Consider the following 72,089-nt stretch of genomic DNA (forward strand, 5'->3'; position numbering starts at 1 on the left):
CTAACTGTGCAGTTTAGATTGTTTGTATGCTACGTGACGTTGAGTAGTTCCCATCCTGCTGTTGGCAATACGAATGAAGATCGTATCTTTTTATGTGATGACACGCGAGAGAAATGTAACATATAAAAATATCTACGTCATTAATTAAAATGTCACCTGTTTGACACTGAATAATTTTTGCTATGTCTATTCTTAGGAGCAAAAATTGTTGAAAACTTACAAGTTCATTAACATCAACTGGTTGACACATAGCTGCAAACAATTTTTTCGGAATGGATTAGAGCTTCAATCTGTGAAAAATATAATAAACTGTTCCAACCTCCAATTTTATTAAAACATGTTTGTACTTTCCAACTTTTGCCGAACTGTTAAACGAAAAACCTATAGAAAAAATAGATAAATAAAAATACTTTGTTAAACCCTGTTCACTCATTTTTCATTCTGCAGTAACTCTCTTAAATGACTGGTTACAACGTGAGATTTCTGGACCATACAGTAGGCAGACACACCTGCATAACAAGTCTTTCCTACGATAAAGGATGCATTAAATGTTTTGTTGGAGTCTTCACCTCATTGCGGGCTTTTTTTCCGAAGACTATTGTTGAGAGAACCTTATCTGTTGGGATTCTGAAACGTTTCTTCCAGAGTGTGAAACAGTCCTGTGCTGCGGGGTGCCCGACAGGTTGTCGCTAGCTCAGCCGGTAATGTTTTCGGCTGTTTGGTTTCCCACACAAGTGCTGAAAATAAGCGTCATAGTAGGGAATCGGATAGTGACGTCAGAAGAGGTACTAGGGGATTTCAGCAATACTTCGCGGAAGACCGCTCTACTGCGGGAGAGCGTTTGATGGCCATCTGGTGCAGGGAGACTGTACCCAGAGTTATAGTTAAGCGATTGGGGTTCACAAATTCTGCAGCGTGTCAGTTGGTAGTTAGAATTTTCGAAAGTGCTCCATGTGGAGCTATTTTGGTGGAGTAGGTTTCAGGAGAAGACTTAGGGAAGTTCATCTGAGGTACTACGTGGTGTAATGAACAAGGAGATTATGTGGGATGGTGTAAGGTGAAGATCGAAGTGCCCGCTCATGGGTGGCGATCGAGACGGAGTCCAATGTTCCATTGTATGCAAGTTCGTATTGGTGGTGGACTTGCAGATTTGGATCGCGGATCACGGTTTCTACACATCGTCGGCTGTTGTGTGTGGTGTGCATCATTGCAGCTTCAGCAAGTAAGGAAGTTTCATTGGTGCTTTACCAACATCTGTGGCGTGTTCTTTCTAAATGCAGCAGCAGTTGTTCAATTAATGGATGTGGGACAGTCTAAGAGTATAGTGGCTAACAGCCTCTGTTGCATAAGATAGAATCTGTTAGCTAGCGTGAATACTGATACTCAGAGACCGAGGTTTCGTGTAGCGAAATCCACCCGTTTCCGCCAACTTTGCCAGTTGTCCGTTAGTAATTACATGATTCTAATTTACAGATGTTTTAACTGCGTACCTTCTCTTTATTATTGTGTTTCAACGTCATACATCAGGCAAATTTATCCTGTTTTTGTTAAAGCCATCACCACAGTGATTAACCTCTCTCATTTCGGTAAATGGTATACCTTGCTCACTTGAAAATTTTTGGTCTTTTTTGTGGGATATTTGACGTCTTTTACTGTTTCACTACTAATTTGCCAACTTTGGATTCATTACTATGGCCACCCATTATTAATACGCATTTAGATAGTTCATTAGCACTCAGATTATAGCAGTGTGTCGTAGAAGTGGTTCTGTGTCAAGTGTCATTCTAGTGCAGAAATTAATCACAGGTCATTTGTCACAGTACCATACCCCCGTGGCATTTCGTAAATGTTGAGAGAAAGATGACAAAAATGGATGCTTAAGAACTATGGGGAATCTAGGATCAGAAAGTCAGTTAATTTTCCAAATACGTATGTGACTGAAATGTGTATCAACCTATACTCCAAAACAATATGGAAGCTCACACTCATTTTGCCCCCATCTTAATAATTATAAGAAAGAAAAACAACTGTGTTGCGACAAAAGAAGAAAAAATGAATGAGTAAATAATAAAAATCAAATGGCTACATTACATAAAGTCGACCTTTATTTACTGTAAGTCGGGAATTATTCCAGATTTTGGGCTCCCTGTCTTATCTGACTTGCTGTAACTATTTGTTGGATGTGCTCCAACATCCGTCTTTTACTACAGTTTTTACCCCACTGTTCCTACCTTTCGTATCATGGAAGGTGCTTCCCATTGTCCCAACAATGTGCTACCTTCCTTTCACTTCTTTCCAGTGCTCTCCGTATGTTCCTTTCCTCGTATATTCTACAGAGAACCATTTCCTATCAGCCCACCTTATTTTCGAGAATATTCTATAGTAACACATCTCAAATACTTTGGTTCTCTTCTTCTCATTGTCTTCTTCCTCAGTTTAAGGCCAGTAAGTTCTCTTAGCAAATGACATTCCAGTATTAAAAATAGTTTGTGCAGTGTTAATTATTGGTCTAGGCGGATGTTCCACAAACAGCGCACTGTAGCGGAATTCCAGTATCCCTCATAATATCCAAAGATATTGTGTCCCGCTGTATTTCAGTTAACTCCTGAAATAAGAACTTATCTCTTGTTTCGACAAAGCCTTCCGTCAAGTGCAGCGTAGATATCGGGTACCCACTGCTGGCTTGGAGAATTGTGGAATCTTGCTGGTTGCTGGTTATTTGATGGCCGCAGCAACAGCACAAAAATCCAAATATTCAGTTTACTTTTATTTCGTGATTTATGGTCGGTTACGAAAGAGTTATGGCGCTGTATTATTCTCGTCTAGAGCTACTATTGTGGAGACAAAATATATCAAGTTGATTTCTGTTCTGGACAATAATAAAGTTGATGGAAAGAACTGCCGTTTCTTTCGGGAGTCTCTTATCACTGATATTCTAGGTGAAACAGGTAACGCATATGTTTAACCCTTAGAGGTGAAAGAAATTTGAATAATGTACTGGTATGATCAGAAATTCCTCCGAATTACAGCAACACAAAATATTAAACAGTCATCAATCTGCAAATTTCTTCGCACACTACAGTGCTGTGGTTAGCACGGTCATGTTTCAGACAATCTTTAATTACGTTATGTAGGTCTGGGTTACATGTTACTTTACATTCAGGAAACGTGGAGAGTTAACCGAGTTCTAAATGTATCCCTTTTTGCCTTCCGTGACCCCGCCTTAGCTGTTGGACAGATTACGTAAGAAATACACTGCCTGGTCACGCATTTCTCTCGAACTCTTGAATTAAGTCATACTGCAGAACGAATAAAATACCTGTTTCATGCTACGCACAAAATGACAGGAATGTAAAGGTCTACTCCTACTTACTTTTTGTCTGAATCGTCATGGTGCATGGAAACAGTCGTTTTTGGATTCGCAGTGAGACTTTTCCGCTCGAGCGATCGATGCATCGTGAGTATAAGACGTTACCATTGTTAAGTAAATCTCATGCACCAATGTACCTACAATGACAAGGGTATCAAAAACTACCGATTGCGTCGTTATCCATCCAGATATTACGATCTTTGGATGCGGCTGAGATACAAATTCCTGCACAAGTAGCAAAATAATGTCACGTGTCCCCAGCATGCACTATAAAATTACTTCACCTGTCATTCAAGGAAGCGTGACAGAAGAAATGCAGAAAACTGCTGTAAATGAAATAAACAGGAAAATAGGTTTTACTGTTGCAAAGATTTTGACCTTCATCTATAAAACATGCACTGTAACGGTGCAATAGCTACTACGAATGCCGCAGCAAAAATCAGATTTAATGAAGACGGAATTGAGGCCAAATGAAGTACTGACTTCAAATTTGTCACTTGCGTTAAACATGAAGAGACATTTACATTATGGACAGATCATCATAAATTGCTACATCGAAACTGCAAGAGAATTAAATCTGAAGTTGTAATTGCGCAGGCTTCCACGGTCAGTGTCAGTTGATGTAAAATGTTTCTGAGTATTGTATCGCGTCGATCACCCAGAAGAAGGCGACTGTAAACGGGCCCGTGGTTTGTTCAGTTAATTTTTTACACTATGACGCAGTGCTATGCTCAGAAATCTTTTACGTCAGTTTTGAATTTAGTTTTTCTGAAGAACTTCCTACTTATCTAAGGACTCCTAGAAAGGCAAAACGAAAGCCCATTGGAAGTTTGAAGGGACTGTAAAACACAATTTCTAAAATTGTATAAACATTTTTAAAATGCTCGAGAAATCTCTTCTATCTGGGAAAGTATTTTCACAGCAGGCCCAAGATTTAAATCTCTTGAATGATGAAAGACTGAACAAATATGGTTTTGTAAAGCATAGAAATTAGTTGCTGGGCTCTCTGCAAAACTATTTCAATTTTCTTACACACTATTTTGAACATTATGAACGTATGTTTCCTTTCAATATGACAGAAACGATCATTCGAAGTAAAATTTCAAGGCAAACATGAGCTCCTCAATGCATACTTTTAGAGCCTTGAACACTTTTTCATCTATGATACCGTGAAATAGATCTCTTATAATGCAAAATCTTTGCTTTCGATATTTTTAATGGTGGTAATTGGGATGAAAACAAGAAAAATATGTCCAGTAGAGATGGGCTCCAATGCGCATACTGTAAGAGGTAGGAGTATGTGATCATTTTCGGTATTCTGAAACACATCTCTTCTACCGAAGAAATGCTCATAGCACTTTAGGTATGCCATTTAGAGCCCATGCTTTCCTGTTTTGATCCATACTATCATCTCACGAAATATGAGATGCAAAGAGCTTTCACAAGAATAAATTTGTTTCATAGCGTCGCAAATGAAGACGTATTCATAGCGCGTAAGGCATACATTTTAGAGCCCATCTTTTACTAGACCCATTTACTTCCATAAATCGTTCCTGTCGTATTCCTAAATACTGGCCATTACACCTGCAACACCTCTTGCATACGAAAGCGTGGTGAAAAGTAACGCCTCAGAATTTTTTATGTGAAACCTCTTCAAAATTTTTAAGTGAAACTAACTTGATTACTGTTCTGTACCTTTATTCTTCATGTATACACACATATTTCTCAACATAGTCACCTTCGTAACGAACAATTTTTTTTTTTTTTTTTATAAGCGAGAGATCATGTTGTCGATACTATCAATGTAGAAAGCTTGACTTGGTTGCCGAAGCCACATTCTCACCTCTGCTTGCACCACTTCATCATCATCAAAGTGAAGTCCTCAAAGGTGTTCTGTATGTTGATTCTCTCGTGTTTTGTGGGACAACAAGGTGAACCCAGCTTTCACCACCTGTCACAATATTGTTAACGCTCAAAACCCTAAATAAATTGTTGATTGTTGACAGATGTCCAATCTCCTGTGTTTCATGTACGGAATGAACATTCGAGGTATCCATCATGAACATAGTTTTCTGTACCGCAGTCCTGCAATGAAGGCTTGTACAAGCTGCTGTGATGTTCATCAACCCGTTTCCGATGAGTCTTGTCAACTTCCGTACGCGGTCATCCATTCCTATCTACATCACACTTGTTGAGGTTAGCGGCACTATTCCCTTCATTAAGAACACAAACATCTGCGTCGCACATTACTGACGACGATGCACTCATCTATCGATTTCAGTTGGAGGTACCCATTCTGCGGTTAGAAACTTTACTACAGCACGCTGTTTCCCACGCATCGACATAGTTACGTCACACACCGCCATGTTACACGACACAGTTCGGAGCCCTCTACTGGAAAAGGGTTGCAACTTACATCACCGAAGCGGCAAAGTCGACCGCGTAGTACGCATGACACTAAATACCTCAACCGGTATTGAAAACAAAATAAAAAATTCAGAGTCATTAATTTTCTGCACGCCCTCGATTGTAGAGTGTTAAGCTGTAGCTACACATATAGTGATAACTGGTACCGCAATATGCATCCACTTCAGTGTGTTAGTTTTTTATCTCTATCTAATAGTTTTGCCGAAAACATACCACACAATCTGCTACCTGATGTCTTTTCTTGTCTTAGTTTTTTGTATGGTGTCACAGAAGTGCTACCACCTTGTGGCTAGGCTTCTCTTTACTTCCGCGTGAGCAGCGCCTCGGGCACTAGATTTTTTGACCATCTTAACGTGTTGATTACGTTATGCATTCATTTAATGTTACACATTGTTTCAGTTGACTTTACATTTCTGTCACACAATTTTACATTTTTGGTCCTGTTTTTGGTTATTTACATACACTACTTGCTGTATCATTTGGGTGCCTTGATGATGGGGTGGGGAACTCTGATGCGATGCCACCTCATAAGGGCGACGGACACCACATAATCAAGATGTCTCGTAGTGGGCCATAGTGTTTCGATGGTAACGAGCTGTTTTTTTGTGTATGGTACGATTAATTTCCTGATAAACTACGCCTGTCAGTACAGACATTTCTTTTACGTCCACCCTTCCACACTTCAATACCTGACCAGGAGAAAATGAACAGCTTGTTGAGCCGTGGCGGCTGGCGCTAGGTTGTTCCACTTGCATCGCTGATAGCGATATTCGGCTGTTTTGCTTTCCTTGACTGCTCACCCCGGCGGTTTTCCGGGTGAACGTGTGACGAGAGTGTCTCCTGTCAGCGTTCAACGAGCCAACTTGTGTTGGAAACAAGTCTGCGTCCATAACCGTGGTGCATGGGCCTCGCCGTGCTCGCCGCCCTTGTTTTTTTCGCGCCGGATATACGGTGCGGATCATTGGGTACCGTGACGTGCAAAATTGCGGTGGGTTAGTTGTCTCACGCTGAACAGCTTCCAAGCTCGTAATTTGCAAGCTCCAAGTTACGTATGACATTTAATCTGTGTTTAACTAAGAATATAGTTGAAACTTATTGTGGCATGGGTAGCTGCTGGAGATGATTCTGAACTTGGTTCCACAGTGGCTATTTTAAGGAGGCTGATGTTCCTCATTTCGTTTATCATCATCTGTGGTGTGTGTGTTTTAAGTGGTTTTCCATGCAAATTTTAATTTGATTTAAGACATATTGACCGCTATGGGACTGATTACGGTTGTGCACGCGCCCGGCAACCGTAGAGTTAATGGTTTAATCATTCGTCACAGCAGTATTTGGTATGTTTATTCAATGGTGAAAGTGCCTTCAGGCCACTGGAAGTGATCTCTAAGTTTCCTGCTAATTTACTGGGAGACCGGTAATGTTGGAGTATTGCTCCATAAGAATTTGGGGGCATGCTTGTTATATATTCCAGTGTGGCTGTGATTTGACCTTGTTTTCATTGCAATCTGTTTGTGCTGCAGGCCACTTGTTAAGTCTGCTTGTTTCCGGGTGTCGGCGAGGTTATGGATTCTTGTCAGGACCGCTCATGGTGAGGCCGGTCGGACTACATATAAATATATACCACCAGCTAGTGAGTCTGTGCATAAGGCGTGGGGAATGAACGCTCGTATTTCCTCCCGGCCGTGGCGGTATTGCTTCCAAATATTACCGTGGGCCTTAACGCTGTTCTCTAGAGTTAAGTGCAATTTGGGAATCATTCTGAGTCATTATGCCCGTTAGTTAAGTGAGGCCACTTCGTAAATGTTACCGTTTCTGTAAGTCATTTTACTGGTTGAGTTATTACTAGCCATTCTTATTCAACACTTACGTTAATCACTTGTGTAGCAACTTGTTATTTTTTCTGTGTGTCAGTTTTGCGGCCTTAGTTGGCCCACTTTGCATTTTTAGTATAAGCATGTTTCACTGTGGACCTTTCTGTGGGCAGTTAAGTTTTATTAAGCTTCAAGAACATTTTTTTAAATGAAATTGTGGTATTGTGTGGCTGTGTAACCTTGGGTTGGAAGTGTTTCGTGTTACTAGTCTTTTGAGATGTGGTTAAACAAGAACAATTGTTTATGATTAACTATTTCACCGTGCGTACTATCTATGATTATGGTTGCGGACGCGTAAATATGATTCTTATTCGTGCTTATGTAATTCCATTAAAGTGAAGATTTGTATATTGCATCAGAAAGAGGGCAAATGTCCGAATTGAAGTTTATAATAAAGTCTGTTTTGAGTCAAATTAAAATTGTAAAACAGTCACAAGCTTGTCCATCATAAGTGATCCCGTGCTTCCTATTTCCTTTAAATAACTGTGGTGAGATTGTAATTTTTTTATTTTCTAAAGAATTGAATAGTACCATGCTTCACTTTTTACTGTTAAATGTTTGGTGTCTGTTCTTTCGTAAAAAATGTGAAATAGCAAACATAACATGTATAATAGTACTATCCGAGCCTTGACGGCAATTCATGATATCTTCAGTGTAGATGCACCATCTTTCGGCAGCCATGGAAGAAGCAGTGAGGAATGAGGAAAACGGACACAGGGACGCAAGGGAAGTAGTGTGCGCCATCTCTGGAATTCAGACTGGACAGAAAGCCGACACAGAAAGCTGAGGCTGTTAAGGCGACCTCTAGGATAAAGTGGGTATCTGGGTTGGAGTTCTCATCTCGCACAATATTTCACTTGTCGCCACGGAATTATTTCATTGCCCTTATGCGGGTGACGTCGGTATTCCTCCTTCATCAGTTAATGAGTAGGAGAAGCTATTCAACCTCAAACCATATTACTCGTTGTAGGTACATTTATTGGTATCCGAATGAATTGCATACAGATGTGGTACTGTTAAATTTAAAATTTTCACGACGAATTAAATGTTCGAAGAGACTTCGCGATTGCAGTCTGTCGTCGTGTAAACTTCGCCGCACGATATTTCGACTGGACACCTGCCAGGCATCTTCAGGTGACCTATCTTCCCTTCGTTGAAAATATTTCCTTCAAAATATTTTATTTTATTTATTTATGCATTTATTTTACCTGGCAAGTTAGGGCCTTCAGGCCCTCTCTTACACGTAACCAGGCATACTCAGATTGAAGAAATTTCAGTTTCTACAGAACGTTAAGCACATATAACATGTTATACTGTATTAATGTTAAAGAAAAAAATAGAGATTATAACAGTATTACAATGATAATTATATCAAAAAATAATTATAACAATCAAGAATAATAATAATAATAGTAATGACTATGTATATGAAAGTAAACATATTTTTCTTTTATGAATGTCAGTCCTATTGCTAGTTGGGAATTTTCTCGTTATATTCTTGCAGTTTGTAACTTATTCTCACCGAGCAGAGACTTAAGACGATAGAATGGGTGAAAGAGATATAGAAGAGGTAGATAGGTTAAAGGAAAGAAATAGAATGGTAAAATTCGAAGCTATGATGGAGAGGAGAAAGAAAGAGATGAGAGGGGCACAACAATGGTGGCTATACCGTCCCTAATATGTAAGTTTTGAGTTCCCTCTTGAATGTTGAGTGGTTCTGGATAAGACGCAGATCACAGGGGAGCGCGTTCCATAGTCGTATGGCTGAGATGGAGAATGACACGGAGAAAGATTTTGTGTTATGTAAAGGTACAGCCAAGATGATAGACGTATCCGATCTGGTATTGCGGTTGAGGAATGATGATAGGTGTTTAATGTGAGAAGATAAGTATTGGGGGCACCAGTGGCTAAGAAATCGATGAAGTACGCACATCGAGTGGAGGTCGCGTGCCTTACGTGGGCGTATCCAACCTAGCTGGGAGTATGAAGGACTGATATGATCATACAACTGTATATTGCACACGTATCTAACGCAAGCATTCATCACTAGCTCGAAGCATCTCGAATTTTCACTATTTGTGCCGTGTTGAACTACATCACAGTAGTAAAGATTAGGCAAGACTAGTGTTTGGGCTAATTTTTGTTTAACATGCGTGGGAAATATTTTTCTAAATTTTTGAATTGCATGTAGGGAGGAGAGCGATTTCCGGCAAGCTGTGACTGTTTGTTCTTCCCAGTTAAGGTGTTCATCCAAGATTATTCCAAGGTTTTTTACTGTTTTTTGGTGTGGTAGTTGGGTACCATTGAGGAGTATTTGAGGGACTGTTTCGCGAAGGTACCGGCTGATTAACTTTGGATGAGATATAAGTATGACCTGGGATTTCTTGGGGTTTAGTTTCAGACCTAGGTTCTGTGCCCATCGAGAAACAGAGCAGAGATCTGCGTTCATACTCGCTACTGCGTCAGCAATGTTCTTGGGGCTTGCACTTATGTACAGTTGGATGTCGTCGGCATATAGATGGTAGTTGCAGGAGTGAATCACTGAAGAAATATCATTAATGTGCAGTGAGAAGAGTAATGGACCAAGGACGGAGCCTTGGGAAACTCCAGAGCGCACGTTTTTCCATAATGACTTTTCCGACCCACAAATGACTTGTTGACTTCTGTTTTTGAGGTAGCTGTCGAACCAGTGTATTGCGCTGTTTAGGAGATTCAGCTGCTTCATTTTAATTAGTAATATATCAAAGTCAACTGTATCAAAAGCCTTGCTAAAGTCAAGCAGTGTTAGGATGGTAGCTTCACGTCTGTCCATAGCATGTTTAATGTCATCAGTTACTTTGATTAATGCAGTTGCTGTACTATGGTGCTTTCGAAAGCCTGACTGATATTTGTTGTGGATGTTATGAGTTTTGGGGTAATCCGTCAGCTGTTCATGGACGATGTATTCTAGGGCTTTAGATATTGCAGGTAGTATGCTGATCGGCCTGTAATCACCTGGCGACTTAGGGTTGTCAGTCTTGGGTATAGGTTGAATTAAACTTTGCTTCCACTCAGTAGGACATGTACTACTGACAAGTGACAGGTTCAAGATGTCTGTGATAACTGGAGTAATAGTGTCTACGACGTTCTTAATCATGCCAATGCTCACTCTATCATTTCCTACTGCCTCGGAAGAGATTCTCATATTTGCCTTCTATACTGTGCCGGTAGTGACATGTTTTAGGAAAAACTTGTCTCTCAAGAGATTGACATCTTGGGGCTGGTAATTTGTCACTGCGTGGCAGTTTACAGCTGTTGAGAAGAAATCGTTTAATTCTTCTCCAGACGCTTGATAAACAGCGTCAGATCTTTGCTTCCCTATACCGAAACTGCGCAGCTTTTTCCACAGCGCTGCAGGTTTTGATATGCCGCATACGACAGAGCGGGCATGTCTGATTTTGGCATTCCTCACGCTTTGCTTGGTTCTGTTTCGGAGTTTCCTATGAGCTTCGTACGTCTCGGGAGTTGGGTTATGCTTGAAGGCCCTATGCGCAGCATCATGTTTATTCATTAACTGGCGTAATGCAATGGTGAGCCACGGAGCTGGAGCTCTCTTTACCTTGACAGTGCGTTGAGGAGCATGTTTATCATACAGTGCAATAATTTTGCGACATAATTCCCGAATTTTTCCGTCTAAAGTCGGTTCATTTCGTATATCATGCCAAGGGATGTCTGAGCAATCCTTTTGAAGAGCGTCATGGTTAAAAAATTTTAGGTTTCTTTAGGTTAGCCAGGTGATATTTTTCTTTGATAGTATGCACTGAGTATTTTAAGAATATCACGTCATGGGCAGAGAGTCCCGGAGCGGATGCCTGATTGGCGCGAATTATTTTGTCTGATCGCTTTGTTGCTGTTATATCTATGATTATATGGCTGTGTGGCGTGTGATGAGTTGGGTCCAGCGGTGTTAAACTCATATCATTCGAGTGGAACAGTCTCCTTAGTTTTTCTGCAGAGGGAGATTTTAACTGTAAGTCGATGTTTGTGTCGCCCATAATGATTAAGTGTTCATACAGTGTCACGAGCGAGGACAGGGCAGACTGAAAGGAGGACATAGCACCGACGATTGGAGGTTTATAGATTACTCCAATTAGCAGTTTCTGATTTGATGTATTTATTTCGAAAAACAAGAACTCTGCTTCTCCTTCGCCCTTTGCATCCGATGTGCATAGTATAGTAGGTCTCAGATCAGAGCGAACATAGGCACCCACACCACCCCCGCGTCATGTTTCACGATCTGCCCTTAGGAGAGAGTAACCAGTGATTCGGATATCGTCGGAAGAAATGTTTGGCTTCAACCATGTTTCAGAGACGAGGATAATATGGAACAGCGATTGGCAGAACAGGTCACAGAACTCGTCGAAGTGAGCCGTTAGCGACTGAGCGTTCGCGTGGGCCACAAAGAGCCCGCCGCCGGAACCGGTCCGTCCCATTGTGGCCGCCTGTAGGACCGAGCGCACTCCGTCTACCTGCTGGCCGGAAGAGGGACTATAGCTGGATTTCGCGGGGTAAAACATGTTTACAGGTGTGTCCAAGGTCGTGACTGACTCAAGTGTCTGTGGGCTAAAGGTGAAAGACAGGCTGGAGGTATCGGAGAAGGGAGCGAAAAGAAAGATGGAAAGCGGCAGTAGTGGTTACGAAAAAGATAATAGTAGTAGTCGTGGTAGTGACGAGGATGAAAATAACAGATAGAGAAAGGCGGCTTTAAGGGGATTCCTGTTAATGGAGAATGTTAATTCCTGTTTGACTGACAATATGAACATACATGAGCACTTATGATAGACAAATAAAGAAGCAATATTTATGTGAAACAATTGACTGATTTTAAATAGAGTACTTATGGTACTTATGATGGGATTTCACGAGTTATACATGTGGGAGCTGATGTCACGATTCATTATATTTCCCGAATTGTGTATTTCAATCGATTCTTTTTATAGTAGAGTACTAAAAAGATATTGCTGAGGACAATATTAATATCAAGAATTCTTAACAATTTTCTGGGTCTCCTGCGATCAGCTGGAGGACAATGTGTTATTGCCGAATACGGGAATTTACAAAATACCTCGTCAGTGTGGCATGGCCTATATAGGACAGACAATACTCGCATTGGAATAACGTTGGACAGAACATAAATGTTGTACTCGCCTTTTGCAACGCAGCAAGTCTGGAAATGCGTGACGTTGTATCTTCAAAGGACACTCAATGGAGTGTGATAAAACATTAATATTGTCCTCAGCAATATCATTTTGGTACTCTTCTATAAAAGAATCGATTGAAATACGCAATTCGGGAAATATAATGAATCGTGACATCAGCTCCCACATGGATAACTCATGAAATCCCATCATCTCCGAGATGACACCAAAATACTCCGTTGACTGCGGCGAGCAACAACGTCGAAGACAGCTAATCCTCGCAGTTCCACCATCGAGGGCGCTGCCGCCAGGTGGTGTGATTCTTTTGTCACCGTGACTGACGCATGCTTAGCGATACTCTCAGCGATCTACGTAAGGTGAAGCGGACAACGTCCTCGCCAGTCTTCGATGGTCACTTGAAGATGATTGGCAGGTGTCCAGTCGAAACATGGTAATGTGAAGTTTACGACGACCGCCTGCAATCCCGAAATCTCTTCGCACTGATGTGATGTTGTTCAGTACGCTGTCCTCACTCGTGTTGTTGTTGTGGTATTCAGTCTCAGGACTGGTTTGATGCAGCTCTCCATGCTACTCTATCCTGTGCAAGCTTCTTCATCTCCCAGTACCTACTGCAACCTACATCCTTCTGAATCTGCTTAGTGTATTCATCTCTTGGTCTCCCTCTACGATTTTTACCCTCCACACGGCCCTCCAATACTAAATTGGTGATCCCTTGATGCCTCAGAACATGTCCTACCAACCGATCCCTTCTTCTGGTCAAGTTGTGCCACAAACTTCTCCCCAATCCTATTCAATACTTCCTCATTAGTTATGTGATCTACTCATCTAATCTTCAGCATTCTTCTGTAGCACCACATTTCGAAAGCTTCTATTCTCTTCTTGTCCAAACTATTTATCGTCCATGTGTCACTTCCATACGTGGCTACACTCCATACAAATACTTTCAGAAAAGACTTCCTGACACTTAAATCTATACTCGATGTTAACAAATTTCTCTTCTTCAGAAACGCTTTCCTTGCCATTGCCAGTCTACATTTTATATCCTCTCTACTTCGACCATCATCAGTTATTTTGCTCCCCAAATAGCAAACCTCCTTTAGTACTTTAAGTGTCTCATTTCCTAATCTAATTCCCTCAGCATCACCCGACTTAAATCGACTACATTCCATTATCCTCGTTTTGCTTTTGTTGATGTTCATCTTATATCCTCCTTTCAAGACACTGTCCATTCCATTCAACTGCTCTTCCAAGTCCTTTGCTGTCTCTGACAGAATTACAACGTCATCGGCGAACCCCAAAGTTTTTATTACTTCTCCATGGATTTTAATACCTAGTGCGAATTTTTCTTTCGTTTCCTTTACTGCTTGCTCAATATACAGATTGAACAACATCGGGGAGAGGCTACAACCCTGTCTTACTCCCTTCCCAACCACTGCTTCCCTTTGATGTCCGTCGACCCTTATAACTGCCATCTGGTTTCTGTACAAATTGTAAATAGGTTTTCGCTCCCTGTATTTTACCCCTAACACCTTCAGAATTTGAAAGAGAGTATTCCAGTCAATATCGTCAAAAGCTTTCTCTATGTGTACAAATGCTAGAAACGTAGGTTTGCCTTTCCTTAATCTTTCTTCTAAGATAAGTCGTAAGGTCAGTATTGCCTCACGTGTTCCAGTGTTTCTACGGAATGCAAACTGATCTTCCCAGAGGTTGGCTTCTATCAGTTTTTCCATTCGTCTGTAAAGAATTCGTGTTAGTATTTTGCAGCTGTGACTTATTAAATTGATAGTTCGGTAATTTTCACATCTGTCAACACCTGCTTTCTTTGAGATTGGAATTATTATATTCTTCTTGAAGTCTGAGGGTATTTCGCCTGTTTGATACATCTTGCTCACCAGATGGTAGAGTTTTGTCAGGACTGGCTCTCCCAGGGCCGTCAGTAGTTCCAATGGAATGTTGTCTACTCCGGGGGCCTTGTTTCGACTCAGGTCTTTCAGTGCTCTGTCAAACTCGTCACGCAGTATCGTATCTCCCATTTCATCTTCATCTACATCCTCTTCCATTTCCATAATATTGTCCTCAAGTACATCGCCCTTGTATAGGTCCTCTATATACTCCTTCTATCTTTCTGCTTTCCCTTCTTTGCTTAGAACTGGGTTTCCATGTGAGCTCTTGATGTTCGTGCAAGTGGTTCTCTTATTTCCCATTTGTCTCCTTCATTTTCCTGTAGGCAGTATCTATCTTACCCCTAGTGAGATAAGCGTCTACATCCTTACATTTGTCCTCTAGCCACCCCTGCTTAACCGTTTTGCATTTCCTGTCGATCTCATCATTAGAAAAATATGCACTTGTACCGTAAGTATATATAGGATGTATCACTTAAAACTTGCACAACAAATATTGCGGAAATGGAAAGCGCTGTTGATGCGCGATATTCACAGAATGGATTGGTAGTCAGGGGTTCATATTGTTAGGAAATAATAAACAGATTGTAATACTATCTAGAAAGTGTATTTTTTGTGCAAACATAAATTTTGTAAGTGAAACAATTCCTGTCGACATTAATAGACTAAAAGAAGGTTAAATTGGACTATCAGTGGTGTTTCTTGCAGGATTATAGTGCGAGTCTTTTCGAGATATCGTGTTTTGAACACCTACACTTGCACGGTACCCGTGGTACCACACACTCAACGACAGATGTGCACACAATAGTTACGTGTATTCTGACCAGTAACGAGACAACTAGCCATCGCAGCTTGTGTTCAAACTGACCAGCAGCAGCGCCAAAAACCGCTTCCGGTCTGGTATGGAATCATTGCTGAATACGTACCAGCATTTCAGTGGAGATGTCCGAGCAGGCTGCAGTAATGCGTCGTTGCGTATCATCGGGTGTAGTTGGTATCTCCTTGCAGACAGCATATTCGCAGCTTTCCACCCAGAAAAATGTCTACAGGCATCAAACCCGATGAACAGGCGAGCCAATGTACAGGTCCTCTGCTAAAATCATAACGATTTAGCAACAATTTATGAAAACGCGCTGTAGTGCTCCATACACTGTACATTAGACAGCCATCATGTTGGTACCGCAGTTTCCTCCTAGCTTGCAGAGGAACTTTTCCTAGCATACGTGGAAGATGATCTGTTATCAGACTGCGTACTTTATGCGCATTCAGTGCTCCATCTATGAGAAACGGGAGCATGAGCTGATGGTTCACTATCCCACACCACACGTTTACACTTCGTAGACGCTGATGTTTCCCCTGGAAACGCCAGTAGGGATTGTCAGCAGACCAATAGCGCATGTTTCAGGGGTTCACCTGGCCTTGACTGATAAATGTGGCTTCATAACTAAACAAGATACATGATGCATTTGGAGTATCCTTCTAAATGCCCAAGTACATACGTTAACACGATTCTCATAATTGTTTACATACAGCTCTTAACGGAGATAGCGTGATAGGGATGGAACTTATATCATTGGAGAATGTATAGAACACTTGCCTGACTCATGCCATTTCCTTATGCAATTCCGCGTTTGTTAACATGCGGATCAGTTGCAACAAGAACATTAATTCCTCCCTCTTCTGCCGTCAGCTGCTTCCTAGTGTTACGTTGTCAAGGTATTACTCTGAAACTCTCACATAGCTGGTTGAAGAGGCTTGTGAATAATTGCCGATGTGGTTGACGTCTGTTGCGATATCTTGGCGTTACACTGTACAAGAACGAACTGCATTCTTCCTGAGTCCTCCACACGTCACGACCATGTCAACTTTTCCTGCGTTGGCAAACTTCATCGTCCACTAACGACATATGGCGTCGGCTGTTACATATTATCTGATTAGTAAGTCACAGTGCAGTCAACTAACACGGAAGCACACTGTAAGCAAACATAAGAACATTGTACTTAGCAGCTACGCAGGTTAAATGGCACAAACAAGCGTTGGTGTGGAAAATTTCCAAAATAAAATATCCCATAAACTACTAGCACTATAATCCTGCAACAAACACCACTGACATTCTGACTTGCACTACTTTTAGTTTTTTAGTGTCAACAGGCATTGTTCCACTTAAAAAGTGTATTTTAGCACAAAAACAGTTTCTAATATTATAACACACTCCTTAGTCCTAAAAATATAAACCCCTGACTAGAAATTCATTCTGTGAACACCGCACATAAATAGCGCTTCCTATTTTCGAAATATGTGCAGTGCAATGCAAGTTTTAGATAATTCACCTAGACACACACTTAATATACGAGGACATGTTGCGAAGCTTATGGGCGCGCGATGGAACCTTATTCTGTGCTAAGAGTCTACAGGTTTAGAAACCAGTTTTTGGTCAAGTAAATTCTGAAATTACTTTTCGCCTCATCATGAATGGTAAACTCTTCTATTACAGGCTCACACTACTATGAGGGTGCAAGCTCTTAGTATATGTCTTTCGTCAACATGGCGCCCATATTGAGTCCACTCTGTCTAAATAACTCGTGTTATTCATTAGATAAATACATTCAAGTAGTTTACATGGAATGTGGTGTCGCGTATACCATTCCAGGTTCAATTTTTGAAATTAACTGTGCCGAAATATGTGAGCGATTTTGTCAGAACACATTCGTTAAGAGATGAAAACCTTCCTTGTGTCTAACAATGACTTAATATCTCTGGCCCGTTTCTGTCAGCTGTCTTTGGAATACCGGCAGAGAAACTGATTACAACGCACCTGACTGTGGTACTGAGTGTTCGCAGCCATCACGTAAAGTGCGAAGTAGCGGCAGCAAGCAGACACACGCAGCAGCTGTTGAACGCAGTGGGACCTGGCCAACCCGCTCACTGCCGCTGAGTCAACATTCCCAACCGGCTACACTGCAGCTTGGTCTGTTGAGACGGACCGCTAACGGCTGGTACCACACCTCATTCGGCTTAGCCACAAACAACGTGGTTTTCTCAGTAACTTAAAAAGTAGGGATACGAAGTTTTAGTTGGACACGTAAATGTACACTTTCTGCAGAAATGTGAACATAGTTTATTCCGTTATCATGCAGAAAGTTAGAGGAAGGAGGCATAATTTTTTAAATACAACATCAGTTTTGGCATCTTTTCCCCCGCTCCCCTCCCCCAGTTCTTTTAGCTGGTGTACTTAATCCAACCGCGTACAAATCAGTTTAAAGCAAATTTTTATCAATTTCAGTTCGGGAGCTAGAAATATTCAAGGATTTAGGGGTGGATGTAACATATTGTGTATATTTGACTGTGTTCAGATGACTGTCCTGGTGGCGGCATATTTATTGAAGTGAAACGTGCAGCTCAATGCAGGTCACTTAATATGCAAAAAACTGGTGATTTCTCAAACTCGGGAACAATCAACAATGGAGTGCCGCAAGGCTTCAGGTTTCTGCCGCCAGAGCGCTTGAGAGCACAGTGAGACAAAATGGCGACAGGAGCCGAGAAAGCGTATGTCGTGCTTGAAATGCACTCACATCAGTCAGTCATAACAGTGCAACGACACTTCAGGACGAAGTTCAACATAGATCCACCAACTGCTAACTCCATTCGGCGATGGTATGCGCAGTTTAAAGCTTCTGGATGCCTCTGTAAGGGGAAATCAACGGGTCGGCCTGCAGTGAGCGAAGAAACGGTTGAACGCGTGCGGGCAAGTTTCACGCGTAGCCCGCGGAAGTCGACGAATAAAGCAAGCAGGGAGCTAAACGTACCACAGCCGACGGTTTGGAAAATCTTACGGAAAAGGCTAAAGCAGAAGCCTTACCGTTTACAATTGCTACAAGCCCTGACACCCAATGACAATGTCAAACGCTTTGAATTTTCGGCGCGGTTGCAACAGCTCATGGAAGAGGATGCGTTCAGTGCGAATCTTGTTTTCAGTGATGAAGTGATGGGGTTATGTGAAAGATTCAGTGTTTAAACCTCCTCTACCAAGAAACGTGCCAGAACTGCGAGCTCGCATCAACGATGCTTTCGAACTCATTGATGGAGACATGCTGTGCCGAGTGTGGGAGGAACTTGATTATCAGCTTGATGTCTGCCGAATCACTAAAGGGGCACATATCGAACATTTGTGAATGCCTAAAAAAACTTTTTGAGTTTTTGTACGTGTGTGCAAAGCATTGTGAAAATGTCTCAAATAATAAAGTTATTGTAGAGCTGTGAAATCGCTTCAATCATTTGTAATAACCCTGTATATTAATGACTTGCCATTCTATATTCACAAAGATGCAAATCTGGTACATTTTGCCATTGATACAAGTATAGCTATCACTCCCGACAGACAAGAATTAACTGGTGAAATTGTAAACGATGTTTTTCAGAAAATCATTAAGTGGTTCCCTGCAAATGGGCTCTCATTAAACTTTGACAAAACATAGTATATTCAGTTCCACACAGTAAATGGAATGACACCTTTGATAAATATAGACTTCGATCAGAAATCGGTAGCTAAGGTAGAATATTCAAAATTTCTAGGTGTATGCATTGATGAGGGGTTGAACTGAAAAAAAAAAAACACACTGAGGATCTGCCGAAACGTTTGAGTTCAGCTACTTATGCTGTTAGGGTCATTGCAAATTTTGGCGATATACATCTGAGTAAATTAGCTTACCACGCCTATTCTCATTCTCTGCTTTCGTAAGGCATCATATTCCGGGGTAACTCATCATTGAGTAAAAGAGTGTTCATTGCACAAAAGCGTGTAATCAGAATAACTGCTGGAGCTCATCCAAGATCATCCTGCAGACACTTATTTAAAGAGCTAGAAATCTTCACTGTAGCCTCACAACATATATCTGCACTTATGAAATTTGTTATTAACAATCCGAACGAATTGAAAAGTAGTAGCAATGTACATGGCTACAACACTAGGAGAAAGGATGACCTTGAGCACTCAAGGTTAAATCTACCTTTGGCTCAGAAGGGGTAAATTATGCTGCCACAAACGTCTTTGGTCACTTACCTAATAGCGTCAAAAGTCTGACAGACAGCCATATAGCATTTAAAAGAAAATTAAAAGAATTTCTTAATGGCAACTCCTTCTACTCATTAGATGAATTTTTTGATATAGTAAGTGGGTAATTTCCCAACCTCCACAAAAAAATATAATAAAAAAATTAAAAAAAATTAAAAATATAGAGTGTCATGTAATATTTTGTCTAATGTAATATCTTGTATAGACACCTTTTATTAATCTGACACGTTCCACATCATTATGAAGTGCCGTATTCATGATCTATGGAACAAGTACTAATCTAATCTAATCTTCTAAACGAACTGGGGATGAGATGTAAATTTCCAGTTGTCATTGAGTGGTAAGTTGTCTCCGTTTCAGAAGTCACCTGGGTTCTGTGACACACATTAATTGTTTACATATCCCTCCAATAATAAAAGTGCTGCTGTTTAATTGGGTGATCCAGTGGGCCATTCTTGATGACTACGGCATCGTAGAAAAGAGTTGTGTGTGGCACACACGTCATATATCTGAGATAGCATCAGTATATAAACGTAAAGTAACAACGATTTAAAACCATCTCCAAATACTGAAATCGAAACGTATAGTCAATACCATCAATACATGATAGCAGTATACAGGTATGCAGTTATACTAAATGGTATAAAAATTCTTTTCTTGACACCCATGACACATTCACAATTAACTATTACACAGGAAAATACCGATCAATATCGACTTGCATCTGACTGTTATACGTAATAATGGACTCTTTGTGGAACATCAATCGTGTACTTTGCCCATGTAATAATGCTGGTATTTATGATGTTCAGTGTCAGCATTGTGGGTGTAAATACACTCCTGGAAATGGAAAAAAGAACACATTGACACCGGTGTGTCAGGCCCACCATACTTGCTCCGGACACTGCGAGAGGGCTGTACAAGCAATGATCACACGCACGGCACAGCGGACACACCAGGAACCGCGGTGTTGGCCGTCGAATGGCGCTAGCTGCGCAGCATTTGTGCACCGCCGCCGTCAGTGTCAGCCAGTTTGCCGTGGCATACGGAGCTCCATCGCAGTCTTCAACACTGGTAGCATGCCGCGACAGCGTGGACGTGAACCGTATGTCCAGTTGACGGACTTTGAGCGAGGGCGTATAGTGGGCATGCGGGAGGCCGGGTGGACGTACCGCCGAATTGCTCAACACGTGGGGCGTGAGGTCTCCACAGTACATCGATGTTGTCGCCAGTGGTCGGCGGAAGGTGCACGTGCCCGTCGACCTGGGACCGGACCGCAGCGACGCACGGATGCACGCCAAGACCGTAGGATCCTACGCAGTGCCGTAGGGGACCGCACCGCCACTTCCCAGCAAATTAGGGACACTGTTGCTCCTGGGGTATCGGCGAAGACCATTCGCAACCGTCTCCATGAAGCTGGGCTACGGTCCCGCATACCGTTAGGCCGTCTTCCGCTCACGCCCCAACATCGTGCAGCCCGCCTCCAGTGGTGTCGCGACAGGCGTGAATGGAGGGACGAATGGAGACGTGTCGTCTTCAGCGATGAGGGTCGCTTCTGCCTTGGTGCCAATGATGGTAGTATGCGTGTTTGGCGCCGTGCAGGTGAGTGCCACAATCAGGACTGCATACGACCGTGGCACACAGGGCCAACACCCGGCATCATGGTGTGGGGAGCGATCTCCTACACTGGCCGTACACCACTGGTGATCGTCGAGGGGACACTGAATAGTGCATGGTACATCCAAACCGTCATCGAACCCATCGTTCTACCATTCCTAGACCGGCAAGGGAACTTGCTGTTCCAACAGGACAATGCACGTCCGCATGTATCCCGTGCCACCCATCGTGCTCTAGAAGGTGTAAGTCAACTACCCTGGCCAGCAAGATCTCCGGATCTGTCCCCCATTGAGCATGTTTGGGACTGGATGAAGCGTCGTCTCACGCGGTCTGCACGTCCAGCACGAACGCTGGTCCAACTGAGGCGCCAGGTGGAAATGGCATGGCAAGCCGTTCCACAGGACTACATCCAGCATCTCTACAATCGTCTCCATGGGAGAATAGCAGCCTGCATTGCTGTGAAAGGTGGATATACACTGTACTAGTGCCGACATTGTGCATGCTCTGTTGCCTGTGTCTATGTGCCTGTGGTTCTGTCAGTGTGATCATGTGATGTATCTGACCCCAGGAATGTGTCAATAAAGTTTCCCCTTCCTGGGACAATGAATTCACGGTGTTCTTATTTCAATTTCCAGGAGTGTATATTGGGCAGACAGGAAGAAGTTTTCAAATTAGATGCAGAGAACATGGGGCCACTTGCAAGTCATCTTTAGCGGAGCGTTTGCTACGCAATATTCATACCTTCATTAACATTAAGGACGACTCAGAAGTCTTGCATATACAATTAAACTGACCTGTCCTTGGCATTATGGAAGAGTTAGAAATCATGAAGTGGAAGTTGCAAAATGAAGACAGTGGCCTCACTGAACAAATTGAACTTAAATATAAACAGTGCTTAGTATCTATTTGCGTCTACAGTACTTCTCACTATAGCTAGTTGTTATTCGTCATCTTCGCGCACGCTATATCTATAGTGTCCATAGTATCCCCTGATCTCGGAAGTTGGATGTCATGTCAAATACGAGGTGTCACATAAAATTTTCAGAGCTACATTGAATTTTTCTTGTAATGAGTATGTACGTAGTGCAGTGCTCCTCGGATATGTACGTATGCAGCTCTGTAGCTTTGAACATACATAGCATTTGTTGGATGTTTAGTAGTCACATTGAGTTATAGTCACATCGAGTTACTGGAGATTTTTTGCACGATGACTGTGTAGGTTACCTTTTACAGTCTGTTGCAACAACTGCATCCACAGTCTTGTATTATTAATATTACGTGCCATAAACCATGCAACTTTGTAATATTATTCATGCTTTTAAAAAATATCACGTAAGTACATACTTTTTTAAATACTGCTATTTATGATGTAATCATCTCAGTTCAAGAATCTTCCGTTACTTCTTGGTAGAACAATTCCATATTTAATGCTGAATAACAAGTACACTGTTTCTCTTCCAGTGATTGTTGTTTATCTCAAACTAGTTTTCAGCTTATTGGGCCATAGCACCTGGAAAGGACACTAGCTCTAAGGTAACCAAACACTATAAGTGAAGATACAACCGAGTTGCTGAAGTGGACTGACAAGGCAGCCAGTCCACAGTGACGGGTAGCCGAAAGAAAGGCACGCGTACACACACACGCCGACGGGCGTCAAGCACTGGAACAGGATAAGTAGTGAATTCTCATAAGAAAAGTATGCAGCTCCTCAAATACTTATCTTTAATCAATCATTGTGGTACATCGCTCTTGACTATACACAGGCGACTTTAATTACAATCACTGTAAGGCTAATGGCGCCTTGCTAGTTCGTAGCCATTAACTTAGCTGAAGGCTATTCTGTCTCTTGGCTAATGAGAGAGAAAGGCTTCGTACATCTAGTCGCTAGCTAGGTCGTCCGTACAACTGGGGCGAGTGCTTGTTCGTATCACGAGACCTGCCTTGTGGTGGCGCTAGGTCTGCGATTACACAGTGGCGACACGCGGGTCCGACACGTACTAAATGGACCGCGGCCGATTTAATCTACCACCTAGCAAGTGTGGTGCATGGCGGTGACACCACAGTTGCATAGTGTGTTATGCGTCAAACTCGTCCCTAAATATCGAAATTAAACTTCGCATAATGATAACATTAACTGCAATAAATAATTAAACCAAACAATATTATAATGTATTGCAATTTACAATGTAAAACATGTTTGTTGCACAACATAAGTTACCATAGCTCACACAGGTCTCCACCACCGTCACGACCTCACAAACTATGGCATCATAGCCATGTAACCTGTAAAATAGTAAGGTTGTGTACTTAAATTATTGTGCAAAGTACTGTCCATTGCCCAAAGTTTAATTTACGATGTTAAATACATGTTTGTTGCACAACATAAATGAAGAGTGCCCAGTTTACGAGTTGCTCAGCCAATGTCAAGACCTCACAAACATTACCATTTTAACCATTTAACCTGTAATATTGTGCAGTTTAATTATTTGTTGTGCTTAGTATTGTCCATTGAGTCAAGTGTAATTCCAACATTAATAACATACACAAAAACCTATGAAAGTGGATTGTATATTCGGTTTTAACGTTTTAATACTTTAGATCTATTGTCCTTTTCAGATGCTAGTCAGTTGTTTTTTGAAAATGGCGGAGTAAGCATAAAACTAGTTTGAAATAAATAAAAATCGGTAGAATAGAAACAGTATATTGGTTATTCACCCTCAAAGACGTAATTATCCTTTATTTACTAATTACAATGTTGTTTCATCAGAATTTAAATCTGTGAGAGTCCGAATTTTACTAAGTAGGTCATACAAAGTTGTATGTATTTGTAGTACAACTTCGTGAAAGTTCCATTGAACTTAACCACTCATGTATATAGGGCCTTTTCGAAAGCTGTAACGGTGGAGGTATCCTAAGGAACAGAAAATAATAGTCAAAGTAGGAACAGTGTTCAGAGAGAATGCGATAAACAACCATTATTCAGAAATTAATGTTAACGTTGTGACCCAGCGAAAGGGTAGCAACATCCTAAGTAAAAAACCTCAAAACTTAAACAATTCAGTAACACAAAAAATTCGTTTTCTCTTTGCTTCAGTGTACTTATTCTACAAACTATTTCCTCATTCTTATACCAGATATCATCTTTTGTTGTTGGCCATCGCCAGTTTTTCCGTGCTCTGGTTATTATATCCGGATAATCTCCTGCTTCGTATTTCACCACAACATAGCTCTCCATTATCTTATCTACTTCCTTGAAATCCTCAGTTCTCTCCATTACATCAGCTCCAGAGTCCAAATACCCAGACAAAATGAAATCTGATTCAGCATACACTACAATGCCTTCATCATTTCTAGGAGAGCTGTAAGTGATGCGACCAGTTAACTTCATACTTGTGTCAGCTAAGGATGGGTTCAGCCGACTTGAAGGTTGTATAGTAACACACTCTGCTAATAAGCTCTGCAGATCAGGGACCGGGATATTCTTTCCAGAGACAACACTGAGCCGTTTCCTCCTTAAAATCAGCTTCCTCTCTTTTTTTTCCTTTATTGAATTTCGATTCCCCCTTAAGGGGGCAGGCTGGCAGCAGGTTAGTATGCTGCTCTGCAGCCTACAGACTTTTTAAAACGTAAGAGAAGAGAAGAAACAATAAAATGAGGCGATAAAACGGTGACTTAAATTGTAAAACAGCTGAAAATTGTGGAAAGTCAAAACATAAAGCAAAGGGTTGGCAATGATAATAAAATAGACAGGAATCAGACAAGTAACATAGTAGACAGACAATTAAAAAACATGGCGACAGTCTAGTTTCTGTTCGCAAAAGATATAAAAATCACACCCAGCGACAGTATGATGCCCGTTCGCAACACTTCCGAAAAGACACACAACACACTGAACACACACTGTAAACACTGCACGAAAATGTCAGCACAAAGTTGTCAAACTCTAGCCAAGGGCAGATGGGGGGGGGGGGGGGATCTGGACAGATGAGGGGGAAAACAAGGAGGGAGGAAAAACGAAATGGGGGGAACCTAAGGAGGGAGAGGACTCAAAAGGGGGGGAGGGGACGTGAGAGGGAATGGGAAAATGTCGAAGAGGGAAATGGAAAAGGACTTGGGGGAGAGAAGGGGGTCAGAGAGAGGGTAGGTGGGGAAAAAAGAGGATGGAAGGGGAGAGAGAGAGCCCAGGGAGAGGACAGAGGAAAGGAGGGGGAGTGAGGATCAGAGTTGATAAGAGGGATAAATGAAGGGAAAGAGGCTACGTCACACTCTTGATCACGTGACTTGCACAGCAGCATAAGGCAAAGGCACACAGCCATGAAATAAAACCCACCCACCTCCCCAGGGGTCGTAACCCCTGCAACCCACACAAGAGAAAGATGCTTCAGTAGCTGATAAGAAATTTTTTTAGGATAAGGATCTTTATTAGGAATGGTAATATACAGTAATGTCACCTTGTACTTTGATATAATTTGCTAAAACACCATCAATCTTGGCCCAAACATTAATTCTTTCATTAGCATTAACACGTCTCCTGTTTCCGGGAGGGGGAGTTGATGGAAGCCACCTTGGGAATGGAGATGAAGGGTGTAGAGATGGAGGGTAGGGGGGACATAACAGTGAAGACGTGGCAGGTGGCGGGGATGGGAGAGGAGAGGAGCAACCAGGGGGTGAGGCGGATCAAGGCGGCGGGAGGTGTAGAGTATGCAGATATGTTCGAGGAATAGGAGCAGATGGGGGAAAGGAATGAGGTCATAGAGAATCTGCTTGTGGGACGGGAGGCATATACGGAAGGCGAGGCGGAATGCGTGACGCTCAAGGATCTGGAGGGACTTATAGAATTTGGGGGCTGCAGATATCCAGGCGGGACTGGCATAACAGAGGATGGGACGGATTAAGGATTTGTAGGTGTGGAGGATGGTAGAGGGGTGCAACACTCATGTCCGGCCAGAGAGGAGTTTGAGAAGTCGGGAGGCGGTTGTGGGCTTTGGATTGCATTGAGCGGAGATGAGGGATCCAGGTGAGTTGACGGTCAGTGGTGAGGCCAAGGTAGGTGAGAGTGGGGGCGAGGCGGACAGGACGGGCGCAGACGGTAAGGGACAAATCCAGGAGCCGGAAGGATGGAGTGGTACGACCTACGATGATTGCCTGGGTCTAGGAAGGTTTGATTTTCAGGATCCACTGGTTACACCATGTGGAAATAAGGTGAAGGTGATTCTGGAGAAGGCTTTGGAACCGTTGAAGGGCGGGAGCGAGGGCGAGGAATGCGGTGTCATCGGCATATTGAAAGCGGTGTACTGTAGGGGGGAGGGGGGTTGGGACATATCTGCCGTGTACAGTAGGTAGAGGAGAGGGGCACACCTGTAGAGGAGTAGAAGGTGCGGGGATTGGCATTATGGATGGTAACATAGTAGGGGCGGCGGGAGAGGAAGGAGGCCATCAGACGGATGTAATTGACAGGAAGCGCGTATGTTTGGAGTTGAAACAGGAGACTGGGATGCCAGACACGGTCGCAGGCCTTTTCGAGGTCGAGGGAGACAAAAATGGCGGAACGACGGGAGTTAAGTTGGAGGGAGAGGAGATGAGTGAGGCGGAGGAGTTCTGCTTCCTCTCCGTCACGTCGACTCTTTTTTTTGGCTAGGTCGCCTATGACGCTGTCACTTACTTTTCGTTATAACAGTTCACAGTTCATTATTTTCTTGATTAAAGTGTCCGCATAACCTAGTTAAGTTATCCTCTCTGCATGTTGGGTTAATTCCGCATTTCTTATATCCTGTGCACAGTTTTGAGCTTTATTCTCGGCAACGTCCACGACCAGTTTCTTTACGAAAACTGGGAATTCCTGTTTAAGTATTGTAGCACGCCTCAATCAACTGAAGACTCTTTTCAACCAGTAACGATTGCTTTCCAGCGTCTCTTGACGGGTCTAAAGAACGCCATTGCATCATGTGTGGAGCATTTGGTGGTAAAATCTATGAAACTGACGCTATGTTCTTGTCACTGTCAAATAGCTTCATTATTCAGGTGAGAGCTCAATTTATCGCCAGTTAATACCTTTGTCCATTTTTGCGTTCTCAGGATAGGAAGCAACAGATTCACAAAAAAATCTTCAAATATGCTGTAGTCAAACCACCCTGGTGAAATGCAGCAGTATCTTGCAATCAAAGGTCTACCTTCAGTCCACGTGCTCTGGAAATGCTTAAATTTGTAGTTAATGTAAACAGGAGCAACCTCACCATCGGCATTTACACAGTACACAATGGAAGTACGTTCCTTGTTAGCGTTCCTTAAGTTCTTGGGATATTTTGTGTCCCGCTTTATAATGATTTGAATGGCTGGAGGATAATCGTCAAGATTGGTCTCATCGTAGTTCCAGGTATTGGACCTTGGAAGACCTTCAAGTTCAGGATAAAGATAATCGAAATAGCTGTTTACTACATTTTTATCGGCAGCTGTCCTAGCAGTCGATATGCTTCGTATCTATCTTGGCCACAATAATGCGTTCACTATGCTGTTTTTGATGTAGCTTACGCGCATTCCTATTTTCCTATTCGTTATTAAACCTACTCCTGCATTACTCCTATTTCATTTTGTGTTTATAACCCTGTAGTCACTTTACCAGAAGTATTGTTCCTCCTGCCACCCAACTTCACTAATTCCCACTATATCTAACTTTAACCTATCCATTTCCCTTTTTAAATTTTCTAACCTACCTGCCCGATTAAGGGATCTGACATTCCACACTCCGATCCGTAGAACGTCAGTTTTCTTTCTCCTGATAACGACATTCTCTCTGTGTAAGCCATACCTAAGAAAAGATATTGAAGTTACAACACAGTCCAGCAACTACAACTGTAATCGCTAATATGTACAAACTTTCTTTTCAGCTGCATTCCGAATAGATAACTTAGATCATTTAATCTCATGAAATATTTCCTGCAAAGTTTCTATTGTATAATTGCGATGTGGCTGTGAGCTGAATCGTCTTCTTGACTTTGGAGCCATTTTATGATCCAAATGATGGGAGCCACAAAGTTTCAGCAACTTGATGTGTTCTACCATCACAAGTACAAGGATAGCGTACCAATAGGGACAAGAAAGGAGGCATGAAGGGCGCCAAAACAGAAATAACAATCATCCATTTATTGCACCATTACACACGCACATCATGATATATGAGACATTATAATTGCCATACTCAATCAAAAAACAATATGTATCACAAAGGCTACACAATGGAGTTTAATATATTACAATGGCACATCGTCTCCATTACGACAAACAGTGTGCATAATGAAGGCAGAACAATTTTACCAGTGTAAGAAAGAAAAAATGCTACCATAAAATTAACTAAAATGCCTTGAAGGAAATGTTTATAAGAAGAACACGACGGGTCCGCAAGGGAGGATGCAACACAATACTTAACTCAGGTGCACCAAAACAAACAACGGACATCGGGCCGCGCCGACAACGGACACGTAAGGCACGCAACTACTCTCTCCGTTGCGGTTCCGCGCGTTACACCCAAGTAATAGCTATCTGAAACATTTTAATACTTCTGACAGTACACCAGTGATCAGCAAATTAACAAAAACAATAACATGACATAAAAATTCAATTATTTACGAAAATCACATCTTATGACTATGAGCTTAAGGTCTTCCGGTAATTAACAGATTAAATTTCTCAGTACCCATGTTGCAGTTAACGCAACAAGAATTAAATCATTTAAGTGATAATGTTACAGCAGAGGACCAAGAATGGCCCGATCAGTACTCCCCAGTGAAGCAGTTCACACAAATGGTACTCCACGGCTCGGAGCACACAGCCCCATACAAAATGCAACACAACCACAGCGACCCGGCGTACTACCATTACCACCAGGCAGTAAACCAAAATCGTACTAAGCCAAAACAAGGACCGACCTTTAAAATAACGACACCTAGTCCGGGCCGGACAACAGACCAAATCCCGGGGAATCCATAAGAAACCTCGGCCAACTTAATACTAAAACAACAATTTATGAACACTATGCAAAACACAAGACCTCTGAGTACAAAGGCTTCCGTTTAGTCACGAAGGTGGCTCCGACCCGCCTGCTGAGGTGCCAAGCGTCGTACGGAGTGCCGAATCAAGCTTAACCTTCGTTGACGGAAAGAGGAAGCACCACAAGACAAAATGAACTCCAATCTAACTGCGCAAGGCAGACTCTAAGCAGTGCCACTCGAAGACTATGCACTTGAAGATCAGACATAAAGCACCCAGACTAACGTGCCGCTGAACGACGCACTTCCATCACCAGCGTCTAGTAGAATAGGGAGAGCAGCGTAGCCCATCGATATACATCCATGGGACGGTAAACGAGGATAGCAAACCCAGCGACCGAGAGACAGGAGGACGAAATGACATCCCGCCGCACATAGAAGGTATTCCAAACACAGGCTCGACAAACGACAACAGGCGAGACTTTGCTCCCCTTGCGAATCAAGTTAAACTGCCCACCACGCCACTGTCCACACCATTTACCGTAAAATCACGGTCCGGTCTTTCCATCGGGCCCCATTCGGCATCCAGACGCAAACAACCCCAGCCGAGCCGAACTGTCTTCACGCCAAGGCAGCCACCTCTTCCTTCCTCACACGCCTCCAGCTAAACCCCGGCCAGCGATCACACACGGAAACATCCGCCTAACGGCAAAGCGCCATCTGAGTGAAAACTCAGCACTAGGAACGATACGGACTTGGAAATAAACGAGCACCGTAACAATCTGTCACAAAGTTTCTATGGTTTTCGGTACTCTGTATATAGACATATCTCGTAATGTATTGTTTAATTCGTCGTATGTCGGTTTGATGTCATTCATATTTTTCCTATGGTTAATTAATTTTGCTTCTTGTCACTTCCATTCTACGTTTTCATTATTTTTATTTATTGGCAACTGCATTGAACGTTGCATGATTTGCTGTTATTCATTGCTCTGTAACAGGCTTATCTTCGTTAGCCCCATTCATACAGTAATACGGGTTCAGTCCTATTAGTAGCTGGTGGCATTTGGGAGAAAACGTGGAGGGCGACCGTGTTGTTACGTATGATTTATTTGGTTATCTCTCCGCCCCCCCCCCCCCCCCCCCCCCCCCCTCCGACAACGGTAATAGCACTGGCGGCGGCCAGTCTATGACGTATAGGAGCACTGAGGCGTTTCTCTACGGTTCGCGCCCAGTCTATTGGACACTTTTGCTCAGCGCTCAGGACATGCGGTGGTCTGGGCGCTTATTTGGTAAGCCATGTGTAAGTGACGTGCACTTAAGTGGTGTTTATGAAATGAGTGGAGCCCTGAGCTATATCCTGATGGCTAAAAGAGCCACACATAAATGGAAATGCTACCTGGCACTAAAATCAAAGATTGGGTCGCCATCAACTCTAGCCACACGACAATCAAGAGGTTCGACTGAGTTGGAAAATTAATTAATTTAGTCATAAGAAAAATGCCATAGACGAACATTCTTTGTAACGTCACTCATAAAGAATGGGGTGTAGTCATTAATATGATCCAGGGATTGTTCACACGAACCAAATACTAAAATAAATTAAAAAAGTGTGCGAACACTGTGAATAAAAGTTGTTTGCAGCAACATTCCTGAAAGCAAGGTCTGTTCTAAAGAATTTGTTTTAAATGAAAGGGAACACTAATTATTGCACCTGCGCTCATGGAAACGCTATGGATGGGCTAACAAGTAGGCGTAGGTAAAGGAGATGTAACACTGGATAAGACTTGAAACAAAATTATTTATTTCTTAAGACATTGATATAAGACTTCTATGTAGCTGCTATTGTCTGGTAACTAAGCAGGATTGCTTGTGAAACGCTATACGATTCACAAAAAAATCTCTTAATTTAGAATCGCTGTCGTAATTAGAGGGGGACGGGAAATGTTTAATACTCACATTCTGATCTACATTCACTCAAAGAGCAACAAGGCCAGCTCCAACACCAACATACAATGAATCTAGGAGGTTTGTTCCGCTTTGTTGACAAATGATTAAATAAAAGAGTAAATCTGAATATCACGGTCGCATTTAAAGTTGAACCTCGGTTTGGAGAAACAGACTCAAGGATTGCCACACATACACGCTTAAGCGCTTGACATGAAATCACAAACTACAAGTACAATTGAATAAACCGTGAAGGATACATTTAATATTCCAAAATCAGAGCAATAAGTAAACTGAAGCACAGGGCCTCAGGAAAGTTAGGCTCACAGTTAACGCGCGTGGCTACGTGGTTCGCGGAGACACAATTTCTACATAACTGAGGCCAAATTTTAGCAACATTAAACCACCGAACCACGAAAAATTAACATTTTACAGAGGACACATTTGAGTGGACAAAGCGTAATGGTAGAGGGCCAAAAAACTCTAATACACTACTGGCCATTAAAATTGCTACACCACGAAGATGACGTGCTACAGACGCGAAAATTAACCGACAGGAAGTAGATGCTGTGACATGCAAATTATTAGCTTTTCAGAGCATTCACACAAGGTTGGCGCCGGTGGCGACACCTACAACGTGCTGACATGAGGAAAGTTTCCAATCGATTTCTCATACACAAACAGCAGTTGACCGGCGTTGCCTGGTGAAACGTTGTTGTGATGCCTCGTGTAAGGACGAGAAATGCGTACCATCACGTTTCCGACATTGATAAAGGTCGGATTGTAGCCTATCGCGATTGCGGTTTATCGTATCGCGACATTGCTGCTCGCGTTGGTCGAGTTCCAATGACTGTTAGCAGAATATGGAATCGGTGGGTTAAGAAGGGTATTACGGAGCGCCATGCTGGATCCCAACGGCCTCGTATCACTAGCAGTTGAGATGACAGGCATCTTATCCGCATGGCTGTAAAGGATCGTGCAGCCACGTCTCGATCCCTGAGGCAACAGATGGGGACGTTTGCAAGACAACAACCATCTGCACGAACAGTTCGACGACGTTTGCAGCAGCACGGACTATCAGCTCGGAGACCATGGCTGCGGTTATCCTTGACGCTGCATCACAGGCAGGAGCACCTGCGATGGTGTACTCAACCACGAACCTGGGTGCACGAATGGCTAAACGTCATTTTTTCGGAAGAATCCAGGTTCGGTTTACAGCAACATGTTGGTCGCATCCGTGTTTGGCGACATCGTGGTGAACGCACTTTGGTAGCGTGTAGTCGTCATCGCCATACTGGCATATCACTTGGCGTGATGGTATGGGGTGCCGTTGGTTACACGTCTCGGTCACCTCTTGTTCGCACTAACAGCACTTTGAACAGTGGACGCTACATTTCAGATGTGTTACGACTCGTGGCTCTACCATTAATTCGATCCCTGCGAAACCCTACATTTCAGCAGGATAACGCATGATCAACATGATCTCATGTTGCAGGTCCTATACGGCCCTTTCTTGGTACAGAAAATGTTCGACTGCTACACTGGACAGCACATTCTCCAGATCTCTCACCAATTGAAAACGTCTCGTCAATGGTGGCCGAGCAACTGGCTCGTCACAATACGCCAGTAACTACTCTTGTTGAACTGTGGTATCGTGTTGAAGCTGCATGGGCAGCTGTACCTGTACATGCCATCCAAGCTCTGTTTGACTCAATGCCCAGGCGTATCAAAGCCGTTATTACGGCCAGAGGTGGTTGTTCTGGGTACTGATTTCTCAGGATCTATGCACCCAAACTGCGTGAAAATGTAACCACACGTCTGTTCTAGTATAATATATTTGTCCAATGAATACCCGTTTATCATCTGCATTTCTTCCGGGTGTAGCATTTTTAATGGCCAGTGGTGTAACAACAACCCACTTGGATGGTTTCCAACGGACATATATTAATCAACAAAGAAAATTCACAAAGAGGCAAAAATAATCAAGATTCGGAAAAAATTAGAATGTACACACAAGCAGTCGCAGGCGCACAATCATTCATGCTGAACCGACGGCGAACTTCCTACGTGAGATCGCTTCAACATAGGCAACACCTTTGTGCTACGTTCTTCTTACGGGGCAAAGTCTGCATGAGGATTCAAACAGGATGTCTGCAAAAGCCTTGCGTCCCTTACTGCAACCCAGCAAAATAATCTTTATAAGGCAAAACGCGACATCAACAGCTGCACAAGTGTAACTTTAGTGAGACTGAATTGCAAAATTTTGTGGTAAGTGCCTATGGGACCAAATTGCTTAGGTCATCGGTCCCCAGGCTTACACCCTACTTAATCTAACTTAAATTAACGCTAAGGACAACACACACACACACACACACACACACACACACACACACACACACACATGCCCGAGGGAGGACTCGAACCTCCGACGGGGGGACCCGCGCGCCTGAATTACAAAACGCTCCCCTCTCGCTATGAGACCCAGCGCCACGCGGTTAAATCAACTCATACTTCTTCGAAGACACCAAGGCTTCAGCCCCTCAGAGAGCTGGAAGTTGACTGCCCATCTCACACCAACATTTCTCCCACACTAGCCCGTGGCCAGGAAACGCAGAGATGAGGCCTCTGCCACCAACCTGACAACGGTAACTTTCACACAAAGAGGAAAAAAAACCTGTTTGCTTACCTTGAAACTACAAGGGTTGTCCATTCTGTAAGACTACCGCTGATTCTCTGCAGCAGACTAAACCACCGTACAGCAAAATGAAACACACTCACATTCATTCACTCACGCATGCCAGAGAGTTTTGGAATATGAGAACAAGGGATTAACATTTTATGGAATCATAGTCGTGATTTGGGTTAAAAACATGGAAGACTTATAATGGCGCTATAGATTCATTTGCAAGTCTGAAAAGAACCAACGTAACAGCCATATTATGCTTTCAAATCGCAGAAAGAAATAGGCTACGGCTGAACTGTATCATGGTTCAGTCTTCTCTGCTACGAAATTTAGCAACGAAAACACCCGAATTTTCTGTAGGATGCGAAGTGCACTGGAAAGAAAATAAAATGATAGTGAAAGGGGACTATAAGACCCTTTCAATCTACTTTTGAGGTGTACAAAGTGCCATTTTACGCTACTTATGCCTACATTTTACATTCTAAAACCTAAGCCACAAGTTGGACCGTTGGCAGGCTATATTAGTCTCGCAGTGGTTATTTCTTTGTCTATTCATTACTGTTTTTCTCGGTTAGGTCCCGTTTATGCGGCGTGGTACTGGTTGACTCAAAAAATCTTTCCTACCTTCACCTGCGCGGGGTGTTGAATGCTACTTGATACATTTTCTGGATTTTTTATATGACTAATACGATTTTCTAGTACGCCATCAAGATATGTTGTGATGTCCATCTGTGTGGACGTGTGTAACCCTGGATTACTAAATACACCTAAAATTTACAATTTCAGTAGTGTATAAAACAGGACATTTTGTACTTGATTTGGTACTGACATACAACTGTAACTTTAATGATTGTAATTAAGCAATGCATAGCCTATAAATTATGACTTCCTTTGATTGCAATATAGAGTAATAAACTTCACGATGTTTTAGTGGCAATGTAACATTTTCCCCCATTTAATGTTCTAGCGTTAACACTAATTAATTTTACATACGATTTTTATATAGTATTTACATAGCGCTGCAGATGGCTTTACATCTTGAAAGCAGGGTCGTGTGTGGGGTTTCACCCAAATGAAGTATTTGCCAAGTACAACCGAAGCAGATTTAATCACTAAGCAAATATCATTTTTATATCACGATCGGAAGAGTAAAATTCCATAACGAGGAAGGTATTTTACAAACATTTTTGGTCTGCATACACCGGATTGTCCGATTTTTGGTGTTTTCAATCACGTTTCGTTTGAACATTCACTCTCCGACTGTAGGCCAACTACATCCACCTCCACGATGACACATATGGATTAACAATATCACAAAGCGGAAGAAATTTGCACTCCAAAGAATTGTTTCTTACTTAACCAAATACTGTAAAGAAGCTGTGACCCATCAACCCATCTGGAATTATTATTTAAAGCAGCTCTTATGTAGAAAAACAAACAAGTATCACACAGCACTGAAGATGCCTCATAAATAAAAACAAGGCAAGTGGGTAAGGTACAAAGCAGACTACATGCATAGAAAACACCAAAGAATATTTACAATAGCAACTAACGAACGACAGAGCATATAAAATGCGACGATAGTTCCAGGACTATCGACATTTGTGTTAAAAGGCTTTGTATTGCCATTTTGGTCTTAACACGTTGAAATAGAAAATAATTGAAGCCAGACTACTAATGTGATATGACGGCCTCTGATAAATCTGCTCATAAGTTTTACCCAACAGCTATAGTCGGATAACATCGAGTGAGGCTGTAAATTGTTTTAAATTTTTAACTGCTTTTTGATGCTGACGGCTGAAGAGTGGCAGTGTGTGGCTCTGAAAGACCAGGGAACGAAGTAACAAATCATGAAAGATAAAAATCTACAGGTCTGTAGTAGGCCTTGTGTAACAGCCTCGATACGTGCTACACATACAAAGGGTAGAGAAAACGTGTCGGTCGATGTTTCTCGAGTGACTGTTTGTGTGAGTGGGTGTGTTTGTGTGGCAGAGCGTTTGATTTCGTTAGCGGAAGGCTGGTATTCCGTTGCGTCTAAAATAATCCCTGGACGTCAGGTGCCGGAGGGTCGTTGACCGCGAACCAGCTAGCTTGCGGAAACAGACAAATGACGGCTGACAGGGCTCTCCTTACAACAACATCCTGCGTCCCAGATCAGACCACACCTGGCTAGCAGCAACGAGGTTTCCGGCGAGAACACGCTGCAGCGAAAGCTCACGTTCATTTTATACCGTGTGCTTGGTTTGCGGTAGCCTAGCCACTCTATATTAATGCAACGAGATTGAAAAATAAATGTAAGCACTTGATGTGCTTCAGAATACTGGGAAATCAAATACATGGTGCGTCAAATATAGAGGATTTACAAAAATTTGCAAGCACCTGAAGCACATTACATGCCTTTTATGGTGTGCGGAAACCGTTTCCATTTCCCTTCTTTTTATTTATGAGGCATCTTCAGTGCTGTGTAATACTTGTTTATTTTTCTACATGCGAGTTGCTTTAAATGAGAATTCCAGACGGGTTAATGGATCACAGCTTTTTACACTATTCGGTTAGGTAAGAAACGATATCTTGGAGTGCAAATTTCTTCCACTTTGTCATATTATTAATCCATATGTGACGTTGTGGAGGTGGCTGTAGTACAGTACACGCACTCAACCTACCTACAGACGGAGAGTGAATGCTCAAACAAAACGTGATTGAAAGCGCCAAAAATTGGACATTTCGGTGAACGTAACCAGAAATGTTTGGAAAATACATTTCTCGTTATGGAATATTACTCTTCCGATCGTGATATACAAATGATATTTTCTTTGTGAATCAATCTGCTTCAGTTGTACTTGGCCAGTACTTCCTTTGGGTGAAACCGCACACACGATCCTGCTTTCAACATGTAAATAAGTCTACAGGAGCTACGTAAACACTATATGAAAATAATATATAAAAATACTATACAAAATTAATTAGTATTAACAATAGAGCATTAAATGGGGAAAAATGTTACATTGCTACTAAAACATCGTGAAGATTACTACTCCATATTTTAATCAAAGAAAGTCATAATTTATAGGTTATGCATTGCTTAATTACAATTATTAGAGGTCCAGTTGTATGTCAGTAAAAAATTAAGTACAGAATGTCCTGTTTTATACACTATTGCAATCGTAAATTTTACGACGATTTAGTAGTCTAGTGCTAAACGCGTCCATACAGGTCAATATAAAAACATATCCTGATGGCGTACGAGAAAATCGTATTAGTCACAAAGAAAAATCCATAAAATGTAGCAAGTATCGTCCAAGATCCCGCGCAGGTGAGGCTTGGAAAGATTCTTTAAGTCAACCAGTACCACACCGTATAAACGGGGCCTAACCGAAAGAAACAGCAATAAATCGACAAAGATATAATCACAGCGAGACTAATATAGCATACCAACGGTCCGACATGTGGCGTAGGCTTTAGAATGTAAAATGTAGGCATAAATGCCGTAAAATGGCAATTTGTGTACCTCAAAAGTAGCTTGAAAGAGTCTTATAGTCCCCTTGCACTATCATTTTATTTGCTCTCCAGTGCACTTTGCATCCTGCAGAACAATACGGGTGTTTTCGTTGCTAAATTTCGTACCAGAGAAGACTGAGCTATGATACACGTAAAGATGGTGGATGCTAACAGCGATCACGTAGCCTTCTCTCCAAAATAAGGTACGTTCAACAATATTTACATCTGGTGATTGGTGTCGAGAAGCTATCCGACAATTCATCTTACTGCTCACAAAACCTGTCCTGGACATTGCGGGCTGTGTGAAAATGCTGTCCTGTTGGAACACTGCATGACCACTGGGGATCAACCACTGTACCATGGGATGGATCTGATCGTCCAAAATGGTGCACAATCTTTGCGGTAAAGCCACGTCGCTGAATACCCATGGGGCCCGAAAAATACCACGGTATTGCTGCCCAAATCATCACCAAACCCTTACCATACTTCACTCTTCGGACGTAAACAGGGTCAGAAGTTGGAAACTTTGTGAAACAAGACTCGTCGGACCAAATGACTGTCTTCCACTGCTCCATAGTTGAAGTTTTGTCGCTTCGGTGTTATGTTTTCGAGTTGTAGATCTTTGTATCAACGATGTGTGGCCTTGTAATTGGAGCTCGCTCTGCAGTTCCCAACTTATGGAGCTCCCTTCGTGTTCTTTTGCTGCTTACAGGGTACGTGAGTGCGACCTTCAGTTCTGCAGTGACTTTTTCAGTTCTCGTCGTCAAATTTTTGGTCACAAACCTCTTCAATGACTCTTTGTTAGGTTCGGCATTTCATCCGCCTTGCGATTTAGGGCATTATGTTTTTGGTTTTTCTGTATGCGACATTCACCTCTAGTACGGTGCCCCTTGAAACACCAAACATTTCAACTGCCTTGGTTACAAAAGCAACTACCGTACGAGCGCCATCAGTGTTCCCACGTTCGAAATCACTTAGCTCCGACATAATACGCTGACTGTTCAGTGTTCAGTTGGTTCCTAACATCTCTATCATGAGCATAATGAACTGCTCAGGAAGCAGTGTTAGCAGTGACAATGGAAAAAACACGTGCCTCTAGAGACTGGAGACGGCATGCCATCATCCCTTCTAATGGCTGATGATAAGATTCCACCTTTAATGCAACAAATAAGCACTACTGAAGAGGCAAGGTATTTCAGAGACACGCAGGGAAACCGTACTGTATACAGCACGCAAACCAGCAACACACACACCCTACACTGTCTGTGAGCCGATCTGTGACCTATCGCCCACTAATGCACAACGACCTTGAGCTGTTGCAGGGACGCAGCAACTGCAGCAAGTCCTTTAACGAGCCTCCGCAACGACAAAGGTAACGATGCACGATACCTCTTACTAACATTACCACACCTTGCATGCACTGTCGCAGATAGCAAGCCGCTACTGCCCTTACTATCCGTCCCACTGTGGAAGAGGATTTACCCTTGGCGCTTGCCTTGGCACTTTTTTTCCTCTGCCCTTAAACCGCTACCCTTCGATCGCTTTCGTTCACTTTCTATCTCCTGATGGACCATGTTAATGAGAAATATTACCCAGACGCATGGATAATGTGGTGTCACCGCCAGAAACCACACTTGCTAGGTGGTAGCCTTTTAAATCGGCCGCGGTCCGCTAGTATACGACGGACCCGCGTGTCGCCACTGTCAGTAATTGCAGACCGAGCGCCGCCACACGGCAGGTCTAGAGAGACTTACTAGCACTCGGCCCAGTTGTACAGCCGACGTTGCTAGGAAAGGTTCACTGAGAATTACGCTCTCAATTGCCAAGACGATAGTTAGCATAGCCTTCAGCTAAGTCAATTGCTACGACCTAGCAAGGCGCCATTTATCCTTTGCTATGTATCTAATGAAGCATGTACAGTAACAAGACCAATGTTCACCAATTGTGGATTAAAGTTAAGTATTCCAGCAGCTACGTACTTTTCTTTATAGCATTCATTACGTATCCTGTTTCAGACCTCACGCCAGTCTGCGTGAGTTTAAGCGCGTGCCTTTCGGTTACCCGTCACTGTGGACTGGCTGTCTTGTCAGTCCACAACAGATAACATCAAAGCCCGCATCCTGTGACTCCTGATTCAAAAACTAACATGTTACACGGAGGCGACAGTAGAACGTTTGGTTTGGTCACCACGTTGGTGTGGGCGTGGAGGGGCCCCATCCTTTGTTTCAGAGACAGATCTTCCACATAACAACCAGTTATTTCGTTTGTATACTGCCAGAAAACATTGGTACCCTTTTTTAGACGTTTCCAGTGCACTCAGGATTTATTGTTCCAAGAGTGCATATGGAGGACATGATTACATTTATAGATGAATAGCATAAGTGGTTCTGAGGTAGGAGATAACGACGCTGAAACACCCTAAATAATATGTGATGTAGCCTCCATGGGTGGCAATGCAGGTGCTGACTCTGGTATCCAGTGGTCTGTAAAGATGACCAATACTGTCCTGAGATACGTTATATCACGCCTGCTTGACCTGTTCACATAGTTCTGTAAGAGTTGTTGGTTGACGAGTCGCAGGAGTCACTTCTCGCTCTATTATATCCCACATGTACTCTATAGGAGACAAGCAGAATCTGCCTTCATCACTGAAGACCATGGCGCGCCGTTCCATCCTCCAAGAGAACCTCTGACGACAACACATGAGCGGCGTACGTCGATGCTGTGGCGTGAATGGAAGATGGGTTAGAGGTGTGCCCGAACTCCCACTACTAATAACCGGTTTGTAACCGTGTTGACACGTCCGGGCTGACAACCCCTCTTATCTCTGGTGTGGTAGATATACGGTCTGCCACTGCTGCTCATACAATATGACGATTCTGCCGGGCGTTTGTGCTGCTTTGGATGTCCAGAACCTCGGCGAAAAGTGTTAGAATGTTCACGTGGCCACTGACACCAGCATCATTGCGCAACTGATGCTGCACGCCTAACTTGTGTGGCATTTCTCCGAAAGGAGCGTCTCACCACTCTGAAGTCCACAATATGACCTGTTTCAAATTCGTTTATTTGTCTGTAAGAAGCACAAATGCATCCCTGGGGCGCTGTTGCCTGTTTGCATCACACGTTTGCACCACATTGAGTCTTCTGGCTTTGAGCATTCCCTATTAAAGGTCAGGCACAGATGGCGCTCTGGTAAGTATGCCATTATACTATGTGTTGGCACACTACGCTGAAACTATTATCTGTTCATTTACTATCTCCCTGGTGGCATATGCCGTCATCGGATCAAGATCGTCGTCGTCTTTCCAGGTACACTAATTCTTTTTCTTTCCGGCAATGTGTGTGTGTGTTGTGTGCGTGTGTGTGTGTGTGTGTGTGTGTGTGTGTGTGTGTGTGTGTGTGAGGGCGTGGCTGTATGCCATCTACACAGTTTTGCTCAATAGTGCTCCTCAAAAAGAGCGTCGCCATTACTCCAGTGATTCCCAGTTGAGTTCGCGAAGTATCTCCGTACTGTTTGTGTCTTGTTTGACCCTATCAGTAACATACCTCTCAGCCAGCTTCTGAATCGCTTCGATGTCTTCATTTGATCCGATCTGGTGTCTATAATGAAGACTCGAACAGCATTCAACAAGTGGTCGCAATTTACATATGAATCACACTTTCCTAAAATTCTCCCAATAAACCGAAGTTAAAAAACTTGCCTTTCCTACTACAATCCTTACATGCTCATTCACATTGCTTTGCAGCGTTACACCTAGATATTTAATCGACGTGACTGTATTAAGCAGCACACAACTACTGCCGTATTCGAACACTATGAGTTTGTTTCTTCTACTTATTTGCATTAACGTAAACTCTTCTACATTTAGAGCTAGACGTCATTCATCGCAAAAACGAGGAATTTTGTCTAAGTCATCTTGTATCCCACAACAGTCACTCAACGCCGACACACGCGTCCACCACAGCATCATCAGCAAACAGCCGCAGACTGCTGTTTACCCCGTCCGCCAGATCATATAGCAGCGGTGCTATCTCAGTTCCCCGAGGCACTCCTAACGATACCCTTGAATCCGATGAACACTCGCCGTCGAGGACAACATAACGGGTTGTCTTACTTAAGAAGTCTTCGAGCCACTCCCATACCTGGAAACTCTTCGAGCCACTGACATACATGGGAACCTATTCCATATGCTTGTACTTTCGTTAATAGTTGGCATTGTGGCACCGTGATAAATGCTTTACGCAAATCTAAGAACATGGAACCCGCCTCTTGCGGTTCAGGTACAGTTCTCAGGATACCATGTGACAGAAGGGCTAGCTGAGTTCCGAACGAACGACGATTTCTAAAACAATGTTTATTTGTGGATCGAAGCTTTTTCCTCCCAAGGAAATTTATTACATTATGTTATTTTGTGTTTAAGGATTCTCAAGTAAACAGACGTCAAAACATTGGTCTTAATTCTGTGAATCCGTTCTTTTATCTCTCTTATATGAAGCAGTCATCTGCGCTTTTTTCCTGTCTCTTGGCTCTTCGCGATGGGAGAGAGATTCGCGATAAATGAAAGCTAAGTTAGGGGCCAGTACTGTAGAGCACACCTTGGAAAACCGAATTGAGATTCCGTCAGACCAGTTCATTCCTTTCTTTCAGTTGTTTCTATACGCCAGGATTTCCTTATTACTACGTCCTCCGTGCGGGAAATTTTGCGATGGTCAAAAGGCAATATGTTCCTACGGTTCTCCTATGTGAACGATTTCTGAAATGCGAAATTTAAAACTTCGACTTTAATTGGAATCGCGCAATGTTGAATATGCGCTACAGAGATGCCCTCAAACAGAAACTTGTTGATTGCCCCTTATAAATATGTGACATTGCTAACCAGTCGGTCCATGTGTTGCTAAGTAATAGTCGTCCAGCCTAACAACTGTGTATGTAGTGGAAACGTTTCAAGTCCTCGATATTACGTGCAGACTCGTATACTCGCTCCCTTTCTATTGCTGGTGCAGTTGATATTGTAGCACTTCTGTCACTAAATGTAACTGGGTTTTCTCTTTTGATGCTAGTCAGTTGTCAGGATGAGCATTACTGCAAAGGGCATTTGATTCTAAAGCATCATGTCAGGGTGAAACTGGTAAATAAATTAATTTTTCTCTCTTAACAACATGTGGGCAGGGTGGGTTCTTCCTTGGCTCGGGTATGAGGTAGAATAAAACAGCATTTTTACATAAGGTAACTTTTATTGAAAGTTTCATACAAGTGTTTCCTTACTGATGTTCTGGCTCAGAGAGCGGCAGCTGTGTCGTTTGCGAAGCCTTCTGCTGCGGCAGCGGCGGCGTCTGATTACGCGTGGCGGTGTGTATCTCGTGTCGCCGTCTTGCTCAGATGACTGGAGACGCCCATCGTGCTGTGGTCCGTTTAATTATTGAGAACGAAGTCGTGCATCGGATGGTGATACCTTGGATGTGGCGTCCCAGTGTTTCTCTTCTCTATGCGGCCGCGTGTGTCAGTGTTGTGAGTCGGCCAGCGGAGCGGCGCGGCGGGGGAAGGCCAGTGTCCCGGACTCGAACAACGGACTCCCGCTTGCCAGTCTTCGGCTGTCGGATCTTCATTCCAGCTCACAGGTGACTGCTGATGTGAGGCCGTCTCCTTCCCGTCCTCACGAGTCATCCGGGTACGTAAAAATCAGTCTTCAAACACCTTCTAACTTGTGTCTTCTGGCGGCGAGGCTGCTGCTTGCTATTCCATTACAGCGGAGGACTTGGTGCTTCTGTGTACGATGTAGTCTCTTCTTGCATGACGGTCTTTAGCTCCAAAACTGAACTGAAAACTACTCTTCCTGTCGGGCCCACTGCGTCTCGCGTATTTATTCACTTCAGTTCACTGAAGGTGAACGACTTCACGGTCATTGCCTCTTCTGTCACGTTGAAAAGCTTCTCGAAGAATCTTCTTAACGTCGGTCATTGGCTCTTGCAATGTAGGCGAGGGCCTTTGATCACATGTGACGACTGAGAAACACGTGAGCTGGTCATTTCCTCCTCTGTCACGTTGAAAAGCTTCTCGAAGAATCTTCTCAACATCGGTCATTGGCTCTTGGAATGTAGGCGAGGGCCTTTGACCATATGTAGCAATTGAGAAACACGTGAGCCGGTCGGGCGATGTCCTTACGGCTGAATCGACAGCGTCCGCTTATGTGCGGAGGGCGATGGCTTCTCCGGAACGTGCTGACTTCACGATCATTTGCTCTTCTGTCACTGCTCCTCTGCCCACTGTTTGCCAGTGTTAAACTAAACTAAGTTTTTCATTTATTTTCTAATTTCTACTTCACTTCACATTGATTTCACTAATTCATTTACCTATCTTAAGTACCACTCAACAATATGTACCCAATAAGAGATGAGGATTCAGTTAAATGGGTAGCGGTGGAGATCGACAATTTGAATCTCCGACTGTACGGGAAGGGCGAGTTCGGAGATGGTAGAATACGCTGGTGAGTTTAAAGCGAGTATACAGAAGTTCCTGATCTCCAGACGTTGTTTAATTGATGCTGTGTTCATTGGGTCCGTCCATCGCGTCGCATAACACGCCAAGCACCCGCTGTCTTAGCTGCAAGCCACTTTAACAACCACACAGGTCTTGGTGTGAATGGAACGCAAGAGTGCGAGTAACGTGTAGGCGGCCTCTTGACCTACAGGTCCACACCTCGCCCAAGCTTACCTCACTGGTTTGCTCTTGGCTTTACAGCAGCGCCGCTACTTACCTCCTCCCGACGCGTTACGCCGCCACCAAAGAAACGGCGCCGTAAAAATCGGCTGCTGGGGTCGGATCGCTCTTTAATACCCGTTTCCTGCGTCGATCTTTATAGTTTAAAACAAGTGCTTGTATTGGCTGTCCGATACTTGACGGAAACGTGCAGATTTACGCGAAGTATTAACTCACGTAGTCGCTAAAATACCGAGCTAATGGACGCATACAGAGGACCAGAAGGCAATTTCGATTTGAGGATTACGGTTAATGTCTGCTCTGAATGTATTGATCATCGTATGCAAATTAAAATGGGTGAATTTTCGAGCGCCATCCAAAGCAAACTCTCTCATTCCCAATACCTGCTGATACGTTTGTTATAGTGGTTATCTGGTTCCACCTACTCAAATAATCAAAAGGGACTGAAATTGTGCTAGACAACATTTATTTGTACTTGGTGTGTATGTGTGTGTGTGTGTGTGTGTGTGTGTGTGTGTGTGAGGGGGGGGGGGGGGGGGGAGCTGTGTAACTTGTACAACTATTAATAATGACAGCCCTAATGAACTAGGACTCCAGTAGGAAATAAAATTTAAAATATGAAAATTTTGCTTACAACGAAAACAACTACTTCTCTTTAAATATTAGAGTTCACAGCCATGGTCACATGTTATTCCATTTATCCGGATATCAGGTTTCTGATTTACAACAATCATTGTAAGACGTGTATATTTCTACTGTCTATTGTCAAACCACAATTTACGAAAGATGTTTATATTTTATTAATAGGATTAAGTAGGAATAATTAATATTTGTCATGTTGGAAATAATTGGGGTAGCAGGGAATGTATGCACCAAAGTATTGTTGGCAGGAAACACCGCACGTTGATATAATATTAAAAATGGGCGGGAGAGACCGCGTATGGATACATTTGAAGAATAGAGCGGGAAAGACCGCGCATTGATACATTTTGTAATGGTAGCAGGGATTGTCTGCACCAGAAAGCATTGTTGGCAGGAGAGACCGCACTTTAGCGTTCGTAGGAAGTCAGTAGTAAGCGAGATGTGAAACGAGTCGGTAGCAAGTCTGAAGCGAGAGGTTGTGAGGAGCGGTGTGCCTGCCAGCCACTAGCTATGATTTACAAGAGATTATAAACGGATGTACAGAGACATCAGCTAACTATGATCATAAGAGGAACTAATATTATTGAATTATTTTTTTAAGAAACTCAAGACTACTGAAGGTATGTTTGCGCAATGCTAGTTGTAAGATTACTGTAAAAAGTAAGTCCCATTTCAACGTTTGTAAAATCATTTCACTCAAAATATAATTAATTTTTTTCCAGCAATATTGCATTACTGATTATAATCCATCCCGCAAACTATCAACGTAAAACTTTTGCAAAATTTTATTGTTGTCAAGAAAAAGTTTAACTATGAATTACGTAACGTCAGTCAAATTAATTAAAGAATAACGTCAGCTTTGCTATTAAAGAATAAGGTCAGCTTTGGTAATAAATACAGCCACTTATTATGATAGCTCACCAGCAGCTGATAAAGTATAGTAAAACAGAGTAAGTATATTCATGTCGCAGTACGATGTAGCAGTCAGATGGCAGTTCGATGTAGCAGTCAGATGGCGGTACAGTAACAGTAAGAAAGGTAAGGAACAGTTTTGGGTTATTGCAGGTAACGACTGAGGGCCACGACGACGACACGTTCTATGTTTCGTCGAAATAATCAGAAAATAACTTTTAATAAGCAGCAATTATATTTGTATGCGAAGACTGAGAAAGAGAATTGATTTCAATGGAAGACTTCATTTGTTATTATTAAGTAAGAGATAGGAAACCTAAGGGAAGGTTTCATAGTTTATTGTAAAAGGGAACGTTGCGTAACAAAAGAGATGTAGGGGAGACGGGAAGGTTTCATCATCAAGATCTGCAACAGGAGAAAAATGATATTTAAGAGTCGTGAAACACGAGGATGAACGTATTACAAGCAAACGGGTCAAGCAATTGAGTTCCTTAAGCCGTCGGTACGCTGACCGTGCATCCGAACGTCAGCGTTGAGCATTTGAGAAGAAATTCCCAAATGCCCGATTAAATATTTCATTATTTGCCAATATGATAACTTCACTTTATTACGAAACGAATTAAAATTCTAATATTATTCAAGCTACCTCCTGATGAAAAAAAATCTTTAGAAACGACGGACTATACCCCTTCCAGTCTCCCAAAAACCTCTCCACCGTTCCTGATCAGAAATGGGCTTCGTAAGTGGGTACCACCCACGTAGCCAAATTGGGCGATATTTTGCCGTTTGGGCTAGTAATGAGAGAATTTTGAGTACGTTGTTTAAAGAAATGCACTAATTTAAATTTAATGTTATTGGTAATGATGTTTACTGGTGCGTTGTGAAATACTGACATATTGCAATCCCGAAGTTCTACCTGTCTCCAAATAACGACTCCAATGCTGAAATTAAACTACTATAGATCCGTAATTAGGGTACTTAGTTATGCGAACGTATTTTAAACTTACTACAACGCTAGTGGACGAATCAAAATCGGTTTTCCTGTGTAAGTAGGCTGTTTAGGTTTTTATATTGGTAACGCCAGGTAGCGCTCTGTATGAAAATCACTGGATGTGCTGTGTGCAGTCTGTGGCTGGTTGGCATTGTTGTAATATTCGCTATTGTAATGTTGGGCAGTTGGCTATTAACATAACAGCGCGTAGCGCTGCGCAGTTGGAGGTGAGCCGCCAGTAGTGGTGGATGTGGGGAGAGAGATGGCGGAGTTTTGAGAGCGGATGATCTGGACATGTGCCCATCAGAGACAGTAAATTTGAAAGACTGGATGTCATGAACTGCAATATACATTATGACTTTTGAACACTTTTAAGGTAAATACATTGTTTGTTCTCTATCAAAATCTTTCATTTGCTGACTATGCCTGTCAGTAGTTTGAATCTTTTATTTAGCTGGCAGGAGTGGCGCTCGCTGTATTGCAGTAGTTCGAGTAACGAAGATTTTTGTGAGGTAAGTGATTTGTGAAAGGTATAGTATAATGTTAGTCAGGGCCATTCTTTTGTAGGGATTATTGAAAGTCAGATTGCGTTGCGTTGAAAATATTGTGTGTCAGTTTAGTGTTGATCAGAACAGGTAAAGAGCGAAATGTATGAGTATGTTCAAATAACGTATGAGGTTAATCAGCACAGTAATTCATAAATTTTTCTAAGGGGACGTTTCATATGTCGACCCTTAGCCGAGGATACCTCACTGGAATCTTCTGATTTTTTCTTGTAGTTTGTATAATTAGTGTAGCTATTGTTTATTGCTAGCGCTTAATTATAGAGAGAATTTCCTTTGTAGTTGTAGTTTTTCATTGGTCTACAGTAAACTAATTGTGGCATGGATGTAGATTTGCACCAAATATTTCGCAACTGCGCTTGCAATTAACTAGATATTATTTTCAGTGCTATGTTAATGTGTTTTCTTATTTTGCTCTTCAAATTGTGCTTTTCTGTATTACCGTGCGAAATATTGTGACAATAATGGCGTGTGAAAAACGTAACACTAGGCTCCAAAGTAAACTGAGAAATAAGAGTGACGACGAGCGTAGCTTATCAGCACCACTGTGTAGTGAATTAACAGACATTCAAAGTAGTAATTTGGTAATTGTGCATAGTGAAATGGAGCGGGCGGCAAATAATAGCGTAGACAGTGAAACAAACAGTGAGCAGGGATGCATTATCGGTCGATCGGTCGGCAACAGTTCGCCTCAGGAATCCGAAATTACAAGACACAATCTTGCAAATACTGCAGACTCAGGTTTTGGGTCCTCACCGTTTTCTCAGATAAGACATATTTTCTGCTTTTCAAAATGCGAATATTGCCGGTTCAAATGCATTGCCGAATACCACTGAGGAACATGTTTCAGACACCAGTGCAGTGTTATTATAATTACTGCAACAAATGGGACAAAAGCTTCAAAAGTTAGACACAATGGAACAAAATCTTCAAAAGTTAGACACTACGCTTGAACAATCACATGATGATTTAACTACTGAGTTACATAACATCGAATAGAAATATCAAAAAGTCTGTAATGATGTAAAAACACAAATTTGTGAGCATTTTAAACCTATTTTTTCGCGGCATGAAACTGCATTACAGAATCACGAAGCTGTCATAAAAGGTCTGCAAATTATTGTTCATGAAAAGCACGAGACCTCGGGGGCTAAAATTGACACAGTTGCATCAACCGATTCGGATTCGCTACTTGCATAAACTCAGGAAAACTTAAAGGACACAGTAGATATTCTGAAAATTGGTTCAGAAAGACACATGGAGGAAATTAGTTCATTATCGGAGAAAGTAGTCGAACTTTCGTATCAGCTAAATAAAATATATACGAAGGTAGATGATAATCTGAATTACAAAAGACCAGTAGTCTTTAATGATACAGAAGAGTACGAAAAAATTAGGAAATTCAAACACAATCAGAATCAAATTAATACGCAACACCAAAGAGAAATCCGGGAAGTACAAGATCAGTTGACACAGGTAATACAAGAATTACATATTTCAGAGGACACTCACGTTCCAATACGTGGAGAGGGCATAGAAATACGGAACAACCACAAAGTAATAACACAGGGCACTTCGGAAATTATGAAAGAAATTGGCAAGGTACACCGAATTTTGAGTTGGAACCACCGAAACGCAATAACAATGACCGATTTGCGACTCGCCATCATGATGATTTTGACTATAAGCTGTTTATTACTACACGTAAATTCAAAACATTTAAGAATTCCGGCAACGACATTCATCCACAAGCGTGGCTTCATCAATTCTTTCATTGTCTTCCTCCCAACTGGTCATTAGAGCACAGATTAGAATTTATGTGTGGCTATTTAGAGAATGAATCAGCTGCAAGAATGCGATCGGTTATTCATGATTGTCACAGTGAAGGAGAATTTTATCATGCCTTCCTCTCAGCATATTGGTCTCAAGCTACACAAGACCGAGTAAAACATAGCATCATAATGATGAAACATTTCAAACAATCTGAATTTTCCAGTCTTGAGAAATATTTTGAAGACATGTTGCGCAAGAATCAGTACCTGTCAAACCCATACAGCCCCTCAGAACTCATGCGCATTTGCTAAATCAAATTGCCTGAACATTTACGTCATATTATTTTAGCAGGACGTTGCAAATACGACATTGAAGGTTTTCAAGGACTGTTACAAGAACTGCAAATTGGCACTGACAATCACGGGATGCGTAAACAAGAACACAACAATTACAGGTCACATCCGTTACAATTCCGCGATGAAAGAAATAGTAAATGGACACGACAAGGCTATTCTTACAACGTAAATAGTGACCAAAACAGACACCACCCATATGACAACCGTTGGCAGAGTAGTAATAATTACAGGGAAAGATCACCTGTCAGCAGTAATGAATATGACAGAGATATCCATAGAAACAGACAATATGGGAACCAAAACAATTATTATCAAGGGAGACAGAATAACTTCAGTCGCAATGGTCCACCGTGCAGTTACGATTCTGGGAGAAATTCTCCACCACGTGACCGACAAGAAAGAAATTATGGAATCTACCAACATGACGACAGACGATATAATCGTAACGACAGACCTGAATTGCATCAGAACTGACGGGATTCAAACAGGGCAGGGCCCTCTAGACAGGGTGAATTTGTAGAAGTTAGGTCTCCAAATCCCAATAACGATGCGCGCCAACAAAGAGACAATGACTCGCACCGCAAGCTGCTACGTGCGCCAGCTGGCACAGTGAAAAATAACATAGACGCTAACCTTGAGAAAAATTTTAGCATTCCTTACCGATGTGTATAACATGATAATTGCTCTGAAGCTGAAACTCTGTGCACTAGGAAGAGTAAAAGATTTCACTACATTTCACATGTAAAACCATTTATTGAGAGATAATCTGCCATTTAACTTAGTCTTTGCTACAAAATTTTTCACTTCACGTTACTAGTACACTTCGGCAGACTTAGGAACTGTCAACATGCAACTATGTTTTAAAGTTAACTATCCAGTCAAGACCCTGGGAAACATATATAGACACTTCATTTTGATGGTGAACAGAGGACACAGTGTTACTGTGTGTGTACATTCTTGCTTGTTAGTTGCACGATTATGTAACGACTATATAGCTTACATAGTTAGAACATATACTGCTAACGAGATTTTAATGTAACATTTTGGTTTACTTGAAAAGACATTCCTTATATGAAGTAGTTTCTGAGAGATTAAAGATGGCTTAGTATTTGGTTTCTTTGACAGCTACACGATTATATCACGATGCTACTAATGCATGACACAGTTTACATTGTTGCTTTTGTACTGTATCTGTTTTATATCTGCACAGTTTCTCTGAATTCTTCTGGAAAGTAAAATATGTTTTAGTAGTAACTTTTGTGGTATAGCTACAATGAGACAGCTTTTTTCGTAGCACAACAATACGTTACAGTGTAGTACTTTCTTGATCATGGTACTGTACGTAATAACTACGATATCTATACGTAGAGCATTTCACTTTTGTTTATTACAAGGTAAGTACATTGACTTCCACAGAACTTTGCTTATGGACGACGATAATTACGAAACTTGGCACATTTTTTGCCCCTAAGTAATGACAGAGATTAAGTTACAACAAGACGCACAATTTAGCGCGGCAGTACACGTATTTGAGTGATTAATTTTGCACTTAAAACATTTGTTTTTAAAGATTTTTGAATTACAAAGAAAGTTTTCTGTGATATATTTCATTCCATTCCTGTAATCATTATCACCTGAGGGTATAATTACATTAATCCTCAGGGGGGTACACACTTACTTTGTGTACCATGTGTTTGGCAAGCACAAGGAGCCCTAGCTAATATGGTATTTGCTTATACAACTTTACATATCGGTACCATATTTCTCTAACACAGAATTACACAGCTATCTGATTATTTAACAGAGAAGCAAAAATTTTTTTACTACGTCAGTGACACATGTTTACGCAATTACACAGTTGGATAACTTCACACTTATGAAATTGTATTTTCTCTGTACTTTGTGAACTGTTCATATTTTTTTGGAACCATTGTGATACTATGAGAGCTTTGAATGATGTATTTGGTATGGGATCATGATTTTTAAAGTACTTTTGAGGTAGATGACACTATTGAAATGAGCAGAGATTTCTTTTTAGGTTTTGAAATTATTGCAGAAAGCTACGACGTTTTTGAGATTTTGCTGAGGTGTTATCATGTTATTATTACGACCACAATGTGTATTATGCTGTTGAGATATGTTTATTATCAATAAGATGATGCTACCATATACGAGGAATGTGATTATGTGTTTATATGTATGTGAATAATGAATAGAAGTTAGGGACTCTGGTTTGTGAAAAAGGATGTTGGAAACCAAGAATCTTACTTTAAGAGTTATGAAATGGGTGTAAATGCGTGAATGTATCACAACGCTGGCGAAAATTTTTTGAGCACTGTTATATTTACAGGATTTAGTTTCTACTCATTTGTAACGTAAATTCTCGACCTGTGACATTTTTATATGGGACTGTCACTGTAACAGAAACTGCTGTCGTAAATATTTCGGTAAGAAAGGTAAGTGACCTTGACATAATGCGTTTTGAGCACCCAGCTGAGAGATAGTCATCTGACAAAAGAAAGCCATTAGGTGGAGAAAAAAAGAAGATGCCATTATCCTCGCTATTGACATTTCCTTGTAGGAAGCATCGCAAATACGATACGCTCAAGCTTGAAAACAAATGATTACACTGTGGAGCTCTTAATTTATGATTTACAAAAATGGCTAATGAAATGATGAGAAACATTTTACATCTTTTGTCTTTCTAGTTAAGAGATTTTTTTCTTGCCTTTGGAGATGCCATTTGCCTAGTGAATGACGTTTCATATGTTGCTTTTTATATATATATATATATATATATATATATATATATATATATATATATATTTGTTCATTTCGTTTAATATCTAGTTTCTAGCTGCAGCTGCATAGGTTGAAATAAAATTTAATGGATGTACTAATATATATTTTCTGCCTACAGATCCACTAAATAATAATTTTATGATCTACTTCCAATAAAACAAGGGAGCACAAAAAGTCATTTCCCTACACAGGAATTGCATAGATAATTTTTGTCAATGACTTGGTAACTTTTTTGGTACAGTAAGTCAAGGTGATGCATCACTCTAGTGTTAAGATGTGACATAGGTAATAGACATGGCCAACTTTACTGTAATATTTTTTCTGCTTGAGCTTTAGGTATGTTTAAGTATAAGTTACTGCATTTGCTGCTGCTGTGTGCCAGGCATAGTGCTATTAAATTTCACTTCGTATTACTCTGTTGAGCCAGTTTTACTACTGATTTATTTTTCTTGTTTGCTGCACAGTGTCTTATATTAGTTGTAATATTGCAATTGCTTTGCTAATTTAGATATACTGCTGATTGCTTTGCCAATTTGCATTTTTTTGTCGTTGCTGTTTGTGTTAATTGTTTTGTAATGCTGCATTGCCTCGTCCCTTAGTTTAGCATCTGAGCTCAATAGATTTAAGATAGCTGAAGAAGGGGTACACTATATAAGAGAATGATTTGTGATGAACTGGAAGAAATTCATTGAGAAGTTATTCGAAAAGAGTACAGAAAGCAGGTATAGATAGGACTTTTTGGAAAAAATGAAGAATGAAGGGAGATCTCCAAGAAGTAAAGAAAGTTTTGTTTGGAAAATACTGCAGTATAGCAAACCCTGTCCTTTCCTTTTCTATTATTTCGATATGTGTTCTTCCTGTCTCTATGTGTTTAGCTGATAAGAGCTATGTTGTAGAATTTTTCTAACAAAATGCTATTTACTTTGTAAAGATGTTTAGACATTATTTATTCTGTTTTGTTTTAATGCTTATGTGTGAAGTTGATGTTTCGTAAGTTATTCTGATCTTTTATGTATTTACTTCTGTCATAATTCCTGTAACACTGATGTATATGTTAAATTTCTATTCTTTTGAAAAGCCTGTGTTACTACAAATGTTATCTGTACCGTTATGTGCTTTAATGATGTATTTTGTACCTTTGTAATTGTATTCTTATATTGTAAATTTATAATTGTATAGACACCAGTTCTTCAAATTAAGTATCATTTCACTGCACATTTTTCTTTTGGTCATAATATATGTACAGTATGTGAGAAGTTGGGACTTTTAGTGCTTGCACTTGTGTTAATAATTCAGCAAGGGACTGATTAACAGCATTGCTGGTTCTAAAGACGTTCAAAAAAAAAGAAATTTTTTTTGTGAGTGCACAAGTGGTGGTTCATGGACTTGCTATATTGTCCGCAAGACTCTTCAATGGTGATTGTGCACCAGCACAGTTACAACAGATAGCAGCTGGCCGTCTCTACAAGGACTGCAGTGGGTCTGCACCTTTGATGGCCCACCACTATCGTAATCTCTGCTGTGGGTTTGCTCTGTTGTGACCCATTACCTGTCTCCATGTCAAGAGTCAGCACTGTCTTTCCGTGGGAAGGACAACACTACTTCTTCAAGACTGCATGAAAATCCACTACTTCCGTGTGCATTTTCTTTTACTGCTCAGATTTTGAGAAAAAAGCACTACAATTTTACTGTTATGAATGATCAGGACTGTATTTATGGACTGTGAGAAAATTTTGGCTTTTGACCAACATTGTATCAATAAGTGTGTGCATTTGATTTCTTTGTTATTGTAATTATGAAAAATTTCTTCAAATCTGTGTTGACCACTGCTCAAAAGAATTTGTAAAATTTTTTATGGGGAGCATGGGGGCTATGTAAGTAGGCTGTTTAGGTTTTTATATTGGTAACGCCAAGTAGCGCTTTGTATGAAAATCACTGGATGTGCTGTGTGCAGTCTGTGGCTGGTTAGCAATGTTGTAATATTCGCTATTGTAGTGTTGGGCAGTTGGCTGTTAACAGCGCGTACCGCTGCGCAGCTGTAGGTGAGCCACCAGCAGTGGTGGATGTGGGGAGAAAGATGGCGGAGTTTTGAGAGTGGATGATCTGGACGTGTGTCCATCAGAGACAGTAAATTTGTAAGACTGGATGTCATGAACTGCAATATATTATGACCTTTGAAGAAATTGTTTGTTCTCTATCAAAATCTTTCATTTGCTGACTATGCCTGTCAGTAGTTAGTGCCTTCAGTAGTTTGAATCTTTTATTTAGCTGGCAGTAGTGACGCTCGCTGTATTGCAATAGTTCGAGTAACGAAGATTTTTGTGAGGTAAGTGATTTTTGAAAGGTATAGTTTAATGTTAGTCAGGGCCATTTTTGCGCTGAAAATATTGTGTGTCAGTTTAGTGTTGATCAGAATAGGTAAAGAGCAAAATGTCTGAGTACATTCAAATAATGCAAGAGGTTAATCAGCACAGTAATTCATTAATTTTTCTAAGGGGACATTTCACCTCTTCACCTCTTGTTACGAACTTATCCATAATTAGGAGCTATAACAACGGCAGAGAGCACAAAAGCAATGAACGGTACCACTTGCAACTAACAACTGAACTGAGTTAAGGCCAACAAGCCGGCCGGGGTGGCCGAGCAGTTCTAGGCGCCACAGTCTAGAACCGCGTACCGCTTGTAGCGTTGCTCTTGGGGGACGAAAAGAAAAAGATCTGTTATTTTATATTTTTTTTTTTTTTGAAAAATGTCGAAAAAGTGAATATTTTGGTGGGCCACTTGGCAACAGAATGAGGTATTGATTACACTATTATAATAACATACGTTGAGCATTAAATACCTGAATAAGAGCAGCATATTGATATATATATATATTTGAGATCGTTCGGAAGAAACATCATTTCTGTGCATTTTTATAGTCGCGATGTAGTCATACCCAGATCAACACTAAGGGACCAGAAGATTTATAGACTTTAAAAGAAATGCAACACTACACAAAAAAGTTGGTTAAGAAATAATAGGCAAACGATAATGTTCCTTCCGCCTCATGCTGCGTTCGGCTCATCAGCGTGATCGTAATTTCTGAGATGAAGTAACGTAAAATAATTGTAATTCAAGTAAATGAGTAGATGGAAATCATCAAGGTTAATTTACTAAAATAAGCACACTTATCTGTAACACACCTTTTTTATGCTACATACCTATTCATATTAAATTACAATAGATGACCATTGTGGTTAAGTACTTTATACATAACAGTCAAAATGTCCTCTTGATGGTGTCTGTTCGTAATCAGTTACAAGAAACTACATGTTTTCTGATTGAAAAAAAATAACATTTAGCATATTCATTCAGTATTTTCACATAGAATATAAAATACAGTTGCAGAACGCAGCAAGTCCGCGTCCGCCTTTCATAGAATACAAACAGTAAAAGTTGAGGCGCCAAAAGCCTCATTTGTCTTGAAACAACAGAATTCTTTTTTATACCATTAATCGATACATGTACATAGAGATTTACGGGCACCGCGCAAGAACGGCAAAGATAAAGAATAATAGACTCTGTCGCTGCTATGCGATGGTTCATTTCCTTTACTTTACAATTGTTCGATAACGTTAGACCCTCAGGCATTTACTATTGAGCATATATTAATTTTTGTGAGGCGAAAATTACTAATATTACACTGCCTACCATGAGGAGGGAAGGAATACCGAAGGTATTACTTTCATCCTCATGCCCATTGGAATATTTGTAATTTTCAGGTGTAACATACAGGTTATTAAACGTTTCATTTTACATTCATTCCATAATAAAAGAATTAACGTTTCAATTTGTAATTACTGACGGTGGATCATTGTGAATTTGTTCTGTGTTGCTATCAGTGTTTGCATGGATTCAGTCTTTCTTGATGATTCTTAAAATTAAGGCTATAAGTACACATATTTACAAAACTTATAAGGGAATAGAGTCACACTTCATTTTTCATCGTTGCAAAAGTAATTAGACTATCACAACTGGTACACAACTTTCTGTTTTGACTGTATTAATTATATTGTCATCGTCTTGTCGATTGATTGCCTTGTCCGTTGTCGCGCTTAATTATACATTTATTTTCGTCGACCATACACAATTTATGATAGACTTCGATTGTAGAGTGGCCACTGGTGATGGCTTCGACAAGGATGTCCATATCTTTCACTTTCAGGGCTCGAGTGTGGCTCTCCGAATTATTTCACATATGAAGCAGATAAAATATCTTATATTAGAGTAGCTTACAAAACTAATTTTATATACATGTGGGATGGGATATAGGAAGGATCGGATCCTTTGACGTATTTTCGTGTGCTTATTTTCATTCGTATCGTGACCTCTCGTTAAAGTTTATGTTTCAACAGTGTTCAGAGATGAACTTGTGACTTATCTCTGTGTACAATCAGTCATTATACTAATTACACTAACGTCTCTATCTTAGAGTCTCTCAGAAGGTTTATGATACATACAAAAATGTTTTCAGTACTGGACGTGAATGTTTTGCTACAGAATATAGCGCACAGCAACTGCTGTTGGCGGCTGGACGTTTACATTATTTCGTCACATGGTGGCAGTCCGCCTCCGCTGTTGCGAGCAATCTTGAAATTGAGTCTGTGCGCCCGCACGTGACTGGAGCTTTCTTGCAGAGCGTTGATTTCGCGTTTGAGATGCCGTGTGTCGCTTTTGTTCGGTGATTCGTGGCTTTGTGCTTTTTAGATTGCTGAAGGGAGCTTCTGCCACCGAAACTGCCTCACATCACTTCCTGTCCACTATCCAAATACGGATTCACAGGTAAGTGGTAGCTACCGTTGCAACTGCATGTGTGGAATGACACTGATTATTACACACCGCACACATCAATGAATTTTTCGCACGTATGGTGCAGTAGAATACTGCCACTGAAAATTGTCGAACTTCACTTGCATTGTGGTGAGCGTCTGCGTGAACGGTGTATTAAAAGAAATTTTCTCTTCATAACATCACACGGTGTTTACAAGTTGATTTACATACTAATATTTACAAGAGTTCATTTAAATCGAGAAATAATCTAATTGACCACTTTGAATCAAAACAATTGTTTCTTAATTAGTCTCTTTTTTTTATTTATGCCTACGGTCACAGGTAAGCTATTATAAGTCCTTTTTCTTTGACCAAATTCATTCCAATCTCCTTTACAAATTAATTTCATTCATAGTAATCTGTATCACGCTTGCTTATTCAAAAAAATGTTCAAATGTGTATGAAATCTTATGGGACTTAACTGCTAAGGTTATCAGTCCCTAAGCTTACACACTACTTAAACCAAATTATCCTAACGACAAACACACACACCCACGCCCGAGGGAGGACTCGAACCTCCGTCGGGGCCAGCCGCACAGTCTATGACTGCAGCGCCCTAGACCGCTCGGCTAATCCCGCGCGGCGCTTGCTTATTCATTTTGTAGGCTCAATACATTTTCTTTAATGCTTATCTTATTTAGTGACTTGTGAGGGGAGCTTCATTTACGTCAAAGTTCCTCTCGTATGTGTTTGTCTTTAAAGAAAGTTCGAGGACAGATTTGAAGATAGCAAATCCGCCTCTGGATTTCGTGTAGAAATACAAACAGTCGAAAAAGAAAAGTGGGAAAAGTTGGCCTACTCGCGGATCGTCGACAGAATTAAAATTACTCCTCAACCAGGTCGAAAATTTTATTTACATCGCGCATTACGAAAGCAATATGAGCGTCGCGAACCTACTCATTTTTATACGTAGTGCCTCACTTCCCTAGCACACGTGCATCTTTACAAGTTGATCCTGCGGAGTGGATAGGATCAAGGATCTTAAAGGATTGGCACTTAGGAAAGGGATTCAATAATCACAGAGAAAACAATAAATATTGCAGTGTGCACTTAAAATAAAATCTATCACTTCAAGCATTTATATCTAATATGTATCTTGCTGCAGCTTGCTTACTACTCTTTGTTCATTTCTTAGACTAAGTCAAGTTTATGCATTACGCATTTGGGTATTAATTATCATTATTATATATAAGCCTCTCACTAGAGTGTTGTTGTTTGCTGCTGTCGCGACCTATTTGCTGCTAGCTTGTGAATTTGCAGTATCGCTAATGCTCAATAGTACCGTGAAGATGCCATAATAAACCATGTTACTCATATGTTCTTTTACTCAGCTTTTCTATAGTCTGGACTCATCTTACTTTGCGTTATATAATAAACTTCCTTTTTATTCCATGACGCTTTTACTTAAGGTTAACGTCAAGCCTTTTTAGAACAATTGCACTGCGTTATCAATCCGTTCATGCTTAATCCTAGGTATCTGTTTACTTCAAAGAGATGTTATTTCATCGCTGGCACAGCACTGTGCTGGAACTTACAAGTTAAATCTACCGACTGTTTTGTGCTAACAGGTGGTGCCTTATTTACGTCACATTTGAAAATGGGGAATAGCCTCATGGAATCGAATCTTTTCACACTACTTTCCTCTTGTGTCTGGACGTTAAGTATTTTCTTTCAAAACAGGTCATTAATTTGTCCTCGATTAAATTTCACTTTCTAATACTAAGCACATATAATCATCATTTTCATATTACTATTTACCGAGAGAAGTGCATTATTCGCTCCTTCCTGCTCATTCTCTAATTTCTATTTAGCGAGAGAAGTGCATTATTCGCTCCTTCCTCTTTCCTCATTTTAGTACCTCGGGGCTAATTAATACCTCTCGTGTACATCATTTTTCTTACGTACTAACTTATAACTAAAATTGAAAATCGCCTCTAGGTCATGTCCTCCTGATTACATAAAGATTATTCATGTAAATACTTGTCTACAACTTACTCTGTATTTTATTTTCCAGACGCGTTGTTTTAATACATAAAGTTTCCTTTTAGCACCGGTTAACGTCCGTAGTCAGTTCAGTTCAGTTCTTGTTACTCACTGGTTAATCCTGATCTCCAAAACCTTAGAATTTTCTTACAGCTTAAATTAACTTAATTCCTGGCGTTATAAAATTTTCTTAAATCATGATGGTGGAACAATCCTTTGATTTTATTCGTGGCAGGGTCAGATAACAAATAGCTACCAATGTGTGGGTTCCTCATTATCACAAAGGGACCTTCATAAATGTGTTGCCACTTACGATTCTTCTTTAACAACAGGGATGGTTTAAAGTGAGTCCGGACTAATAACTAACTCCAAGAAACTTCTGCAGATGCTCTTCACGAGCCTCTGGTCTCGTTCTTATGCGTACTATAATTTTATTGATTAATCTAGCATCTAGGACTAGCCTTACGCTACCATCTGATTTTAGTACAGACAATAAAGGACTCGAATAAGGTGAATGAGATACTTCCATCACATTCCAGCGTAACATTTTCCTGATCTCGCACTTGACAGCTTCGCGTCTCGCATATGGGATGGAATAGCTTGTTCTACAGTAGGTTGAATGGGGCAGGACATCCATTCGGTATTCAAAGCCTTTTATTAGTCCAGGTTTCTTAGAAGATACTTGAACGTAATCTGTTAACAAATTGTAAAGCTCATTCTTCTGTTGTTTGGATAATTCAGTGGACTCACTAGCTTTACCGTATAATTCATTCTGACCGGGAATTAGGTCTTTATACTCATCGTCATTAACACTTTCAAGATCTATCATGTCTTCGGTCTGACTGTACTGTTGTCTTTTAGTCCATGGCCGTACTGCTATTTGAAGCACCCGAAAGTTTGTCTTCACCTTACTTCTTAACAAATTTACAGTTACCTGTTGATGGCTCGCTACTGGAGTACAGATTCCACACTCGATGTCAATTTTAGCTTTCATCTGCCTCAAGAATTCCATACTCAGGATACATGGCACTGATAGGTTTTTAACAATAAGAAAAATGCACGTTACTGAAATAGACTCTATCTGGATTTGAAGCTGAGTCTGAAGATTTACACGTTGTGTTAGTGCACCAATTGCTCCCGAAACGGTGCAACCTTGAATTGGAAGTGATAAAACTTTGCATACAGAGGTTATTTGCTTAAATAAACATAAAGATAAGACATTTATATTAGCTCCTGTATCTACAATGGCTGTTACTGGTATGTTGGCAATTGATGCTCTTATGGAAGCTTGAACTTTTTCGTCCCATACGTCATCATTGTCTTTCGTCTCAGTGTCTGCTACTAGATCATCCCGTAAGTTTGTCTCTTTGTCATACCTAATTGCTTTAATTTCGTGTGGACTAAGGGACAGGGTGCCCCATTCAAACCTGCAGCATCCTCTAGGAGGCTCAAAGGTGCTTCTTTTAATTTTCCGATCGACGCTTACTTTCCTGCTGATTTATATTTCTTAAGGTTTCTTCCGTCTGGAACTGGTGTTGGTTTTGTGGTACGAACTCGGTTGGAAATGGATCTTGTCCTGGCGTATTCGCTAGCGCATAATAAATTTGCGTATTATGCGGGCGTTTCGGCTTCAGACTTCCCGAAGGTCCGTTTGCTTGTTGCGTGAAGTGTATATTTTGTGGCTGAAAGGTATTTTGCTGTGGCTTGTGTTGATTGTAACCATTACTGAAAGGTGTACGTTGGTCTCAACCTTGATTATGCCATTTATTTCCACTGACGATTTGAATCGTTTGACTGATCGTTTTGATAATTACCGTTGATCGGTTGGGTGTTTCCATGTTGCTGGGGCTGTCTATTATAAAGTGCATTTCCGTACTGAGGCGGTGACGAATTACATATTGGATTGTACCTCTGGCCGTTATTGTACTTATTTTTGTATTTACTGTTTGAGTACGTAGGTTGTTCATTTTTGAAACCGTTGTGGGGTTTGTACTGGCCGTCGCTGTGACGCGCTTTCGCTCGGCCACCATTGTTGCCTGCGTATTCTGTATTGTGCTAGTCGCCTGCACTGAAGTGGGTGTTGCCAACATCAACGCTAGCGTCCTCGTAAATCAGATCTAACGAGTCTAACACAGATAGGAAAGTGTCCGTATCGTCCTCAGACACGTTTACTAACTTTTCTCTGATCGCTATCGGTAGCTTAGTTTTTAGAATCATAATAATGTCTTTGGCGGTGATCGGCGAATCCCAGAACTTGATTTTCGCAAAATACTTTTCAAAATATCTTCTCAAACTACCGCGCTTACTGTTAAACACTTCGGCGTTGTAAACCTCTTTTCTCAGGCGCTGCTGCACACCAGAACTCCAGAATTTAGCTAAAAATATCTGTTCAAACTCTTTGTATCTTTTACAAGAGTCGACCATTTCGGTTCCCCATAAGGCAGCATCGCCTACGATAAATCCAGTAACGAACTGAATTCACTGGCGGTCACTCCAGCTATTCGGGAAAATTCCTGAAAAATTTCGGAGGAACACTATAGGATGCATTTCTCTTTTCTGTGGGTGAAAGGTCGGAAAAACACGATGTTTGATCACGCTTTCCTCCTGCATCAAACTGACAAAAGTGGGTGGGCTGGTACTCTGGTTAAATTGTGCTTCTATAGAACTATGAGTTTGATCAAATGGTGAACGTAATGTACCTGCTGTTGTTCATTACATCGTGGTGAATTATTCCACTCTCCTGACACGGGAGGTGGGGAATTTTCAACTTGACATTTTAGTGTACGAACTTCATCAACTATCTGTTGGCGCCATTCAGGTAAATCTTGAGCTAACGTTCGTCTTATCTGGCCTAATTCTGACATCACCATGTCTCCTGTTTTTCCAGGGGCTGCCAATATTTCAAAGGTCACGTTTTTGACAGTTTCCCTGAGTTAGTTATTGACCTTGTTTTCTATGAATCCGTCTATGTTTTTAATCCACTCTTGGTAGTGGTCGGACAATGCTTCAGCATGTGCCTAAACAGTATTCTTTATTTGATCCTCTACATTAAGAGTCTCAATCTGTTTGAAAAGATCTGTCAACAATATTCTCGATCGTGTCTACTGCGGTTTTAACTGCTTTGACCTCCTTTTTGATATTCCATCACTTTTGAATTTATTTCTCCCTTAGCTGCTTCGATTTTTTCATCTAACCGATTTGAAATATCCTCTATTTTTGACTCTACTTGTGTGTCAATTTCTAGCCTCATGGTCGTGATCTGACTACTGATTTGGCTTTGGACATTACCCAACAGGGTATTTAAATCAGCTGTTATATCTGCCTTTAGTTCGGCCTTTACTGAATTTAACCGTGTGTTTAGGTCATTTATCTCCGTTTGCAGATCTGTTTTAACTGAATTTATGTCTGCTTTTACTGAATTGCACAGATTTGTAAGGACCTGATTTTTATTATGCCATCTTTCGGCCTTCTCTTTTTCTTCGCGGGCCTTTTCATCTAATTTTTCCTGCTTTTCACGTTCCTGTCTTTGCGCTTCTCTCTGTCTTTGACTTTCGAACTTGCGTTCCATTATTGCTTCGATCATTGCGGCCAAGTCATTTTTTTTCAAAAGCGGGAATAGTTTGCATACTAGGACCGGCTTCTAAAACTTCGGTCGAGGCTGCTTCTGCCTCCGCTCGTGTACCTATCGCGCGTGATCGTAATGGATAGTGAGGTCCATTCGCATCACCGCTGTCGTCTGCTTTTGTTTGTGTCCGCTGTTTACCGTCAGCCATGTTCGTGAATTATTTGTCAAACGTCAAAATGCTACAGATATTGTTTGTCACTGCCGTCAGTCGTTTGTCTGTGTCGTAGTACTATGGCTTACTGGGACCTAAGATGAAATTTTAACTCTGGGTAACAACTGACGTTCATGTACGCCAAGAAGACAAGAAGGTTCCTAATTACAAACAAATGAAATATCACACGTTTTACCAGTTTTGAGCGTAGTCATCCGCCATATCGTAATTTTTTTTATGCACTGACAACAGTAGTACACTTTCATTGAATTTAACTACATAAGAATGGACTATGAACAAATTGAAATAAAGCTGTTTCAAGGCAAGGAAAGACAGGTTTACGTTCTGATCAACTCGAAAGATGCAACATCACTACGAAAGCTTGGCTACTGCGTATAAAAATTTCACTTACTATGGCTGTCTTGATGGTGATACGACTGGATACTCGCGTTTTTTGGTAATTTCATCAATCGTTCTTCTGAATTAATTAAAAGGTTTTCCCACTTCTCTTTCTCGGTTGAATTGCATCCACATGAAAAAATGAGACAATTATTAGAACAAGCACTGAAAAATTTTTAAACACATACATGAAATGATTTTTTTAACAAGTCCCTGTTCGGGCGCCAACTGTAGCGTTGCTCTTGGGGGACGAAAAGAAAAAGAATTGTTATTTTATATTTTTTTTTTGAAAAATATCGTAAAAGTGAATATTTTGGTGGGCCACTTAGCAACAAAATCAGGGATTGATTACACTATTATAATAACATACGTTGAGCATTAAATATCTGAATAAGAGCAGCATATTGATATATACTTACTACTACTTACTTATCGCGAATGGACCCAGAAGGATCACGCAAAGCTTTCTGACGTCGTTTCTTCCATACTTCTTTCATTCGTTCTCCATGTTTTCTTTTTCTTTCTTCTGTCCATTTTGTTCCTGGTCTCTTTAGTGCTTCCTTCTCCGACAATACAATCCACTTTTCCACCTTATTTCTAAAAGTTTTTCTATCTTTGACATCTTTAAGTTCAATATTTGCTTTTTGTAAATCTAATTTTACTTGGCTAATCCATGGTGTTGTTGATTTGACTTTTTCTATGTAAGTGAGAATTCTGTTGGTGAGTCGTGTGGGGGGAAGTCTAGTGACATGTCCATAAAATTTTAATCTTCGCCTTCTTATGTCTGCTGCCAGGTTTGATATAGTTTCTGTGGTTCTTCTTGATTGTATCCGGTATCCTTCTTCTGTTAATTTTGTACCTAAAATCTTTCTCATAATTTTGCGTTCTTCTTTTAGTATTTTTTCTAAATCACATTTTGTATGGAGTGTGAGCGTTTCACTAGCATATAGTGCTGCTGGCTTGATTACTGCCCAGTAGTGTCTGATTTTTGTGTTCGAGGAGATGCATTTTTTATTGTATATTTCATGTGTCATACCATATGCTCTCTTCATTTTCTGTTGTCTGATCTTCTGTGCAACTTTCTCTCCTTCGGTTCGCTCCAAAATTTCACCTAGGTATTTAAAATGTTTTACTCTATTTATTTTTCCATATTTTGTGTTCAAACTGTGTATATGGAATTTCGTACAGAAAAATTCTGTCTTTTGAAACGAAATTTGTAAACCTACTTTATCCGCGCATTCCTTAAGGATCTCTATTTGTTTGGTGGCGATTTCTTCATCATCTGCAAGTATGGCCAAGTCGTCCGCGAATGCTAAACAAGATATCTCCACGTTGTCTTTGGTTCTACCAAGATGGATTGGTTTCCAGTAGGATTGATTTTTTAATTCTTTTTCCCATTCCTTAATGACTTTATCCAGGACTATATTAAACAGAAGTGGAGATAGCCCGTCACCTTGACGTACTCCAGTTTTTATGAGAAAAGGTTCAGAGATTTCTCCCCTGAATTTAACTTTAGATACAGTGTCTGTCAGTGATTCTTCGATAAGCCTCAGTGTTTTGGAGTCAAGTCCAAGTTCCTCTAAAATGTTAAACAAAGATTGCCGGTCAATTGAGTCATAGGCTTTCTTAAAATCTACAAATGTACAAATTATGGGGGCATTTCTAATTGCTTTGTGTTTTAATATTGTCTTTAAATTAAATATTTGTTCTATGCATGAGCGACCGGGGCGGAAGCCTGCTTGATAATCACCAATTTGGCGTTCCAGTTGCTCTTGTGTTCTTTTCAGCAGGCATGTTGAGAGAATTTTGTAGGTGACTTGTAAAAGTGAGATTCCCCTGTAGTTATTGACATTTGTTCTGTCTCCTTTTTTATGTAACGGGTGAATAAGGGCACATTTCCAATCCTCTGGTAATTTTTCTGTTTCCCATATTTTTGTTATTATTTTTGTGAGCTCTTGCAACGTCTTTGGTCCTAGGTTTTTTAATAGCTCTGCAACAATGCCATCTTCGCCAGATGTTCTATTATTTTTTAAGTTTTTAATGTGACATTTGATTTCTTCCTGTGTTGGTGGTAATGAATCCGGTTGAGCGTTGCCACAGATTTATTTGGGAAACCTTAAACTAGGTTCTGGGCAATTTAGTAGGTTAGAAAAATATTGAGCCAATACTTGACAGTTTTCCTGGTTTGTTAGGGCTAATTTACCATCTGGTTTTCTGAAACATAAATTTTGAGGGATATGTCCTCGTATTTTATCTGCGAAAGTTCTGTAGAAGTCTCTTGTATTATAGTTTTGGAAATTTTCTTCTATGGCATCCAGTTGTGCCTTTGTGTACTTCCTTTTTGCTTGCCTAATAGATTTTGAAACCTGTTTTCTAACCTCGTTAAATAAATGTAGACTTTCTTGTGATTTTTTACTGTTATATTCTTGAAATTCCTTTTTTCTCCTTTCCAATGCATTTTCACAGTCTGAATCCCACCAAGGGTGTTCGAATATCTTTTTCAAGGGAATAGTTTCCTTAGCTATTCGCGTGATTTTAGAATGAAATTCTTCCCATGTGTTTGCCTTTTCCTTCTCCCATTCTTCTATTACTTTAGATTCTTTAATCTTCTTGGTGTCATATTTCTGTATTTCTGTTTTCTTCTGATGACTTCTTCGTGCTGTAAACTTGATTTTAATGTCTAGTTAGGTAATGGTCTGAATCAATGTTTGCTCCTCTGCGTACTTGGACGTCGTAAATTTCTTTTTGTACTGGGTATGAAATCGCCACATGATCTATTTGAAACTCGCCAATTTGTTGTATAGGAGATCTCCATGTCTTTTGTTTTCTTGGACATTTTCTTAGAGATGTTAACATTATCTTCAGGTTATTCTGCTTACATAGTTCGACGAGCCTTGTACCATTTTTTTTGGTAAATTTATGTGCAGGATATTTGCCTACGGCTTTTTGGTGGATTTTCTCTCTACCAATTTGGGCATTAAAATCGCCGAGTAGAACTTTTGTATCATTTTTAGGAATCTTGACCATTATATTCTCCAAATTTTCCCAGAACTTTTCTGTTTCTATGGGGGTTTTTCTTTTTGTCTCCGTTTGTGGGAGCATGAACATTAACCATTGTGTATGTTTTGTTGGCACATTGTAAGCGCATCGTCATTATCGTATTATTTACGGGAGTAACTTCCTTGATGGAGCTGAGCACGCTCTTGTGTATGATAAACGCCATCCCGAGATGGGGGGTTCCTCTTCCGATTCGTTTATCCGTCTTGCTCTTAAAGATGCGATAGTTGCCATAATCTGATGTTTCTTCATCTGTAAAACGTGTCTCCTGTAAAGCTAGTATTACTATCTTTTGCTTTTCAAGTTCTGTTGTAAGGTTTAGAAGTTTTCCTGGTTGGATTAATGTATTTATGTTAAATGTTCCAATGTATGTAGGTGCTTTAAGTGGAAGTTTGCAAGAGAGCTCCGACTTTCTCTGATGTAATAGTGTAAGTCCAGGTTCCCCAGAATCCGAATTCCTGGTTGCCATCTGTTGATGGGTGGATTGGTTACCACCTGGGGTAATGTTGTTATTACTTGCACGAGTCATACTTGCTTGTAATCAAGTTGGTCCAGTGTTTCCACTGGGCGTTTAGAACCAGGGATTGTTAGTTCCTGGCGCATTATGACCAGCCGCACATTGTGTGAACAGACGCTTACCAGGATGCCGATGGTTCCCACTTCAGACGCGTCCTGGATTTGGCTGTTGACAGTGCTTATTGCAATGGCGGCACTTACTCGCCATGACACAACAACGTCTTCGGGTTCTGTGGTTTTTGAATGAGTGTGACCCTTGCCAAAAGTCACCCTCCCACTCCCTCGTGATGCTGCCGCCTCGGTCCGGGACTGCTTATTTGGGTTTCCCCTTATTCGCAGCTGTCCACCATATCTGATGGATCGTTCGCTATCCGCCAACTGCGACCCGCCCTGTACCTGAGGCTCGGCTAGGGCATATTGATATATATACACTACTGGAAATGGAAAAAAGAACACATTGACACCGGTGTGTCAGACCCACCATACTTGCTCCGGACACTGCGAGAGGGCTGTACAAGCAATGATCACACGCACGGCACAGCGGACACACCAGGAACCGCGGTGTTGGCCGTCGAATGGCGCTAGCTGCGCAGCATTTGTGCACCGCCGCCGTCAGTGTCAGCCAGTTTGCCGTGGCATACGGAGCTCCATCGCAGTCTTTAAGACTGGTAGCATGCCGCGACAGCGTGGACGTGAACCGTATGTGCAGTTGACGGACTTTGAGCGAGGGCGTATAGTGGGCATGCGGGAGGCCGGGTGGACGTACCGCCGAATTGCTCAACAGGTGGGGCGTGAGGTCTCCACAGTACATCGATGTTGTCGCCAGTGGTCGGCGGAAGGTACACGTGTCCGTCGACCTGGGACCGGACCGCAGCGACGCACGGATGCACGCCAAGACCGTAGGATCCTACGCAGTGCCGTAGGGGACCGCACCGCCACTTCCCAGCAAATTAGGGACACTGTTGCTCCTGGGGTATCGGCGAGGACCATTCGCAACCGTCTCCATGAAGCTGGGCTATGGTCCCGCACACCGTTAGGCCGTCTTCCGCTCACGCCCCAACATCGTGCAGCCCGCCTCCAGTGGTGTCGCGACAGGCGTGAATGGAGGGACGAATGGAGACGTGTCGTCTTCAGCGATGAGAGTCGCTTCTGCCTTGGTGCCAATGATGGTCGTATGCGTGTTTGGCGCCGTGCAGGTGAGCGCCACAATCAGGACTGCATACGACCGAGGCACACAGGGCCAACACCCGGCATCATGGTGTGGGGAGCGATCTCCTACACAGGCCGTACACCACTGGTGATCGTCGAGGGGACACTGAATAGTGCACGGTACATCCAAACCGTCATCGAACCCATCATTCTACCATTCCTAGACCGGCAAGGGAACTTGCTGTTCCAACAGGACAGTGCACGTCCGCATGTATCCCGTGCCACCCAACGTGCTCTAGAAGGTGTAAGTCAACTACCCTGGCCAGCAAGATCTCCGGATCTGTCCCCCATTGAGCATGTTTGGGACTGGATGAAGCGTCGTCTCACGCGGTCTGCACGTCCAGCACGAACGCTGGTCCAACTGAGGCGCCAGGTGGAAATGGCATGGCAAGCCGTTCCACAGGACTACATCCAGCATCTCTACGATCGTCTCCATGGGAGAATAGCAGCCTGCATTGCTGCGAAAGGTGGATATACACTGTACTAGTGCCGACATTGTGCATGCTCTGTTGCCTGTGTCTATGTGCCTGTGGTTCTGTCAGTGTGATCATGTGATGTATCTGACCCCAGGAATGTGTCAATGAAGTTTCCCCTTCCTGGGACAATGAATTCACGGTGTTCTTATTTCAATTTCCAGGAGTGTGTATATATATATATATATATATATAGATATATATATGACATCGTTCGGAAGAAACATTATCATTTCTGTGCATTTTTATAGTCGCGATGTAGTCATACCCGGATCAACACTAAGGGACCAGAAGATTTATAGACTTTAAAAGAAATGCAACACTACACAAAAAAGTTGGTTCAGAAATAATAGGAAAACGATAATGTTCCTTCTGCCTTATGCTGCGTTCGGCCCATCAGCGTGATCGTAATTTCTGGTGATGAAGTAACACAAAATAATTATAATTCAAGTAAATGAGTAGATGGAAATCATCAAGGTTAATTTACTAAAATAAGCACACTTATCTGTAACACACCATTTTTTATGCTACGTACTTATTCATATTAAATTACAATAGATGACCATCGTGGTTAAATACTTTATACATAACAGTCAAAATGTCCTCTTGATGCTGTCTGTTCGTAATCAGTTTCAAGAAACTACATGTTTTCTGATTGAAAAAAATAACATTTAGCATATTCACTCAGTATTTTCACATAGAATATAAAATACAGTTGCAGAACGCAGCAAGTCCGCGTCCGCCTTTCATAGAATACAAACAGTAAAAGGTGAGGCGCCAAAAGCCTCATTTGTCTTGAAACAACAGAATTCTTTTTTATACCATTAATCGATAAATGTGCATAGAGATTTACAGGCACCGCGCAAGAACGGCAAGGATAAAGAATAATAGACTCTGTCGCTGCTATGCGATGGTTCATTTCCTTTACTTTACAATTGTTCGATAACTTTAGGCCATTAGGCATTTACTATTGAGCGTATATTAATGTTTGTGAGGCGAAGATTACTAATATTACACGCTACGGTCCCAGGTTCGAATCCTGCCTCGGGCATGAATGTGTGTGATGTCCTTAGGTTAGTTAGGTTTAAGTAGTTCTAAGTTCTATGGGACTGATGACCTCAGAAGTTAAGTCTCATAGTGCTCAGAGCGATTAGAACCATTTTTAAGGCCAACAATGTACAGTAGTTAGTCTTGGCTTAGATATGGATTGGCGATAGCCGATAGTGCTGTCGGTGTAGCAATAACGTAAATCTATCGATGCCGTTTTAGACTCGATAGATCGTATCGGTCTTTTCTCGTGTGAATGAAAATCGAAATATCATTCAGTTTCACTATACGGCAGCTAGGTCGTGTGTTTTCATTTAGGTGATAAGGCGGGTGGATTGGGGTCCTTAGTGGACGCAGTAAGCTATATTCCGTTACAATAAACGAGATAGAAAGTGCTTGGAAGTTATATATCTTAAGGCTAGCGATCGAACGAAACCGATCTTAACAGTGAAATGTTGACTGTCAAGATCTCCCGTTGCCGGCACCACCAGCGACAATATTTGTAACCTCCACCCATCATTCAAGTATCACGGACATTGTTACTCAATTTATTAACCTTCAACCCCCTCCTCTTAACAATTATTTAATGAGTCGAACCCCCATGTATAAAAATTCATGTCTCCTGAAATATGCGTTATAAGCGCTCATGGAACTGCCTTGAATTGTCTGTATATACAGACAGTGTTTGCACAGACAAATCGTTGAGGGTGAATGAAAAGCCGAATGAAATTCTATCTGTTTCAAGGTCTGTATTCAGCCTAGGCGAAGTTTGGTGGCGCTTTAATTGACTCAAACATGACCTTTTTTTTGATCATCAGTCTACTTCCTTTCCTGTGCTAACCTCTTCATCTCAGAGTAGCACTTGCAACCTACGTCCTCAATTTTTGCTTGACGTATTCCAATCTCTGTCTTCCTCTGCAGTTGTTGCCCTCTACAGCTCCCTCTAGTACCATGGAAGTCATTCCCTCATGTCTTAGCAGATGTCCTATCATCCTGTCCCTTCTCCTTATCAGTGTTTTCCACATATTCCTTTCCTCTCCGATTCTGCGTAGAACCTCCTCATTCATTACCTTATCAGTCCACCTAATTTTCAACATTCGTCTATAGCACCACATCTCAAATGCTTCGATTCTCTTCTGTTCCGGTTTTCCCACAGTCCATGTTACACTACCATACAATGCTGTGCTCCAGACGTACATCCTCAGAAATTTCTTTCTCAAATTAAGGCCGGTATTTGATATTAGTAGACTTCTCTTGGCCAGAAATGCCTTTTTTGCCATAGCGAGTCTGCTTTTGATGTCCTCCTTGCTCCGTCCGTCATTGGTTATTTTACTGCCTAGGTGGCACAATTCCTTAACTTCACTGACTTCGTGACCATCAATCCTGATGTTAAGTTTCTCGCTGTTCTCATTTCTACTACTTCTCATTACCTTCGTCTTTCTTCGATTTACTCTCAATCCATACTCTGTACTCATTAGACTGTTCATTCCGTTCAGCAGATCGTTTAATTCTTCTTCACTTTCACTCAGGATAGCAATGTCATCAGCGAATCGTATCATTGATATCCTTTCACCTTGTATATTAATTCCACTCCTGAACCTTTCTTTTATTTCCATCATTGCTTCCTCGATGTACAGATTGAAGAGGAGGGGCGAAAGGCTACAGCCTTGTCTTACACCCTTCTTAATACGAGCACTTCGTTCTTGATCGTCCACTCTTATTATTCCCTCTTGGTTGTTGTACATATTGTATATGACCCGTCTCTCCCTATAGCTTACCTCTACTTTTTTCAGAAACTCGAACAGCTTGCACCATTTTATATTGTCGAACGCTTTTTCCAGGTCGACAAATCCCATTAACGTGTTTCGATTTTTCTTTAGCCTTGCTTCCATTATTAGCCGTAACGTCACAATTGCCTCTCTCGTCCCTTTACTTTTTCTGAAGCCAAACTGATCGTCACCTAGCGCATTCTCAATTTTCTTTCCATTCTTCTGTATATTATTCTTGTAAGCAGCTTCGATGCATGAGCTGTTAAGCTGATTGTGCGATAATTCTCGCACCTGTCAGCTCTTGCCGCCCTCGGAATTGTGTGGATGATGCTTTTCCGAAAGTCAGATGGTATGTTGCCAGACTCATATATTCTACACACCAACGTGAATAGTCGTTTTGTTGCCACTTCCCCCAATGATTTTAGAAATTGTAATGGAATGTTATCTATCCCTTCTGCCTTATTTGACCGTAAGTCTTCCAAAGCTCTTTTAAATTCCGATTCTAATACTGGATCCGGTATCGCTTCTAAATCGACTCCGGTTTCTTCATCTATCACATCAGACAAATCTGCACCCTCATAGAGGCTTTCAATGTATTCTTTCCACCTATCTGCTCTCTCCTCTGCATTTAACAGTGGAATTCCCGTCGCACTCTTAATGTTACCA

Source organism: Schistocerca americana, chromosome 6 (genome assembly GCF_021461395.2).
Source record: "Schistocerca americana isolate TAMUIC-IGC-003095 chromosome 6, iqSchAmer2.1, whole genome shotgun sequence".
In the NCBI taxonomy this organism is placed as follows: Eukaryota; Metazoa; Arthropoda; class Insecta; order Orthoptera; family Acrididae; genus Schistocerca; species Schistocerca americana.